At 41.6% G+C, this 72,089-nt stretch overlaps 3 protein-coding genes across 5 annotated transcripts in view; all 3 read right to left on the reverse strand.

The window, feature by feature from the left end:
* Positions 1 to 438, reverse strand: part of LOC307044614 (voltage-dependent N-type calcium channel subunit alpha-1B-like) — a 576,385-nt gene extending 575,947 nt beyond the window's left edge. Inside the window, exon 1 of the mRNA XM_079689925.1 lies at positions 1 to 438. This exon is cut by the window's left edge and continues 375 nt beyond it. The gene's annotated coding sequence lies outside the window, so the exon portion shown is untranslated.
* Positions 439 to 2,761: 2,323 nt separating this feature from the next.
* On the reverse strand, positions 2,762 to 59,062 carry LOC307042440 (histone-lysine N-methyltransferase EHMT1-like). 2 transcript variants are annotated; one of them, XM_079686311.1, is made up of 23 exons: positions 58,916 to 59,062; positions 57,063 to 57,446; positions 56,396 to 56,489; positions 55,994 to 56,076; positions 55,600 to 55,798; positions 53,651 to 53,784; positions 52,901 to 53,044; positions 37,850 to 38,157; positions 37,653 to 37,736; positions 37,483 to 37,571; positions 31,431 to 31,471; positions 30,262 to 30,384; positions 29,715 to 29,816; positions 29,520 to 29,624; positions 16,399 to 16,553; positions 15,859 to 16,026; positions 9,246 to 9,390; positions 8,634 to 8,711; positions 8,344 to 8,459; positions 6,699 to 6,785; positions 6,539 to 6,617; positions 4,685 to 4,860; positions 2,762 to 4,241 (listed from the first exon to the last, which is right to left on the reverse strand). In XM_079686311.1, exons 2-23 carry the CDS (start codon positions 57,387 to 57,389, stop codon positions 4,136 to 4,138), a joined length of 2,943 nt encoding a protein of 980 aa, XP_079542437.1. In that variant the 5' UTR covers positions 57,390 to 57,446; positions 58,916 to 59,062; the 3' UTR covers positions 2,762 to 4,135. The 2 variants fall into 2 exon arrangements, with proteins under 2 accessions (XP_079542437.1, XP_079542436.1); XM_079686310.1 differs by lacking the exon at positions 31,431 to 31,471 and adding an exon at positions 35,910 to 36,016.
* Positions 59,063 to 61,305: 2,243 nt separating this feature from the next.
* LOC307042771 (uncharacterized protein) lies at positions 61,306 to 68,852 on the reverse strand. Of its 2 annotated transcripts, none has more exons than XM_079686857.1 (2): positions 65,429 to 68,852; positions 61,306 to 65,089 (listed from the first exon to the last, which is right to left on the reverse strand). In XM_079686857.1, exon 2 carries the CDS (start codon positions 64,275 to 64,277, stop codon positions 63,378 to 63,380), a length of 900 nt encoding a protein of 299 aa, XP_079542983.1. In that variant the 5' UTR covers positions 64,278 to 65,089; positions 65,429 to 68,852; the 3' UTR covers positions 61,306 to 63,377. The 2 variants fall into 2 exon arrangements, with proteins under 2 accessions (XP_079542983.1, XP_079542982.1); XM_079686856.1 differs by having other exon boundaries at positions 61,306 to 64,663; positions 65,069 to 68,852.
* Between the last annotated feature and the right edge of the window lie 3,237 nt (positions 68,853 to 72,089).

Below are 72,089 nucleotides of genomic sequence, written 5' to 3' on the forward strand. Positions count from 1 at the left end.
ACACATTAACGGGAAACAACGACCCTCAGTCAGTCTCTGCTGCTGCCCATGACCTTACTCACGGAATTGTTGCTTAAAGTGCAGCTGCTCAGATTCCATGATGCATCATGTCCTACCGCGTCCCTGCCCGGTGCTCGCGAGGTTCTGCTGGCGTCAACGCGCAAGCGCTCCTCCTGAAGCCTGGGGAGAAAGTCGGATTAAACAGCTGAGAAAATACCGCAAACTGTCAGCACGAAGAAACAGGATAATTCCTTAAAGAAAGCATCCATAAAATACTCATTTGTATTCCATGGCGACCCCTCTCATGTTCGCGTTGAAAGCTGAATCTGAAGCAACGCGCGCCACCGTCATTATCACTTTTTGTTTATCCGGTACCGAAGGAGAAGGCTCGGGGAACAGGTTATTAACGTGATGCAGACACACTACTTTCTGCACTGCTCCTTCAGAGACCCCACGTGGCCGACAGACGCCAGTCAGGCTCCACCTGGACCGGCCCTGTTTCCATAGCAACAGGGAGGAGAGTGCCACACCAGGTCAAGTTACACAAATTAAACAACATTTTGCCTACACGATAACTTCCAAAATAAGAGCAAGCCTGTAAAAACAACCAATGAAGCTTTAAATATCAGTTAAAAGTATGTTTAATAAAATAAAACTGTTATGTTATACATAATTATTGTCCAATATATGTTTTAGGGTGTATTAGAGATCATTCAGTAAAGCTATTCGTAACTCAGTTCATGGGGACTCAGGGGTTATTAGAACTGGATTGTCAAACACCCCCTGTGATGTGGGTTACAAAAGACATGTACAGTGGGGAAAAAAGTATTTAGTCAGCCACCAATTGTGCAAGTTCTCCCACTTAAAAAGATGAGAGGCCTGTAATTTTCATCAGGTATACCTCAACTATGAGAGACAAAATAAAAAATAAAAAATCCAGAAAATCACATTGTCTGATTTTTAAAGAATTTATTTGCAAATTATGGTGGAAAATAAGTATTTGGTCAATAACAAAAGTTCATCTCAATACTTTGTTATATACCCTTTGTTGGCAATGACAGAGGTCAAACGTTTTCTGTAAGTCTTCACAAGGTTTTCACACACTGTTGCTGGTATTTTGGCCCATTCCTCCATGCAGATCTCCTCTAGAGCAGTGATGTTTTGGGGCTGTCGCTGGGCAACACAGACTTTCAACTCCCTCCAAAGATTTTCTATGGGGTTGAGATCTGGAGACTGGCTAGGCCACTCCAGGACCTTGAAATGCTTCTTACGAAGCCACTCCTTTGTTGCCTGGGCGGTGTGTTTGGGATCATTGTCATGCTGAAAGACCCAACAACGTTTCATCTTCAATGCCCTTGCTGATGGAAGGAGGTTGTCACTCAAAATCTCACGATACATGGCCCCATTCATTCTTTCCTTTACACGGATCAGTCATCCTGGTCCCTTTGCAGAAAAACAGCCCCAAAGCATGATGTTTCCACCCCCATGTTTCACAGTAGGTATGGTGTTCTTTGGATGCAACTCAGCATTCTTTCTCCTCCAAACACGTCTAGTTGAGTTTTTACCAAAAAGTTATATTTTGGTTTCATCTGACCATATGACATTCTCCCAATCCTCTTCTGGATCATCTAAATGCTCTCTAGCAAACTTCAGACGGGCCTGGACATGTACTGGCTTAAGCAGGGGGACACGTCTGGCACTGCAGGATTTGAGTCCCTGGCGGCGTAGTGTGTTACTGATGGTAGCCTTTGTTACTTTGGTCCCAGCTCTCTGCAGGTCATTGACTAGGTCCCCACGTGTGGTTCTGGGATTTTTGCTCACCGTTCTTGTGATCATTTCTGACCCCACGGATCTTGCGTGGAGCCCCAGATCGAAGGAGATTATCAGTGGTCTTGTATGTCTTCCATTTTCTAATAATTGCTTCCACAGTTGATTTCTTCACACCAAGCTGCTTACCTATTGCAGATTCAGTCTTCCCAGCCTGGTGCAGGTCTACAATTTTGTTTCTGGTGTCCTTTGACAGCTCTTTGGTCTTGGCCATAGTGGATTTTGGAGTGTGACTGTTTGAGGTTGTGGACAGGTGTCTTTTATACTGATAACGAGTTCAAACAGGTGCCATTAATACAGTTAACAAGTGAAGGACAGAGTAGGCTCTTAAAGAAGAAGTTACAGGTCTGTGAGAGCCAGAAATCTTGTTTGTTTGTAGGTGACCAAATACTTATTTTCCACCATAATTTGCAAATAAATTCTTTAAAAATCATAGTGATTTTCTGGATCTTTTTTTCTCATTTTGTCTCTCATAGTTGAAGTATACCTAGGATGAAAATTACAGGCCTCTCATCTTTTTAAGTGGGATAACTTGCACAATTGGTGGCTGACTAAATAGTTTTTTGCCCCACTGTACTAGTTTAATGATGATTTCTCTCATCCTTACTGGACAGCTAGGTTGATCAGTGTTATGTGGTTCTGATATTTCAATGTTTTAACTACAGCCAGAAGTAGCCTATGGAAACTGTACTTTAGAGCAGTGGTTCCCAACCCGGGGGGCCGCCAAAGATCGCAGGGGGTGCGCCAGGCCTCAGATGATTTGAGGCCAAATATCATATTTAGACTTCTTTTTTTTTTTAGATATAATTGTAACGCAATACATGATTGTCACTGAAAGCCTTGTCTCTACATTACAATATAAAAAATAATTGATTAATTAATTTTTAATAAAAATTCAAGTTAGTACTGTAGCTAATAAAGGCATACAAAGACAGAAATGTATAATTATTTATTTAATACAAATGTTTCTTCTGCCCGTAAAGTGTCCAAACCAGGCTTTTCTGGATGAGCGCATTTTTAAAACATAGTCATTGTCCATGCCGGTTTCAGTTGGATTATTTGTCACAGTGGCTCCGATCAGATCGGTCTCCTCCATTTTGTAGATTATTTACGACTTTTGAATCCACATAAACACATCGGCAAAATCCGGCTTACTTTGAGCATGTGTTTTAAACATCCCTTTGTGAATTGTTTCCACTTGCGCCGTCCTTTAATTTCTTCATACAGCGGGAATCCAAATGAATGAATCCTGAGTCTAATACCCATCAAAGTCACTCCAATAGTGCTCCTTAATTACGCTTTCATCCTCCTTTAACAAAATACTTCACATTCATCCAGTTTGTGACAGTAGTTGTAGCATTTTTGAGACTTTTAAACTGTAATTACTGCTGTTGCTCCCCCCTCCCCGTGTGTGTGTGTGTGTGTGTGTGTGTGTGTGTGTGTGTGTGTGTGTGTGTGGGGGGGGGGGGGGGGGGGGGGCGCAACTTCAAACAGGAGTCATTGGGGGGGCTCTTTGGAAAAAAGGTTGGGAACCCCTGCTTTAGGGGATCTTTGGTCTGGAGCCGTTTTCCTGCCTTGGCCAGAATAAAGGAGAAAAGGGATTAAAAAATGTAAACTGAAAAATTATTATATTTACAGCCAAAAGTATGTTGACAAACACATCGCGTACTTTGGGTCAATAAGTTGTTCCTTTTTCGAGTCCATTAGTGTCAATATATGTTTCAGCTGAATAGTTTTTAAGACAACACACTTCTTCACACCGAATGTCATCAGGTTTCTGTTCCTCAACGCCAACTCAGAGGACATCATCCCCCGACAGAAGCTGCGTCTCTTCTTCTATTGGCAACTATAATTCATTATTAAATAAAACAGATCCTTTAAAAATGTGTTTAACTGCTCGTTAGACATTTCGTAAAAAGCATGTTTACATAAGAGATCAGACTATAAAACCATTGCATTACTTCATTAATCCACCAGTATAACACTTGGCAGTTTTCAGAGTTCACCACTGTTAAAACCTTCTTTTTAAAATGCTAGTTAAAACCACTCTCACAGACAGTATTTCTGGCTGAGCTGCAGTGTTCTTATAGAAAAGTGTCATTAGGTCTGTAAATAAGTAGGAACATGTGCTCTGAGATGACACATTTCCACAAGCTTTATTACTCATGTGTTGCTTTTGAACAGGGAATCTAGGTGAACAGTAATAAAACAACAGTCCTATGTGGTATCAGGTTCAGAAGACAGTGTTTCCGACATTAAAGAGATCCAACAGAATGAGTCAAGGCTGAGGGGGGGACGTCAGTGGTCATCAGTGAGATTCTCTGCTGCTGGTGGAGTGGCGACACTTGAGAGAGCCACACTGGCAGCTGAAGTACTTGCTCTTCACCCTCCAGTAGTGATCGCCATAGTCAAACCTGGTGAGGAAGAGACAGCAATCCATCAAAGGAACTTTATAGCTAGCACTTCGTTAGAAAAAGTGGTTGGGACACTTTTTTCAGATTGAAAAAAAACACCAGCGGCCCCGGCAAAAATATACAGTAATGTAGGCTCGCTATTTGTTAGCTATTCATTAAAGTGCATGCTTCTTGAGGTTTTCCCTCATATTAATCATATTGGTCCACTCTGGTTCAGAAACACACCCGGAAAGTGAGAACAGTTTTCCAGATTTAAATGTTCACTGTGCAAATAAACCTTTCTCCAACTTTTTTCAGAACATTTTAACACATGATCCTAATGCAGAGTTATGGGGACAAAATTTGCAGTTTCTAAAAGTGCTGGGGACATGTCCCCAGCGTCCCCAGTATAAAATACACCTATGGTTGCTGGAGAGGAAAATGAAGGCTGCTCCACCACTCACCCTATTTGGTCTCCAGCCTTGATGGAGCAGCTGGAGAAGAAGGCGATCCTGGGGAAGCGCAGGTCCTGGTGCATGGTGAACACACGGACCGCCAGCAGGGTGGGCTCACACAGGTGGTTGATGAAGCGCCCGATGTTTCCAAAGAGTCTCGCATCAATACAGTGAACGTCTCCAACCTGCACAGCACCGTGAGCAGACAGAGCAAACAATGGGAAAGACGTGCAGGGAATATGTTTTTCACGATATGCTGTCCTTTTTATTACTTACTTTTTTTTTGACAAATATGTGCGAATGGGACAAGAAAACATACATTCATCCCCAATGGAAAGGCTACTGCAAAATGATCTCTGCTTTTACTATTAATGTGATTGATTAATAAACATTTTATTCTCTTAAATACTGACAACACAAATTCCTAAAATAATCTTGTCATTAAGACAAGTCTTTTTTTTCAGAAAATGATTTGCCCCTCACATTAGTTTTGTATAGCTTTATTAAGTGACACTTATTAATGATTGGTCTGTCTTTCTCTGTCTGCAAAGTTAAGCTCTTCTTGAGAATTTAGAATTAAAAGAGTTTACCATTTGAATAACTACTCCAGGAAACCATGGACTCTTCCTGAGAGCAGTGACAATGGTTTTCCACGGTGCTTCCACAGAAACTCCAGCAGGCGGACTCATTAGCGTAGTTAGTGTGGTGCAAGTGGGCACGGGAAGTTGATGTTATTATTTTAATTAGATTTAACTGAGCTCATTTTGTTACCGGTGTACCCAATATTGGTTGTTAGTCAGAGGTGTGAGAAGTACTCAGATCTTGTACTTAAGTAGAAGTAGTAGTACCAGAGTGTAGGAATACTCTGTTAAGTCCTGCATTCAAAAGGTTACTCAAGTAAAAGGACACAAGTATTAGCATCAAGATATACTTAAAGTACCAAAAGTAAAAGTACCCAACATATATAATTACACTTCAAAAGAACAACTGGCTATTAAGGAATCAAAGAGACTAGTCCCCCCTGGTGCTAACAGCTACCTGTCATCATGAGCTCAGCTGGTGTGAGACAGCCTGAGGAGTGCTGAGGCAGAGAGACAGTTCAGTTCAGTACAGATCTGCAGTATTGTATTTTGCCGTATTGTTTTAAGTCTCTTGTTCTCGTGTTTGCTGCCGTCTTTGCCGGGACTCTCTTGTAAAATAGACTCTGAATCTCAAATGCGAACATTCCTTATTATAGTCCTTATTTCCCTAAATATATAATGTAGCTGGAATGTATAGAGAACCATGTTCAGGTTTCTGTTTTTTATTGCTTTTGAAGGTATTCTTATATACTAACAAAGGACTGGCTTATCTAAAGCCAGTTGAGTAGCACTTGAAATGTTTTGGCTCTATGAAACCTGATGTACTTATATGATTCTGTTTTCTTCAAGTTTGTATCTTCTTGGTCGAATGCACTTATTGTAAGTCGCTTTGGATAAAAGCGTAATTTAAATGAAATGTAATGTAATGTAATATTCTAAGCAGTGCCTTGTAAAACGTGGGCGGGGCACTTTCACTCGTGTTACTCTCGATCAAATAAAAGATTAAGATTCAAATCCATTAGAGTTCAACTGAATCCTGCCTCAATCCTAACCTAAATACTCAATGTTACCATTCTCTGTGTGACAAAACTACACTGTAAACATAAATATCTGATTACATGAAAGTAACAGCAGCTTCACACGTGTTCTCTGATTCCTCCCTCTTATTGAAACTGCATTTTCTTCTCTTACCTCACACAATGACAAGTTAACACTTTCATGCAATCATGTCTCATACCAGCCAAGTGCAGCTGTTTAACATTCATTAAACCGAGTTAATCACCTTATTATCGAGGGTGAAGAGGAAAGAGTCATTCTCTCTTTTATCGGCCTCTGCATCTGTGATGATCTCTCCGACATACCTGTGGAAAGATGGGGGGGATATTAGAGCTGCGGTTCAGTATTGCTGTAAAACAATGAATTTGGTGTAGGCCTGTCCTCACTCGCAGACGAAGGTTCCCTGTGGGATATCCTGCATGGCCCTGACTCCCCAGCCCATCCTCTGAGTCCTGAAGAGCTGCAGCCGCACTCTGAAACAAAACGACACAGTAATCATCCACCAGCTGACAGCAGCACACTTCAGAGGAACATTAGCACAAACAAAATGACATTATATTTTTTTAAGGAAGCACAGCTTCAAGAGAGAAAAACAAAACTTCAGAACCAAGGCTTTTCCTGCCAGAGGAAATGTCATTTCCTCTGGCCTGGTAACCACCTGCCAGTCACACAAGGAGCATATAATATATAACACGTTTGGAATTATGATTATTATTTCTTGGATATGTACTGTATATGTAAAGAGAAAGCATTAAAGCAGCATAATGGTAATTATCAAGCATGTACATTCTTTAAAAAGGAAATAGTTCCTACATAAAACTGTTCAAAACAAGGTCTTAGCAAGGATTATCATTTGTGACAGGGTCATGATTTCTTAAGAGAGACATGGCTGTGGACATGTTAAAATGTATTTTGTGTGGCTTTAAACCCCACAAGCCAAGAGCAATTGAGTTGTATTAAATAGAGGAGAAAGCAGACATCCCTCTGCTGATCTCTCTAACACCTGCCTGGTTCAGGAGGTAGAACAGTCGTCCTACAATCAGAGAGCCAGTGCGTCTGTGTGTGAACATATAGGGCTCCTTATGAGCAGGTGGCAACCAAAACAGAAAGATATGGACACAAGATGTGTGCAAATTAACTTTAGTTTCCTATCCATGTGGACATGATTTAAGTGGGGGGGGACCTAAACTCCTCTAGGGGGGTCCGGGGGCATGCTCCCCCGGGAAGATTTTTTTTAAAATGTTGAAGTTAAAAGCATCAATCTGGTGCACTTTGAGAGCAACATGAAGAGATCTATGGATACATCTCTCAACACATATGAAACAGAACTGTAAGCAGATTTTCTTTTTTCTTTATGGATATTTTACAAATCACTCCTTTCAAACTGTATTCTTGTTTATTAATAACAACTTTTTTTTACTGTCATATAGTATTTTATACCTGTTTACTTTATTCTGTTATATTTTTATAACTATAATGATCATATAAAGATGTGCCTTTACTTCACTGGTTGTAGAAAAAGCTTCTTATATTCGTTAGCATAGCTAGCTAACCAGATGCTAATAACAACAAAGTTATTGACTGTATGATCAGTATAACAGATGCCACTGGGCTTTCAACTAAAGACACAGACACGCAAAAACTGCGGCATGTACACGGCTCCTTATGGGCACTGCAATTTCTGAAGTGCCGGAGCGGCGTTCTGGTGCTCTCTGTCAGCCCTGTCAGACGAGACATATACCACGTGATGACACGTTAGGCTCGTGTTGTGTTCAAGGAACCTGAACTTGGTCAGGAAAAACAGGCACTCGCTTGTTTAATTATTTTGCGGTCTAGATTTCTTTAATTTTTTCTTTTTTGCATATGTTTATAAATTACCTCGAGGGCCGTACCAAATGGTCTCGCGGTCCATATACGGCCCGGAGGCCGGAGGTTCCCCACCCCTGTTTTAACCATTAACATAATGATCATGCAACCAAATAATCTTTGAGTAGTGTGCCCATGTTGAGCTGTGAGGAAGAGGAAGGTCACCTCAGGCCGTTCTGCACCACTCTGTTCCTGCAGCTCCTCCAGCAGGAGCAAGCGTGGTTACACTCAAAGAGCACGGGGGGCTCCCTCTGACAGAAGTCCAGGGGTAGTCGACCCTCCTACAAATACACCAGGAGACATGTTACACACTGCTACCAGGAACACACACGTGTCACTGTGCTTTTAGAGTTGTTTTTAAAATAAAATCAAACTTCAATTAAAGCTGTGTGTGTGTGCGTGTGCGTGTGCGTGCGTGCGTGCGTGCGTGCGTGCGTGTGTGTGTGTCTACTTACTCCATCATACCAGCAGCGCAGACTGAGCTGCCCACACATGCAGCTGCTGGAGGAGCAGTCTTCTGTGCAGCTACAGTGCTGAAGGACACGGACATCAGTGAGTTATCACGTATTATGACATTTAGCAGTTTTTTTTCTCTACATTGCTGGACTGTTTTTGAATTCATTTCCTGGACATGTGAGAAGAAAATAACAAATAGAACCAGCAGGCCGGTCAGTGTTGTTCTCACTTCACTTGGACAGCACAGTTAAATCTGATATTGGATGTTTGGTGAACAGCAGTTTCTTCTGCTTGTGAATTTCATTAATTCCATCACCTCTCTGGAATTAAAAAAAGGCTTCTGGCGATCTCGCACGGGAGACCTGGTAACACTCACACAGCAACAGTCTGACGTTAATGTGACCAAGACTGCTTATATTACATATTTTTCTCACTGTCAACAAATCCCATGATAAGACCAAAGGAGATGTATCACGCTTTGAAACACACACACAATACCTGTTAGGAGATACATTTAGTATTGACTTGGATCTGCTCTTGGGATGTTTTGACAATAAAAAAAGATAGAATATTACTGATTTATTCTTAAAATACACAGAGTTAGAGCTCACCTGTAGATGAGTGATGTCTCGGTCTATGTTCAGGGCGGAGGTCACACAGCTGTCAGGGATGTACTTAAAGTTTTCCGGGCTCGGCTCGCTGTCCACATTATTAACACAGGCAATAGGAACTGCCTCATACCCTCGTGAAATGTCCCTGAGAGAAGGAAAAAGTTTTTTTTTAGGGCTGTCAAGTTAACGGGTTAATAACGCGTTAATAAAGTGTGAACGCCAAATAAAATAATGCCACTAATTATTTTAACGTGCGATTAACGCATGTGTATTTGTCCTCAGCCCCACCCCGTAGTTTCAGAGCCCAAAGACTTGACGTTGTTGTTGTTAGTTGGATGGTGGGAGATTCTAGTGCGAGATATGGATACAAAAAAAAGGTGTTTTAAACAGCAAGCCAAGCACACAGCTGATGCTGACAGCCCTGCTCCTGCCGCTCGCTTGCGTTTTAAAGTTTACCGGGGTGACGCCTGGACAACAACAGTGATAGCTAAATGGGTGGCTACAGCTTAACATTGTGGAGGACGAGGGGCTGCCTTAGATCATTCGGATCGCATCCAACTTGTCGACTGCACATCACAGCGCATTATTTTGACCCACAGTGGGAACTTCAGTCTCATGCTTTGACTGTTATGAAGACAGAGGAGCGGCATTTCGCCGACAACTGTAAACAGGCTTGTCTGTTTGAGCAACTGGCTCAGTGCAAATAAGTACACAGGGTTGGGAGAGAGTGTAAGAGAGAGAGAGAGAGGTTCCAGGCAGTGTTCATTTTGGCAGCTGTTTTTGATTTAGTCTTAAGACGAAAATGGTTATTAGTTTTAGTCACATTTTAGACATTCCTATCCTTCATAGTTTTAGTCTAGTTTTAGTCGACGATAACTCAAAACGTGTTAGTCTAGCTTTAGTCGACGAAAAATTATATTTTAGTCAACTTTTGTCAAAATGTGTCTCTGAACGCTCCGTCCCCAGCAGATCTCTGTGTCCGCTGCAGCATGTATGTTAGGCCACGCCCCCCGCACACAGAGAGACACAGGGAGATCGCTCTTCTGGAGTGAAGAGAGCGGAAATAATGATATTGCAAGTTAGAAACGTAAGATGCATTTTGACAGACAAAGATGGACACTTGGGGGGAAATATGCTGCATTTTGAATGTCCGATAGTCCACCATTAACACCTTAGTCCCGTCTCGTCAACGAAAACTAAATATACATTTCGTCATTGTTTTCGTTATCAAGAATCTATTTTTAGCTCGTCATCGTCTCGTCTTAGTCATGTAAAAAAGGTTGTTGACGAACATTTTTCGTCATAGCTTTCGTTGACGAAATTAACACTGGTTCCAGGTTGTTGTATAGAGAATATTCAGGAGAATATTTGTCATTGTTCAGAGGTTGTTGTGTTGCGAATATTCAGGAGAATATTTGTCCTTGTTCCAATGATAATAAATAAACATTTGTATAAAGCATATTTGTCCACTCATATGTTGATAAGGGTATTAAAAACTTGAAAAATATTCCTCTAAGGTACATTTAGAACAGATCAAAAATGTGCGATTAATTTGCGATTAATCGCGATTAACTATGGACATCATGCGATTGATCCCGATTACATATTTTAATCGACTGACAGCCCTAGTTTTTTTTAATCTCATTCAATACTAATGGGAAAAATATATATGCATTTAGATCTGCATTGAGAAAATATATAGAAAAAAACAAGACTGTGAACAGTATCAATTCTACAATTAATGACTAGTGGATGAAGTAAATCATGCATAAGAAAAGTTTCGAGTTTGAAAAAAAAGTGAATTTGGAATCTGTGAAATGTTTTTTAGTTTTTTTTAAAAACACATTTTAAATGAATGTTTTAATTCTCAACGGCAATAATTTAATTTTCTGAGATAACTCATCAAACACTAAGACATTACCTGTCTGGAATATTTATTTTATAATTCAACATTATATAACATCATATTATGAAGAACCAGCACCTTACCGTGGTAGAGAGGTTTGTGTGCCCTGATGAACCTGGGGGCTTTGTTGTCTGGAACCTTGTGTTCCTGGTAGGGTCTCCCATGGCAAATTGGTCACAGGCAAGGGGCCAGACTAAGATTGGTTCAAAAGACCTCATGAAAGACGACACACAAAGTGAGGATACCCGGCCCGGAGGAAGCCCGGGGTCCCCTTCTGGAGCCAGGCCCAGAAGTAGGACTCGTCGGCGAGCGTCTGGTGGCCGGGCTTGCCACGGAGCCCGGCCGGGCACAGCCCGAAAAGGCAACGTGGGCAACACCTCCGCTTCTCCGTCCCGCGGGCCCACCACCTACGGGAAACAGCGATGGGGTCGGGTGCGCTGCCAGAAGGGTGGCAGTGAAAGCAGAGGGTCTCGACGGACCAGACCCGGGCGACAGAAGCTGGCTTTGGGGACGTGGAACGTCACCTCTCTGGGGGGGAAGGAGCCGGAGCTTGTGCGGGAGCGTTACCAGTTGGATCTGGTTGGGTTCACCTCTACGCACAGCGTCGGCTCTGGAACCTTACTTCTGGATAGGGGTTGGACTCTATTCTTCGCCGGGCGGGTGTAGGGATACTCACAAGCCCCTGGTTGGGTGCTTCGTTGTTGAAGGTTTACCCCAGTGGACGAGAGGGTCGCCTCCCTACGCCTGCGGGTTATGGGGGGGAAAACTCTGACTGTTGTGTGTGCTTATGCACCAAACAGCAGTTCAGAGTATATGGCCTTCTTGGAGACCCTGGAAAGAGTCCTGTATGGGGCTCCTGAAGGGGACTCTTTAATCTTGCTGGGAGACTTCAACGCACTTGGAGGGGCGTGATTGGGAGGAACGGCCCCCCTGATCTGAACTGGAGTGGTGGTTTGTTACTGGACTTCTGTGCTAGTCATGGATTGGCCATAACAAACACCATGTTCGAACATAAGGATAGAATAGAATTGGGAGGGATGAAACCCTCTTCAATGGTCACACAGGCAGAGCACACAGCACACACAGTGAAATGTGTTCTCTGCATTTAACCAGTACAGCGCCTGGGGAGCAATGGGAGTGAGGGGGAAAGGGGGGTGTCCGGTGCCTTGCTCAAGGGCACCACGGCAGGGCAGGAGGTGAACTGGGACCTCTCCAAGTAGCAGTCCACACTCCATATTTTAGGTCTGGTTGGGGACTTGAACCGGCGACCCTACAGCTCCCAGTCCAAGCCCCTACTGACCGAGCCACTGCCGGACTGCTCATAAGTGTACATGGTATCAGAGCACCCTAGGCAGAAGGTCCATGATCAATTTTGTTATCGTATCATTGGACCTGAGGCCGTATGTTTTGGACACTCGGGTAAAGAGAGGGGCGGAGTTGTCAACTGATCACCATCTGGTGCCGAGTTGGGTTGAGTGGCGGGGGAAGCCTCTGGACGGACCTGGTAAGCCCAAACGTGTAGTTCGGGTGAACTGGGAACGTCTGGAGGAGGCCCAAGTTCAGGAGGCCTTCAACTAGGGGTGGGCGATATTGAAAAATATAATATCACAATATTTTTCAAGCAGTATCACGATAGACGATATTTTTCACAATTTTTTTTCATGTCGGTTATTATGGTTATTTTTCAAGTTACTTAACAGTACAACCACCTACAAGGTAACAAAAACTAAAATAAAAAGGAGTAACACACCAAAATACCATTTCAAGCTGGTTTTAATTCTGCAATGAATCCCTGAATGAACAATTCAACAGGAATTTTGATATGGCTTCCTCAGTGTTCAAGTACGTAGGCCTACACCCTACACAAATAACGTTAACACTGGTTTCTTCACCAATTAAAGTAAGTGCACTCTCTTGGTAAATGAAATAAAAATATTCAAGGCACAGTTTCTCAGTATAAAAATTAACTTTCTGTTTTAGGTAGCACTAGCAGTGATGTAACATCAATAAACATGAAAAGGAGAGCAAAAAATAACTAACTTTAGACTTGAAGTGCAATCAAAGACTTTAGCATAACTGAACATATTTTTCAAAAGGGAAAAACAATATAAATACCTTATTGATAAAGTAAAATATAAGCCGACAGAATCAACCGAGACAATAAATGAAGTGCAATACTGTCTGAATCCTGACTAGACAGCTTGGTTTTTACTAACCATTATCAGTATTTAGTTACTTCGGCATAATTTTGATGATTACAATTAAGTCACGGTAAAATAGGTTAATTTTGTCGTAGTTTGTTTCCACCACAGTATTTACATGGATATAAGCTACGCCCACTCTCAAGCGCATCCTGTTTGAATGAAAGGAGTAAACACAGCTGACAGCCGCGGGGAAACTCCAGCGGTTACAGAGATGAGAATATTCGCATCGCATCCGTTGTGAACGCAGCATAATGCAGTTCGGAAACCACTGTTCTGACGCTTTTAAAGCAACTTCGAGATTTTAACAGTATCAGGGACACACAGTGGCCGTAGGACGTACAATTATTTTCGGGGCTTCACGGCCAGACCGAGGGGCAATGGCGGCATGGCCGTCATGGCCGCCGTGAAAATCCTACCCTGGTTCACTCGCAGCACTCACAGTGAGTGCACATTCTATGACTCTGTATCACGATAGATATGATATCTCTGAAAAGGCATATTGTGGAGACCTAATATCGTGGAGACGATATATATCATCATATCGCCCACCCCTACCTTCAACTCACACCTCCGGCGGAGCTTTTCGGGCATTCCTGTGGAGGTTGGGGACATTGAACCAGAGGGGGCGGTGTTCAAAGCCTCTATTGCCGAAGCCGCGGCGGGGAGCTGTGGTCTCAAGGTCTTAGGTGCCTCAAGGGGCGGTAACCCTCGAACCTCCTGGTGGACACCGGTGGTCAGGGAAGCCGTCCGACTGAAGGAGGCCTTCAGGGATTTTTTATCCCGGGGGACTCCCGAGGCAGCTGCAAGGTACCGACAGCCCCGAAGGGCAGCAGCCTCAGCCGTGGCAAAGCAGCGGGTGTGGGAGAAGTTCGGCGAAGACATGGAAAAGGACTTTCGGGCGGCACCAAAGTTGTTCTGGAAAACTGTTGGGATGGGATGGGACGTTGTTGACCTCAACTGATGGAATGTTAGGGCGTTGGAAGGAACACTTTGAGGAACTCCTGAACCCGACAACTCCGCCCTCTATGTTAGAGGCAGAGCTGGAGTATGACGGGGGATCAACACCAATCTCCCGGGGGGAGGTCACTGAGGTCGTCAAACAACAAAGCCCCGGGGTGGATGAGATCCGCCCAGAAATGCTGAAGGCTCTGGGTGTTGAGGGACTGTCATAGTTGACACGTCTCATCAACGTTGCGAGGAAGTCGGAAACAGTACCGAAGGAGTGGCAGACCGGGGTGGTGGTTCCCCTTTTCAAAAAGGGGGATCAGAGGGTGTGTGCCAATTACAGAGGCATTACACTACTTAGCCTCCCCGGGAAAGTTTACTCTAAGGTACTCGAAAGGAGGGTCAGGCCGATTATCGAACCTCAGATTGAGGAGGAACAATACAGATTTCCGGTGAGGGTTGGCCTCCGCCAGGGCTGCGCTTTTTCAACAATCCTGTTTGTAATATACATGCATAGGATTTTGAGGCATAGTCGTGGGGGAGGGGGTCTGCAGTTCGGTGGACTAAGGATTGCACCACTGCTTTTTGCAGATGATGTGGTTCTAATGGCTTCATCGGTCTGCGACCTTCAGCACTCACTGGATCGGTTCGCAACCGAGTGTGAAGCGGCTGGGATGAGGATCAGCACCTCCAAATCTGAGGCCAATGTTTCTCAGCAGGAAACCGATGGACTGTCCACTCCAAGTAGGGAATGAGTCCTTACTCCAAGTGAAAGAGTTCAAGTATCTCGGGGTAACAATGGAGCGTGAGATGGGCCGGAGAATCGGAGCAGCGGGAGCGGTACTGCAGTCGCTTTACCGCACCGTTGTGACGAAAAGAGAGCTGAGCCAGAAGGCAAAGCTCTCTGTCTACCGGGCCATTTTTGTTCCTACCCTCACCTATGGTCATGAAGGATGGGTCATGACCGAAAGAACGAGATCGCGGATACAAGCGGCCAAGATGAGTTTTCTCCGCAGGGTGGCTGGCATCTCCCTTAGGGATAAGGTGAGAAGTTCAGCCATCCCGGAGGAACTCGGAGTTGAACCGCTCCTCTTTTGCGTCGAAAGGAGCCAGTTGAGGTGGTTCGGGCACCTAGTAAGGATGCCACTTGTGCACCTCCCTAGGGAGGTGTTCCAGGCACGTCCAGCTGGGAAGAGACCAAGGGGTAGACTTAGGACCAGGTGGAGGGATTATATCTCTTCGCTGGCCTGGAGCGCCTTGGGATCTCCCAGTCAGAGCTGGTTGAGCTTGGAAAACAAAGTTTGGGGCTCTCTGCTGGAACTGCTACCCCAGCGACCCGACCACGGATAAGCGGGAGAAGGTGGATGGATGGATATTACAGTATAGAACAATAGAAACAGCCTTGTTTTTAACTTTTCCAATATGTTTAGAAAGTGTTCCATTGCCTGGAGATGGGAGCTGACATCAGCAATATGTATTAAACAATTCTATGTAGTATTAGAAATGAAATATTGACAAAATCACGAAATAACCCTACACACGCGGTGCTGCTAGGTACCTGCTGAGCACTCTCTCTCCGTGGCAGTCCCTGCCCCTGCGGGCGTCCGTCAGCTTCTTGTTGGTGCTGAGGGCCGTCCACACCTTGGAGCCGCCCATACAGCAGTCCAGAGCCGTCCCCCCCTCCCTGTTCCTCTGAGTGACGTCCGCTCCACGAGACAGGAACAACCTGCAGACGGAGGATGTTAAAGGTAGTCTAGTGACTAGGTCTGAAAATGCTAAGTAAGGTGTAATATAACTTATCAACCGCAATCAACTAATGAGAGGGCTTTGAAGCTAAAATCGATATCTGCAGATAAAGCTGGACAACATTTTCCAGTAGCTAACACTTCACAGCATGACCATGTGCCAAAACACGTAGAAAGAATTAGGATTCAAACTAAAATAATTGTTGAGAGATTTGAACCGAACACTCAGAAATATACTCGTTCAAGAATTGATCCATCGAAAATGAGAAATACTGTAAAAATCTGTTGTCCTGAATTTGATAAAGATGTGTGTAACACAAACAAACTTTGCACTCAGATCCACACAAACTCACATGACACACTCCAGGTGGTTCTCTCTGGCAGCCACATGGAGCGCGGAGTCCCCGTGAACATTGACGGCGCTGAGGTCGCAGCGGGCCTCCAGCAGAGCCTGGGCCAGGTCGTCACAGCCCGAGAGAGCGGCCCAGTGCACACACACGTTCTCCTCCTGAACACGCACATGTGTTGGACAGGGCTTTACAATCACCTGAAGCCTCATCCATTCATCATTATTAGTGTGATGACTAAATGTGCCGCACTGTATGTAGAACATTCTTTGGTCTAATTATTAATGTGGTTTTCCTGAATTTCCTCTGGCGCCACCATAAGGGTGACATAGTTTTCAGAATAAATGTGATATCAGATCATCATTGGGTCAAAATGCCTCAGCAGCTCTTATGGTTAATGTAAGAGCCATATGTTAAAATGTATAGTTTGATATATTTTAATTAGGGCCGGGACTCGATTAAAAAAAATAATCTAATTAATTAGAGGCTTTGTAATTAATTAATCGAAATGAATCGCATTTTTTATTTATTTTTTTTACTTTTTTTTTGGATTTTTTCACAAGGTACAATTACACACAACACATATTACATTTCAGAGAGAACAGTGCCTGTACGGAGACGATCTACATAGTTATCAAATATTGCTTGGTTTTTTATGACTCATTTGTTATGTACCTTAACCATTTTTCCCAGCCCTTAAGAAATTTGTCTTCCATTACTTTCAACTTGTATGTGATTTTCTCCATTATTAGGATATCACCAATAATATTAACCCATTTTCTGTAGCTTGGTGTTTCTGCCTTTAGCCAGTTTTTAGTTATAGCCTTCTTTCCAGGAGGATCTTGATCAGGTATTGATCTCCGACATGTACAGATCCTTCCATATGTCCCAGGTATAATACCAAACAGGTTCAAGGGATTCTATATCCTAATACCTTGCATATAACAGAGTGAACACAGTCCCAGAAAGGTTGAATCTTACTGCAGCTCCAAAACACATGTGTATGGTGAGGTTCCTGATGTTTACAAAGTCTCCAGCATGATTGTTGAGTGTTTGTTTGTTTACTAGTGATTTTGGGTATGTAAAAGAAATGAATTTGATTTTTCCACAGAAATTCTCTCCATCCGTGTGACTGTGTAGTGGTCTGGTGCATTTTCCACATATCACACCACATCTCATCTGAGATCCTTTCGTTTAGTTCTTTTTCCCATTTAGTTTTTACATAGAGTGTTGAATCTTTTTTGGCTTCCATCAAGCACAAATACAGGGTTGACACAACTTTGGGAACATCATCATGGCAAGCTCGTGCAATAATCTTTACAATATAATAGGTTGTATGTCATCTTCATTTTTCTTAACCTTTTTTGTATAGTAGTCCCTCATTTGCATATATCTGAATAAATCTTTGTTCTCTAGGTCAAATACGTTTTTCAGGTCTTGAAAGCTTCTCATTTCTCCCTTCAGGATAACCGTGCATATGGCTGTTAAACCCTGTTCTGTCCATTGCTTGAATCTACAGTCATAGCTTCCTGGTTTGAATCCTTTGTCATAGGCTATCCAGTCTAATAGTCCAAGTTCCCTTCCCAATTTCAATTGTTTAATAATAGAATACCATTTTTCTAGTGTAGATGTTGTTATGGGGTCTAGGTCTCCCTTTTCTTTAATATGGGGAGGTATTTCTCTTTGCCCTATGAGTGGTTGAATTGGGGACTCATATGCAAGTATTTCGATGTCTTTCCAGCGGGCTATATAATCGGAGTTGCACCAGTAAATGAGAGGACGTAGTTGTGCTGCATGATAATATTCCTTTAAGTTTGGAAGTGCCAGTCCCCCTCTTTCTTTAGTCAATTGCAGTGTGGTATATCTTATCCTAGGTCTTTTACCCCCCCATATGAATCTTGACATAAGCTTATCCCAGCTTTGGAACTGAATCTGCGGTATATTTATCGGCAAGGATTGAAATAAATACAACAAGCGTGGTAAAATGTTCATTTTCACTGTATTTATCCTGTCAATAAAACTCATCGGGTAAGTTGACCATTTTTCGAAATCTTTCCTTATATCTTTGTCAATACATTCATAGTTGCTTTGGTACAGCTTTGCTACATTTTTGGTTATGTTTATTCCTTAGTATTTAATTGATTTAGCTTCCCAGTTTAAATTAAATTATTTTAGTTTTTTATTTGGAGCGCAGTTAAACATAAGGATTTGAGTTTTAGATATGTTTAATTTGTATCCTGAATATTCACCAAATTGTTCCATAAGTTGCATTAGCTTTATAAAGGAAGCTTACTGGATCTTTCAGCATGATCATGATGTCATCTGCAAAAAGGTTAATAACATGTTTTTGTTGACTAATTTCTATTCCTGCAATAGCATTTTCCTGTCTGATCATTTCGGCTAGTGGTTCTATATATAGAGCAAACAGGGTAGGGCTGAGACAGCAGCCCTGTCTAGTTCCTCTTTCCAATGTAAATCTGTCTGTTAGTGAGCCATTAACTTTAACTCGAGCTGTTGGTTTGTTATAAATAGACTTAATGCATTTAATTGTTTTATTACTGAATCCAAATTTCTCTAATGTTAGATATACAAATTCCCAATTGACCCTGTCAAATGCTTTTTCCGCATCGAGACTAATCAGTGCTGCTGGTATTTTATTTTTTTGTATTCTATGTATGATGTGTAACATTCTTCTGATATTATCATGCGTCTGTCTGCCTGAAACAAAGCCTGTTTGGTCCTCATCTATGAGGTCTGGTACTATTGTTTGTAGCCCGTTTGATAGTATCGTAGTGTAGAGCTTGTAATCAACATTAAGAATTGAGATTGGTCTATAATTTTGGCAAAATTCTTTATCTTTTAGTGGTTTGGGGATAACTGTAATAATTGCTTCTTTCCATGAGGGCAGAGTATCCTCTTTTGACATGATCCAATTAAAGGCACCTAGTAGCAGTGGAGACAGTTCTTTTTCTAGTTTTTTGTACCACTCAGATGGGAATCCATCACTACCTGGAGCTTTGTTTGTTTTCAGTTTTCCGGTTGCCTTATGGATTTCATCTACAGTTATCTTTGCTGTTATACGTTCATTTTGAACTTTGCCTATAGAGGGCAGATCCAGTGAGTCTAGGAATGACTTTGTACGCATATGATTTGTTGGAGACGTTTGCATGTAAAGATCTTTGTAATAATCTCTAAAAATATTTTCAATTTCTTTGGGTTCATATTTAGGTTGATTTGTTTTAGGGTCATGTAGTTTGTTGACTGTGATTGCTGCCTGTTGCTTTCGTAAACGTCTTGCCAACAACTTTGTAGCTTTGGGGCCTAATTCATAATAATTTTGTTTAAGATATCTTGCTTTCATTTCCATATCCTGATGTAGTAAGTTGTTGATTTGGTTTCTCACCTCTTTGATTTGTTTTTGTGTGTTTATATCACTTTTTTCTTTATGTTTTTGTTCTAATTGTTTCAGGTCGGCTGTGAGATTATTATATTGAGTTTCTTTTACTTTTTTGAGGTTACTTGTAATAGAAATCCATTTTCCTCGTATTACTGCTTTTAATGCATCCCATAATATGGCTGGGCCTGTGTTGTCGTTATTGTTTTCCTCTAAGTATTTCTGTATTTCATCTTTGATTTGTTCAACAACCAATTTGTTATTCAATATGCCCACGTTCAATCTCCATAATGTGTCTCTCCGTCTGCACCCCAGTTTAATATTCAAGTAGATTGCACAATGATCAGACACGTCAGCCACTCCAATTTGACAGTCCTGTATTTTATCCCTATTTTCCTTCTGCATAAAAAAAGTAATCAATCCGTGAGTATACTGAGTGTACTGCCGAGTAATAGCTGAAATCCTTTTTTTTTGGATTAAGGTCCCTCCATACATCAAAGAATCCCATTTCTTCCCAAGTGTTTTTCACCAGCTTTGTAATAGGTTTTTTAATTCTCTTGCAGTTTGTTGTGTCCAGATCATAATTCATTATCAGATTGAGATCTCCCCCACTTATACATATTCCCTCTGTTTCTACTGCAATCAGATCAAGCAAGGCCCCAAAGAAATACTTATCACTCTCAGGTGGTGCATATATGTTCACCAATGTTACTTTAGTTTTGTCAATTGTCCCTTTCACAATAATATATCGTCCCTCTCTATCTTTTATGTCTTTTTGGTACTGAAATTTGACTGCATTAGAAATACAAATTGCTACTCCTTTTTTACGTGCGTTAGAGTGGGAGCTGTAAAAGGTGTTTTTGAATCCAAATAGTTTACATTTTTCATGTTCCGTCTGTGAAAAGTGGGTTTCTTGTAGGAAAGTAATCTGTGACTTTTCTTTTTTGATTTTCGTTATAATTTTTGCTCTTTTTATCGGATTTCCCAAACCATTAACGTTAAGGGAAATAAGCTTAATTCCGTCTTGTATGTTAGTCATAGGTTGATTTTGATTCAGTCATTTTGTAGTGTCTCCCACTCAGTTTAACAGTGATATAACTATTGGCACTTAACAACATTGAAAACAAGAAAACATTTCTAAATGTAACTATAGACAGAAAAGGCGACCTCCAAATAGAGGTGTCAAAAACCCTCAAATGTTGACTCACCTCTTGTTCTGAGGGGTAAAGTCTTCCATATGGGAAGGGCCCCCAGCTAGTTGTAGGATAAAACTCAAATTGAGTTAAACTGCCCATACTAGGCTTATACAATAACATAGGCAGCTATGTTTCATTCCCTTTTTAAGCCAACATGCCAGATATCAATATGTATTCATGTCACTTCTCATTTCAAAACTAACAGTTCTTAATGTTTTTGATTAACATTACAAGGATATATTCTTATCTTTTTCCATTATGCGTCAGGCTGAAGAAGAAGACTTTCATTCTGCGTTGTTTTCTTAATGTTCGAATTCTCGCAGCAGTCCTCTCGCCCGTTTGCCTGTCTGCATGGTTCTGTTGTTTCCGACGCGTGTCCAAGTCTCGATCCCCGTGGACTTGAGCCCGCCGCGGCCAGCGGAGCCTCTCGTAGCGGTGGTGTCTTCTACTTCATATCCTCTTCCCCACATATCGCTGGCTGCTTCCTCTGCGCTGTTATATGTCTTCATTCCATTAGCCCAGTGAATACGCATCTTATTTAGAGGTGTCTGAAAACGGATGCCTTCTCCCTTCAAGATCTTCTTAACGCCCGTGTATGCCTTGCGTTGGAGCAGTATCCTCGCGGTGTAGTCGTGGTCGAAATATATCTTATTGTCTCCGAGTTTGACAGTTTTCTTTTCCCAAGCCCTCTTCAAGACCATCTCTTTTACATGGAACTGCAGAAAGTTCAGGATGATCGACCTCGGAGGTTGTCCCGATTTCGGTTTCGGTGCCAGGGCTCTGTGGGCTCGTTGAATCTGGAGATCTGTCTCTAATGACAGCTCGTCCCGCAGCCATTTATCCACAAACACCGCCACCGTGTCACTTTTCAGCTCTGCATCTTCTGGTATGCCGTATATTCTCAAATTGTTCCGTCTGGATCTCGATTCCAAATCATCCAGCTTTTCAGTCATAAACTTGTGTTCTTTTATTATTTCCTGCATATCGCTTTTTGCCTCGGTACTGCAGAGCTCAAACTCCTCCGTGCGATTCACAACGGCGTCTATTTTATCATTTTCCTGTCCAACTTCTGTTTGTATTTTTACCAGTTTCTGGTTAATGTCTTCTTTGAATTCTGTCAGCTCGTTTTTTATTTGAGTGGCGATGTCCTCCTTAAAGATGATCAAGTCGGTTTTCAGCTCGCTCCGCATGGCTTCGATTTGCTAGCTAATGCTGTCCAGATTAGCTTGTGGTTTAGCCATTGCTGTGCTAGCTTCTGCAGTTAGCCTGTCCTTTTCTTTGTTAATATTAGTTTTTTCTTTACCTTGACGGTTCTCGCTTTTCTTATTCCTTGCTTTTGTTGACCCTCCGCTCATTATCAACTGTCCAGGATGTTTTATATGTTTTAATTTTCGAGTTAGGCGGAGTTTATTCTGTTGGCATAAGGGAGCTCACTGTTCAAGCGACCATGCTGCTCAGCTGTCCGCAGGAAGTCGTTCAATTAATCGCATTTTTAATCACATATAAATATTTGACCTGAGAACAGCGAGAAGCAATTTTTTTCACATGGATTTTAGTATACCATTGAATAATGACTGAATACATAAGCTTAAGCAACAAAACATTGTTTATTTTTTTCAAGGTGGTACTTAACCAAGACCAACAGAAAAGTGCAATTTTTGCCATAACGTGTATCAATAGCATATTTAGGAATATAGTACATTTCAGAGATTCAGGTAGGTAGACCTTCTGTAAACTATAACACTTTGTTTTTTTAAGTAAAACACAATACTTTCAAGTACATTCAGAACATTGGAAACCCTGACTATTAGAAAACATCTCTCTGTTGCTTCAGAGGCCATAACAGACTTTGTTGATTTACCAACAGTTGATTTAAAAAATCTAATCAATTTCAGTCCAACTCTCTCAATAACCTTGGCCAAAACAATAAACAGTTCAACATAAAGTGCCAGTTGCACCAACAACATAATAAATAGTTCAACATAAAGTGTACCAAATAAAATAAAAAAGTGCCAGTGATTGACCTCAATCCCTCCTATTCTTCCAATATCCTGATGAAAAATAAAATCTCTCTGTTGCATAGGCCACTGTTTGATCAACGCGAATTGGGTGTGGGTCCTTGTACTCCGAGTCGGGCTAACGTCCACGCTAGCTGCTATATGTTTTGCATTGAGGTGATACTTGAGGCTTGATGTGCTGCGGCGATATGCAAATTCGTTTTTTGCATAATTTGCAAACAACCGTGCTCTTATCGACGCTTCCATCCGTCCGTTTTTTAAAACAAGATGTCCCATCCACGGGGCCAAGCAAAGCGGTCTCATCTTTCTTCGTTCATGTTTGACTATTGTTCACTGTGGTTTGTTGTTGTCTGAAGTCATGAACGTTAGTTGGTGCTCCAGTATAATCGGTACCCCTGAAACTCATCCAGTGAGAAACGTTCTGCTGTGCAAAAATAAGCGCGATAAAAATGCGTTAATTTTTTTAACGCGTTTATTTTTGTGTAATTAATTAATCTTAATTAACGCGTTAAAGTCCCGGCCCTAATTTTAATATTAGAATCCTTTGTTGTTAGTGCTATCATATCATTTATTTGAACCAGCCATGTGAAATTGACGGCGTAGACGACCGCAGCCGTTTGTGATTACGAGACGTTATAGCCGACGGCAGCTGCTGGTGATTGTGTGTGTGTGAGAAAGAGTAAGAAGCACAGAGCAACATAGTTTTTGACCTGAGAAAATATGTGTTTGTATTTGATACCTTTTTGTTGAAGTAAAGATTCAAACAAACTATCCTGAGACATATCTTGTCCGAGTCATGCTTGTTTGCTATATGTAAATCAAATGTCGGGTTACTGGAACTACATTTGTCAGAAACTACGCTCTGGAGAAGCCGAGCTATGAAGGAGGGATTCCAGTGACGGCGTCGCATGAAAGGTGAAGATAAAGACTGCTCTTCCACACACGGAGATCGGCGCATTAAGTGGGACATCCGAGGAACAAAAGACGGTGAAGTGGCCTGTTGTTATGTTAATGTTTGAAGACGGATGGGAGATCGCTACTCTCCGACAGAAGAGGGAGTCTGAATGGATCAGCTGATTCCAACTACCAGCTGATTACCTTTTGCTTTTCGTTTGTAAAATACATTTAAGTAAGTTGTTCTTTAAGAAAGACAGTGCAACAAAGACAAGTGTTTATTGTTGGACACCTTTAGTTGAGTTTAAGCACTGTATTAAGTTTAATTTGAAAGAGCCATGGATGAACTAACCAAAAGGAGCCAAAAGAGGGAGCCAAAGCCCACGGAAAAGGCCAAAGAGGAGAGCCTCCACAGGCTAAATGGATTAAGGAGTGCGAAGCTGGGCCAGCTCACCAAGAAGGTTAATGAGCTGAAACGTCTTAAAGAAAATGATAGCAATGTGAATAAAGTGGAAGAAGAAATTCTGAATGACTTTGCTAAATTATATGGAGAGTTTAATGACATTAACAAGGAGTTTGTAACCCTCTTACCTGAAGAGGAGGTGTCTGAAGACCAGCTGGTTTAATCCCAAGTCAGCAAACATTGAACAGTTTGTACGTATAACTGAATAATGGATTAAAGGAGTGCATGAAGACACAAAAGAGGACCATGAAGAGGAAGCCTGCTTGTCTGAAGTAGATGATATCAGGCCTGAAGACAGCGCCTCCAGAGCCAGTAACCATACAGTGGCTTTCTCTACTTTTTCTTCTGCTCGCAGGAGGGCGGAGGCTGAAAAAGGCAGTACTGATAGCTCGAGCAGCATCTTTGAGGTAGAAGAAGCCTCTCTAATACAGCAGCAAGCAAAGCTCAAAGCTCAAAGAGAACAATTAGAGATGGATGCAGATGTAGCTGAATGCGATGCAAAGTTAAAGGTTCTTGAAGAGTGTGGAGTAGCCGAGGATGGTATGAGCACCTATCTCAATCGCAGCCAACGTCATGTCAAGTCAGAGACATCTGGCACCGGATCCAGAACTGCTTCAAAATCAGCTAAATATGGTGAGAAACTTACCTCAGCACACCTGCTAAAATGAACTGTCATGCCACGCCCAACACAGTCAAGCATGTGGATGGACACGCAGGATGGAGCTTCTGATGCAGCACACGGACCGGGCCTCAGGGAAGGTCACCGCAGAGGAGAGGGACAGCTATGCCAGCTATGGCAACGGTATTTGATGTCACCCCATAATACGCTTAGATGTGTTGATGGCTGCATCGTTACCAAACCTGTGAAGTTTTGGGTCGTTTGGAGCATTTTCACAGAAGTTATGAGAAAACCGTGTTAAATGACGAGCATTGTGTTGCCATGGCAACGGCATTTGAGAAAAAATCTCAAAACTGTCACGTAGATGTCTTCACGGCTGGACTGTTAGCTAGGGATCGACCGATATGGCTTTTTCAAGACCGATACTGATTATTAGTAATCAAGGAGACCGATAACCGATATACATTTGCAGTACGTGCCGTAATGCCATGGAGGACATAGAATATATGGACGAAATGAACAAGGTGAAAGAAAGATGGAAGAGTGCTGCTTTCGAGGTTCAAGAGAAAAAGGGACGAAGAGCAAGGTTTACAGACCTAGTGACATATATATACAGACAATCAGAAATGGCTAACGACCCCCTTTTTGGAAGCATGCATGATACCAGGACAATTATGGAGGGAAAAGTCAAAGCTACGGCCACGGACTTTAAGCTTGGAAGTCAGGCTGGCAAAGGGGAAGCAGTTTTGCCACAGCTGTCGCTCCAATGAGTGAAGAGAAAACACCGCCCTCAAACTTAAAATACAGCTCCTCAGCCGCAAAGCCTGTCAATGCCTTTCAAAAACCCTGTTTGTTCTGCCATAGAGACCACACACTCGATTCCTGCAGAATCATCAAAGCGCAACAACCGAAAGACAGGATTGAGTTTCTGAAAACTAAAGGCCTCTGTTTTGGATGTCTTACGACCCGTCTACACTACAGGCATACAAAAATCTTGAAGCCGGGCGTGTCTGAAGCTTGGCGATTTTTTGCGAGCAACGCGACCAACAACCAATCACATGAATCTCCCGCCCCCGACATACAAAGCAATAGCAATGTTAAAACAAAGTAAACTGGATATAAACTCTTCAAACAGGTGAAAAACCTACCAGTTTCACCCACTGTCTCTGCCACCTCCCTCCATGCCTGGTTCCTCCAGTTTGTATCCCAGTAAATAGTTCTGGTCGTAAAGAACCGGGTGATTTGCTACCATAATATCTCGTTTGGAATATGAGGAAATGAACTGCGGTCTTGCTCTCCCAGCTTACACGCGGTTTGATAGGAAACATGTGGATACACTGGGGCCGGAGAATGTGTACTGCCTATAGTACCGGCGGGATTTGCATAAACGGGATTTGATTGGCTGATGCCAAGCATCGAGCCATGCCGATAGATGCTCGTGATGCTTGCAAAGCCATGCCATGCTCCCCACAATGCAGTTTGGCGAAGATTAAAAAACTTCTACGTCACCACATTCAAGTGAATGGGCAAAGCGTTGAAAGCATTTTTCGATGCCTGTAGTGTAGATGGGCCGTTACACAGGGCCACTTTAGCAGAAACTGCAATAAAAGGATGACCTGTCAAGTCTGATCCCTAAGACACCCAGGAATTCCGCATGTTAAGAAGGACAGTGCTACATTTAGAAAGCCAGATGATAACATCTCAAATGGTCTCGTGTCACTGACGCAGGAAACATGTGGATACACTGGGGCCGGAGAATGTGTACTGCCTATAGTACCGGTAAAAGTGAAGTCCAGTAAAAGTGAGAAGGTTGTGGAGACTTATGCCTTCATGGACCCAGGAAGTATGGCGACTTTCTGCACTGAATCACTGAAGACACAGCTGAACGTTCGAGGCAAGAACACTACGATCCTACTCCGAACTATGGGTCAGGAGAAGCCAGCCCAAAGTTGTATCTTGTCGGACCTGGAAGTGTGTGGACTTGAAGAAAGGAAGTACATTGAACTCCCTAAGGTTTTTACATGTAAAGATATACCGGTCAAGAAAGAAAACATCCCCCTGCAGGAAGACCTAAAGAAGTGGCCATATCTGAAAGAGGTGAAAGTCCCGAAGATAAGAGGAGAAGTCACCATGCTAATAGGAACCAACACCCCTAAAGCTTTGGAGCCATGGCAGGTGATAAACAGCATCGGAGACGGGCCCTATGCAGTTAAGACTGCCCTTGGATGGGTAGTGAATGGGCCGAAGAAGACCGATGATGGCAGCAAGGCAGCGGATGGAGTTGTGAGCCACATTACAGCCAACCACATCTCCATAGCTAACATAGAGGAAATGTTGATCAAGCAATATAACAGACTTCTCAGAACTCAGCTGTGAAGACAAAAAAGAGATGTCTCAGGAGGATCATCAGTTAATGCGGTCAGTGGTAAAATCCGCAGAGTTAAAGGATGGGCACTATTGCATTGGCTTACCACTGCGAAACGAGATGCCAAAACAAAATGCCAAACAACCGCTGCATGGCAGAGCAGCGTGCCGCAAGTCTCCAAAGAAAGCTCAGCAAAAACCCGGACCTGTACAAAGATTACAAGGACTTCATGACGGGTATAATTGGAAAAGGCTACGCTGTCAAAATTTGCCGAGAAGATGGGCGTGTGTGGTATATAATACATACCTCATCGCGGTCTCTAACACCCAAAGAAAGACCAAGATGCTCATCTTCTGCGTTTCCTATGGTGGGATGGTGATCTGAACAAACCGATGGAAGACTACAGAATGACAGTGCACCTGAACATCACAGAATGGAGGAAGCAAAACAACACCCGAGGTGGTGGAAACGGTTCTCAGAAGCTTTTATGTGGATGACTGTTTAAGGTCTGTGAATTCAGAAGACCATGCTGTTAGTTTGGCCAGGGACCTCAGACATCTGTGCGCCAGTGGAGGTTTCAGGCTTACAAAGTGGGTCAGCAACAGTAGAGTCGTCTTGTCGTCCACCCCTAAAGAAGACAGAACAACGGAAGTCAAATATTTTGACCTGAACCATAAGCAGCTTCCTATGGAAAGAGCCCTTGGTACTCAGTGGTGCACTGAATCAGACACCTTCAAGTGCAACCACAGGACAAACCAGCTACAAGACGAGGAATCCTGTCCATTGTTAGCTCCACCTATGACCCCCTCGGGTTCCTGGCCCCATTGGTACTGCCAGCGTCCTTCTGAGAGACCTTTGTAGGGAAAAGAGAGGCTGGGATGAGAAAATAGACAGTGGGCAGGCCCAGAAATGGATGAAGTGGCTGGCCGACCTTGAGCAGCTGTCAAAGTTTTATGTGCAGAGATGCGTCAAACCGGCAGAGGTTGAACCCCTGAAGATGGCACAGCTCCACCACTTTTCCGATGCTAGCATGGATGCATATGGAACGGCTACCTACATCGTGCAAACAAACAACCAAGGAAAAATAAAGGTTTCCTTGCCGATCGGAAAGTCCAGAGTCCCTCCACTGAAACACATCACCATCCCGAGAATGGAGTTGACAGCAGCAGTCGTCGCTGTCAAGGTCGACAATATGCTAAAAAGAGAGCTCCAAGTTCGGCTGGAGCAATCTATCTTCTGGACAGACAGTGCTACTGTACTGAAATATATTGGGGGAAAAAACGGACTTCCAGTAAAAAAAGAATATAAGTTCTTAAAGTTGCTTAATTATGTTTAGATTATAGGGTCCTATTTAAGTTTATTTTAGTAATTGGTATGCTCCCCGCCTAGTCAATTAGGGGCAGGAAATGTAGGAGCCATTTGTTAAAATGTATAGTTTGATATATTTGAATATTAGAATCCTTTGTTGTTAGTGCTTTCATATCATTTATTTGAACCAGCCGTGTGAAATTGACGGCATAGACAACCGCAGCTGTTTGTGATTACGAGACGTTATAGCCGACGGCAGCCGCTGGTGATTGTGTGTGTGTGAGAAGGAGTAAGAAGCACAGAGCAACATAGTGTTTGACCTGAGAAAATATGTGTTTATATTTGATACCTTTTTGTTTAAGTAAAGGGTCAAACAAACTATCCTGGGACGTATCTTGTCCGAGTCATGCTTATTTGCTATCTGTAAATCGAATGTTGGATTACTGGAACTACAGTTAACAATGTAAACATTCCACCTGCCTATTAGCATTGCCAATGTGCTTTTGTTATCATGCTGACATTAGCATTTAGCTCAATGTACCACTGTAGCCTACAGCCTTACAGAAAACCATTAAACATCTTGTTAAAGAGAGAGTGCTCTATTTCAGAATCATAATTATCTTTTAACTGCACAAACTTATTCAAAATAGCATGTTGGCACTTGAATGCCACCTATTCATGGGGGTTACACATTCATAAGATGTGATCATTTGCAGAAAAATAAAGAAACATCATCGGATATTGCATAAAGAGACCAAAGCTTGCGTATGTTTATTTCTAGCGTACCTACATTTCAGTTAGTTCAGAGAGTGGATCTGTAAGAGCTGCAGCTGTATGGAGTAAGTGTGATCGTTGAGGGTGGGTACTGACCTTGTCCCTGATGTTCACGTCGGCCCCTCTGGCCAGCAGCAGGTGGACCAGCTCCCTGTGCTTGTGCTCGATGGCCCAGGTGATGGGAGTCCAGCCCCCATCATCCTGCACACAACAGGCTGTAAGACTTGTGCTTTACACTTTACAAAATTAGCTGCTAGCTGCCGTTAGCTAATGAGGCAGTGCATGTGTTACCTGACAGTTGATGTATTTGGATGCCTTGGAGAGCAGATGATGGATTATGTCATGATGTCCCAGTTTAGCTGCCAGATGCAGACAGGTGAAACCCATGATATCCTGAGATTACAACATGATTCACATTGAACAACACTGAGCTGCTGCCACTACTGTGTAGTCCTGAATGTTGTGCATTTCATTGGTAACTGCACTTAAAGTTAAACTCAAAAATGTTTAAAACTAGACATTAAAACAGACATGATGAAGGGAAATGTGTCCAATAGTTCAGATGTGTCTGTGACGAATCGTCTCTCTGCTGAGCCGTAGAGGTTTATAAAATGTACTGGTTTTAAGACCATCAGCTGACTTCAGTCCACAAAGTGTTTTTTGAAGTGGCTGTAATCAATCATAGGTCCATTTGTGCACTTTTTAACAAGGTTGACGTGTTTGGTCGTACAAAGGGCCTGAGCAATGGCAGCAGTTGACAGTTATGTATTGAATTGAATGACTAATGAAGAAGCAGAGTTTGACACACATCAGCTGTAGCCCTGAGAGATGCTGCTACCTTGTGGCTGACAGCGGCTCCGGCTCTCAGCAGGTACTTCACCGTGTCCAGATGGTTGTTCTCACAGGCGGCCATCAGCGGGGTCCTCTGCTCCTCGTCACACATGTCCAGGTTGGCTCCCGCCTTTGTGTGCACACAGACACAAACACTTAAGGAATTTGTACCATCTGATTTGAAAACGGATTTAGCTAATTTCACTCCTGAAAGATGTATATAATGACCTTTGACAAAATCACCATAAGGCTGTATTTTGAATTTAAGGGAGACTATCTCCAAAGGTAAAACGTGTAACTGTATTTTCTGCATCATTCTGACAATCACTGACCAAGCCTCAAAGGTCATTCATGCTAAAATATAAATTAAATTGGTAAATTGATTCCAGATGAATCAAAATGTAAAGAAAGCCACTGAGAAGGGGCCAAAATTGCCCGGAACTATGTGAGAAATTAGTTTCTTCATAAAAGACATGTGTCCCTTCTAGCATTGCAGCAACATAATTATAACTAGAGAATGCAATTCCTGAAGAAATTGCAAGTGGGAATGCTTTATGCTGAAAAGCTGACGCTAAACTGCTATGCTGAAATTTAATGTGTAAGAAGAAAGTGAAGAATTGAGATTGAAATGACACATGAACACTGGGGGCTTGAATGTGTGATGAGAGAAGAAAATAAAGTAAAAAGGCTTGGAAAAGCAGCAGAATATTTGAACTGCAAACTTTTGGACTAACTTGATGACAAATGATCTGTCGCCATGGCAACGGTATTTGATGACACCCCATAATACGCTTAGATGTGTTGATGGCTGCATCGTTACCAAACCTGTGAAGTTTTGGGTCGTTTGGAGCATTTTCACAGAAGTTATGAGAAAACCGTGTTTCATGACGAGCATTGTGTTGCCATGGCAACGGCATTTGAAGAAATCTCAAAACTGTCACGTAGATGTCTTCACGGCTGGACTGTTAGCTAGGGATCGACCGATATGGCTTTTTCAAGACGATACCGATTATTAGTAATCAAGGAGACCGATAACCGATATTTGGAACCAATATACATTTGCAGTCAAATCTGAAAATCTTGATGTCAAAATGTAGAATAACACAAACTCCAACAAAACTTATTTGAAATGCATTTAAGTATATATTATGTTTAATGAACTTTTAAACATCTTACAACTGGTTTCCTCTCTGTGCCCTTTTCTTTAGTGCAGCCATCTGCAATGAGTTAGAGAGAGACAGAGAGTTAAAAGTGGGGCTGCAGGCTGACATGCTTAACTAACAATAATGCTTAATTTATTATATCAAAACAATGCCTGTCTATCTAGCATAACATCCCAATAAGCGGCTAGCAACTGCAAAACACTAGTGCAGTGGTCACCAACCTTTTTAAGCCCAAGATCACCGACCTCGGCCTAGGTGAAAGAAGAGATCTACCTATTGCAGAATTGAGTGAAAAAGACGGCCTAGACCATGCTTCCAATTTGAGGCCTTTTATATAGGCTAATTGCATCTGAATTACTGTTACAATGAAGGCTCCATAATCAGCTCACGGCATATAGGCAGGGGTAAAGTGCTATTGGGGGAAAGACCTCACCTCCTATAGGGGGATCCTCACCTCCTCTAGGGGGGTCCGGGGGGATGCTCCCCCGGGAAGATTTTTTTTTAAATATTGAAGTTGAAAGCATCAATCTGGTGCACTTTGAGAGCAATATGAAGAGATCTATGGATACCTCTCTCAGCAACCATATGAAACAGAACTGTAAACAGATTTTCTTTTTCTTTATTGATATTTTACAAATCACTCCCCTTTTAAACTGTATTCTTGTTTTACTGCCATATAGTAGGCTATTTCATACCTGTTTTTCATTTATTCTCTTATTGTTTGTATAACTATAATGATCATATGAAGGTGTGCCGCGGAAATAATCTTTGTGACAAAACCGTTCTAAACACTCAAGAGTCCTTTAGCTCACCTGAGCCCCTCAGTCTGACAGGAGAGGACTCTCCTCCAGCTTGTTGTGGAAACAGCTCCTTATGTCCGTTAGTGCAGTATGCTAACCAGATACTAACATCAAGGTCCCCGCTGGCACCGGTCCCTCTCTCTCCCTCCCACTCTCCCTCTCTCTCTCCCACACTAAATGCGCTATTGCCACACACACAAACAGCCGAGATTGAATGACACAAGCACACGTGTATTTCCATGCAACTCTCTGATTGATCTGGTGTCTTGCCTCGGTTGCGTTCACTGAACACGGGAAATTACAGTCATGCCGTTGTCTCTTGTGTCATGATGAGGTTCACGTAAAGCACGGTTAATGTATTATATTATTGAGGTGTCTCAAATATACGTCAATCAAGTGGCACCTGCTAACGGGGTGGTGGATGATAGGTTTACATCTAAAAACGCACCACACTAGCGATCGACCGGTCGATCGCGATCGACTGGTTGGCGACCACTGCACTAGTGCTAGCTAATGTTTTAGAAAATATTAAAAGTGAGGCTATTACAGTAGACCTAACGTTAGTCTAGTAGCCTCACTTCTAATAATTTGCTAAACATTTGCTAGATACATGTTGGCTAGCTCAGTGTTTTTCAAAGTGGGGGCCCCGACCCCCCGGGGGGCCGCCAGGGGGGTCACCCAAAGTTTGAGGGAAATAGGATTCTTTCTTTTTTTTTTAAGTTTAATATAAAATGTGTTTAGATGTTATTAATAACTGTATACATATCAATCTATGTGTCCTTGGTGCCAATCTTTTAATATTTTTTGTTTTTGAATCACACGACCGCCCTTCAAGCCAATCAGAATCGAGCTGCCGCTACTGAGAGTGAAACTGAGTATCTGCTCAGCTTTTGGAGCAAGTGAGAGCTAGTGAATATTTCGCTCTGCAGCTGGATGAGAGCACGGATTTAGCAAATGTCACAGAATTGCTTGCATACATCAGATTCATTTCAGAAGATATCTTATTAAATAATATTATTTTGCAAAGCACTGGAAGGTAGGACCACATGAAGACACATTTTCCAAGTTTTAAATGAGTACATCATCTCAAACGGACTGCCTGGTCTCGTTGTGTGGGTGTGTGTTCAGGTGTGGCAGTGGGGCTATGACAGGCAAAAAAAGCGGAGTGACAGCTTTAATCAAAAAAATAAAATAATGCAACAGGGGGGTCCCCGCCAGAGGACAATGCTATATGGGGTCCCCCCCCACTCCGCACCACAGTTACACCGCTGCGAGACGCTGCACGCACCCCCAACTCTGACTGACTTCCCGCGTAACTGATAGAATTGGATCATAAGATGGTGGTGTTTTTGCAACTTCGGCTTTCAACTGACTTACCTTCGAAACACATGTATGGCTCTGCCGCTCAGCGCTGCTGCTTGCTTCAGCCTGTGTCTGCGTTCTTTTGCACCTGCCTGTAATCTGAGAAGGTCCCGCCTCTCTGGCTGACTCCCGCCCGGAAAATCTTCAATGTTGATTGACACTTCAGTAATAGCCAGATAGCGCTGTGGGCGGGACATTGCTCGTGTACACAGAGTGGTGACTGCAGCCAGAGAAACGGCCGCATCAGAGCCAAAGTTTTATCGGCAATTTGATTTAAAAAAAAGGCCGATACCGATAATCGGTCAAATGCGGAATATCGGCCCCGATAAACAGCGTCTGAGGGCTTCTTAATATTTAATAAACTATGAACGGGAAGAAACTCAGCTAACTGATCTTTTGCAAAAAAGCTAACGCTGAGCCTCTGAATTAGCCACGAGCTAAAAAATCTTAAGGCCGTTAGCGCAGAACTCTAGCTATACCGATCGATATACTTATTGGATCTGCACAAACAAGCTTATACAGTATAACATCCTGAGAGTCCATAGAGTATAGAAGTATAAGGATCATCACTGAGCCATCAGAACTCGTGACAGGGGAAGCAAATACAGACAACACAGAACGTAGCTTTACGTAGCAAAATAATAATATAATAATAATAATAATAATGGGTTTCATTTATAAAAGCACTTCATATTTGATTTCAAATCCCGAAGTGCTACAAGCAGTGAGCATGAACAGTATAAATAAACATTACACAGCACGGTAGAATTAATAAAAAGCAATAAAAAACAATATAAATAAAAATAAAATAAAATAAAAGTGTGATAAAAAAGGTCTAGGCAAAGGCTCTATTGAAAAGATGACTTTTGAGGCCTTTTTTAAAAGCCTCCAAGGTGGTGCTCTCAAGTGGTCGGGGAGAGCATTCCACAGACTGGGAGCAGCCGAGCAGAAGGCCCGGTCTCCCATAGTACGGAGCTTAGTCCTGGGGGGTTTGAGGAAGTTGGAGCTGCTGGAGCGGGTGATCCGCAAGGAGGTATGGGGGATGAGGAGTTCCTTGAGGTAGGGAGGGGCAGTTCCATGGACAAAACCACCCAAATGACCCTAGAAGTGTTTTATTTTTGCTAAACCTCTCTCAAAAAGGTCAAATGTCACTTGTTTTGCATCAATCTTGATACAGGGTACTTATTATATGTTGTACTTTGGATTACTAAAGCTTTTAGTCTACCATCCCATCATTCAAGGGTGGTTTTCACTATAAGTAAAAAAAGAATTTTTGGACGGACACTATAATTTACAATTTTTTACTATGTTCAATCTGAATTTTCTTTAAAATAAAAAACATCTATATTGATTCTGACTTTTCTACATCCAACTCAAAGGTTTATCATTACTTTGAGAAAAAAGATTATTAATTTTTCCCTTTTAGAAGTGTAGTTATCGTCATTTGTTCTTGAAATGTCATTTTCGAGGGTTAGGGACCTGAAAAACAGGGATGGGGTTCAACAGGTTAATGGAGAAATGTTGAACGTTTTTGTCACTTCATGCCCTCAAGAGGCATTTTGTTTAATTGTTTGACTTAATTATTAAAAAAATGTCAAGCTACGAGATTTTTTCCTACGTTTCTCATGGCAGGTGCACTCTAGCTTTGAGATCACGCACTCTAGCGTTAACGAGCAGCGCAATACACACGAATGTTAAAATCTGAAGGCCTCTTTACCAAGGTCTGAACAATGTTTAATATTTCTAAAAGTTTGAATCGGATTTAAAAGTTGTTTAATATGAATAATGTCAGAAAGATGTGTAACATTTTAAAGTTGGAATGAGGTTTCTGAGTGAAAATATGAAGGTTGAAGTTGCATGAAGATTTTTCAAGTCTGAAGAGTTTCTCCATTGACTTTCATGTTAAACATTTGATGAATTAAGGGATATATCTCGGGAATTATGAAAGTTATGAATGAGAAAAGTAATAGCAATCGATTCCCGACCGAGCTGAACTTTTAGATGTTTGAACGGAGTTTCTGCGATGTGGAATATGGGAGAAGAAGACGGACAAAATACACGGTGGAATAAAAATAAAGAATTGTGTGCGTCGAAGAACAAGTAGTTGGAATGCTGTATAAGCATTCTCACTAAATTAATAATTTGTTACCCATGTCTTTACTGCACATAACAAATGTAGTATTTTTGATAATAATATCAAAATGTCTGTCATTTAATGTTTAAATTCCCAAAACCTAAAAGACAGAACTAGAGAAGTCTGGTGTTCTGCTTTGAAGCATCTTTTTGAACACAGGCCCTGAGGGGCAGCCTGTGGTGAAGACCCTCCTCACCTGGACCAGCATGTGGCAGATCTCCTGGTGGCCCTCAGCAGCTGCTGCATGAAGAGGGGTCACTCTGTTTGGGCCCTCCATCAAAAAGTTGGGGTCCTTCCCATCAACTACAATTTAAAATCAGTGATGCAAACACAGGTATGGTGAAAAAAGAGAGAACTATTCGAAGCAGGAAAAGAACAGCGTAATATACCATCTGACAAAGGCCTGTGCTATAATGCTTCAATTAACTGGCTATTCTTTATAATATACTCAGATCAATAGGAGACAGAGATGTTAAGTTATAAATCAAGGGTTTTTATTATTATTTACAGCAGGGGTGGGGAACCTTTTTCCTTTCAATTTTTACAACATCCTCCGAGGGCCGTACAAATTATTGAACTCAACCTCTGCTTAAAAAAACTAAAATCACAGCAAATTCATTTGGCCTTTCTTTCATGCTGTGCAAAGAAAAAGCAACCTCTTAATCCAGATATCTTGCCATGACTCGCGCATGCATGCATGTGCACAGTGTGGCATGACCACCAAAACAGAAAGATATGGACACAAGATGTGCGCAAATGTATTTAGTATCCATGTGAACATGATTGAAGTGGGGGGGACCTAACCTCCTCTAGGGGGGGGGGGGGGGCATGCTCCCCCGGGAAGATTTTTTTTTAAATATTGAAGTTAAAAGCATTAATCTGGTGCACTTTGAGAGCAACATGAGGAGATCTATGGGTACATCTTTCAACACCCATTTGAAACAGAACTGCAAGCAGATTTTTCTTTTTGGATATTTTACAAATCACTCCCCTTTTAAACTCTATTTTTGTTATTTTTAACAACTTTTTTGTTACTGTCATATAGTATTTTATACCTGTTTTTCATTTAGTCTCTAATGTCTCATTAATAATAATGATCATATCAAGGTGTGCCTTAACCTCACTGAGCTGAGGTTATTTGAGCTTCTCAGGAGAGAGCTCTCTTCCACCTGGTTGTAGAAAAGCTCTTTAAATTCGTTAGCATAGCTAGCTAACCAGATGCTAATAACAACATATCGCCACTGTGCTTACAACTAAAGACACAGCGACGCAAACACTGCGGCATGTGTACGGCTCCTTATGGGTACTGCAATATTTGAAGAGCTGGAGCGGCGTTCCGGTGCACTCCGTAAGCACTCTAGTCTAGTCTACACTCCTTTCAGACGAGAAATAACCACGTGAAGACACGTTACGCTCGTGTTGTGTTCAAGGAAACTGTCCTTGGCAAGGAAAAACAGGCACTCGCTTGTTTAATTATTTTGCGATCTAGATTTCTTCTTCTTTTTTGAAGTGAGAAGTTGTCCGTCGGACTAACGGACGGACTGACGGACGGACTGACGGACCCCCCCCCCCCCCCAAAAACGAAAACTCTTCGGTTCTCCACGAATTACACAAGTCACCCAAAGCAGCGTTAAAAAAGCGGGAAGCGCCGAAAAGCGACTAATTTGCATCACTGTATAATGGTTGGTTTGTCAGTGTAATAATAGAAATTATAAAAAAACATATTGAGCTATTTTATGAGATGCTGCTTTATGTCAAGTAACAGTTACCTAGCAGCTGGATGACCTTCTGAAGCTCTCCTTGTTTAGCAGAGATGTACAGTTGTCTGGTGGGGTACTTCACCTTCTTTGGTTTCAGGCTAAAAAATATGAAAATATATCAACCAAGGACTTTCATCAAGGAGCAAACTGCTGCAAAAAAATCACATGGTTAACCTTACTTTTCATCATCCAGCGCTGTCAGGATGTTCTCCAGTGGCTCTTTGGGTATTCTGTCTGTGGCATACACAGCCTCGCCCTTTGACCTGGAGAGACAGCCAGCAGGACAGCTGTAATCAACTAAGATGAGCCTTAATATTTGCGAGTTTATTGGTCTGGCGAAGGAATTGGATTTTCTAAGCCACATGAGTGCTGTTACCTGCCCGGGCTCTGGTCTCGGCCACTCTGTGGCTCGCTGCTCTTCTTAGCTCTGAGTATGCGTGGAACAGCAGGCGTTGTTGGTACTGATGGCAGGGCGGCCATATTTGGAACAGCTGGGAGTGACGGCCCGGGTTTGGATCTGGGTACAGACGGAGCCGAATCAGCCTTCAGCACAGTGACCTCCTTGGCACCGCTGGCATCCTCTCCGCAGTGGGGGCAGAACCTGAGGTCTTTCAGGATGGAGGCACAGTCGCGGTGGAAACGGTGGGAGATGCTGCCGTACGGCCTGCACTCCATGAAGGTGCCCTGGAGGACGGAGCAGGAAAACTCTGCATCAAGGTTACGAAGCACCACATCAAAGAATATAATATACATTATGATATACAGTTTATAGTATTCAAATGTTATTTTAAGTGAGGTGAAGTGCATCAGTGGCGTAACAAGTTTGTGATTGGCCTCGGTGCAAATATTGTTTTGGGCCCCCCCTCACCATCGCCCCAAACATAAGCGCACAATGATGCGCTCACACACGCACGGACACACACAACCACTCAGAAGCGCCACATGTAGGCTATCAACAACAGCCTGCGCTGGCCTCATACCACCACAGCACAGAGAACTAATCACACAATCACTTTACAGAATTAATCGAGATTTCGAGGACGATGTATGACAAAAAAAAACTAATTTCGTAAGTTTAGCCATTACATCTCCTTGTTCTCTCTTGTCCTTTCTCTTTGAGAGCCGCTCTTGTCCTTTGGTTTGCTGTACATAAATGCAGGCTATTCAATTTTGTATAGAGAGGCGAAGTCCCATCCATCTACTTCCGACCCATGGGACCTTATTTCGGAAAAATTATGTATTGAAGTCAATGGGGAGAGAAAAACGTATCTTTCGATCCCGTTTGAATTGTGCCACGAATTACACATATGATGTTTGTCAATCTTAAAATATCATTTCCATGTCAAAAAAGTCAGTTTGTCGTAAAACTGTTGAAATATAAGACTATGAAAAATACGCAACTAGAAAGACTACATCCTGCATGCTGGCTCTTACGGAACCGACTAACTCCCCTTTTGTGTATGTACAGCTCTCAACATGCCCAGACTTGTAGTGATTTTCACCTCGTTTAATACTTTTCGCCTCATTCTGAAAAAAAGAAGGGAAATGTGCCAACATAACAGCGGTCTTGGTGTGTGGTGCGAGACAGGAGATTTAGTTCTTTGAGCGGTTTCACACAAAAAAAAGTGTTATTTTACGACGGATTTTAATTTTTTTGACTTGCAAAATGATCTTTTAAATTGACAAACATCATATGCGTAATTCGTGGCACAATTCAAACGGAATCGAAAGATAATCTTTCTCTCCCCATTGACTTCAATACATAATTTTTCAGAAATAAGGTCCCATGGAGCTCCCCCGGAAAGGGAGGGACTTCGCCTCTCTATGCTGCCGAACTTGCTGCAGCCAGACAAATTACAAATACATTTTGGTTGCTTGGTTACTTTGAAGACTGCGTGAACCGGCCAATGCCATTGGGGACCCGAAAAAGAAAGATTTATTTAAAAAATTGTTTTGCATGGGCCCCTTCCCGGCTCTGGGCCCTGGTGCGTTGCACCGGCTGCACCGTTGATAGTTACGCCACTGAAGTACGTACAAACGGTTTACACACAAATCCAGGATCCATCAATAATTTCTTACTTGAACTTGTTTTTACTCTGCAAACTGTAGTGTATTTTTAACTCAAGTGTTGTCTCAAGTTATAGATACGTTTTAAGATAATCAAAAGAGCTGAAGTATCTTGTGGTTAATTTTAATTAATGTATTACTTGAACTACCATCCCCAGCTGGGAGTGAAAAATGTTTCAAACATTTCTCCATTTTTTTTTCTTCTGTTTTAACAATGTATCCATAACTTAGCTACCCATTCAAAAGACATATTCATTAATTTAAGCTAGGGCTGGGCGATATGGTCTCTAAATGATATCGCGATATTTACTGACTATATCGCGATATACGATATATATCGCGATATTCTGAAATGTCCTCTAAAACACATTTTTTTTTTAAATGTTAACCCCTTGATGTTTACAGTCACGCCAGTATGATGATTCTAGTAGTCCCTGCAACATATGTCTGCATTAAAAAAATCGACTAATAATGAAGAAAATTAACACATTTGTTGCAATAGTAATTTATGCACTAACTACATTACTACTTGTACTACAACATTTGAATCATCAGTTCTTCCTCATTTTCCTCAATTGTTCATATGTGGTTTATTAAAATAATGATATTGTGGTCATTGTTAAAAAATGTCTGCTATTATTATGAGTAGTATTATTATTATTAGTATAATGCGCTTTCTGTCTTCCTGTCATTATCAGGAGTTAGACATGTAATGGCTATGTATTAGATTAGATTAGAACCTTCATTCTCCTAAACTGCTGGGACATTTCCCTATAGCCAATACCTTTTATATGTTCTACTCTTCACTTACTTGTCAGCATAGGTCGGCATTGATGTGCAGAGCCGACAGAGGACCTTGTTTATATTGGCATCATATTGAGAGGTGCAGTGACGCGTCCTAAAACCAAGAAGTAAGCTGCTGGTTCCCTCGACAAAAAAGCAATGGGATTCCTCCATAGGGTTTTGGAAAATAGCTGGAAATAAAGTCTGTGGAAAACAAACCTGTATGATAAATGCACGTTTTGTTCAGCCGGATAATATCTACATGTCTACCCTACTTTTATAATTTTTGAATCATAAATCTAATCGATAGATTATAAAAGGGTTTTAGGACGCGTCACTGCACCACTAGAAAACAACTCCATCGATCAAGCTGGCTGAAACTTTCTCTCCCTCTTCTTTTCATGCAACCTGTCACTGTCCTTTAACTCATCCGGTGACTTTCTTTTATTTGAAGATAGTTTTTTGCCCGGCGCTCACGGGCAAACGGGAGCCTGCTCGCGCTGGCTCCGCAGTAAACAGCTGTTTTCTTTTCACCCAACAACGACAACCGCCTCACGAAACGCTATGTTGTAGCGTTAATAAACGAAACAATTTAACGACATTGCTTGTCAAAATACCTATACCACAGGACAATTTTTTTTTTTTAAGCAATATTTTTAGTGGCCCGAGCGGGCAAGTGGAAAGTACGTTTTGCTGGCCCGGGGTGTCTAAATAGTGCTTCCGAGTCAGGGGGCCATTTATAATGTCGAGCCCTGCTCTTTGTCACTGTGCATGTTTGTAATGTTTGTGTGCAAGTTAGACGGGGCCTGCGTGTGTGTGACTGTGTCTATGAGGGAGAAAGGAAAGCTCATTTTGGCCGCGGCGGGAAATTGATTTGACAACATAATACTCGATGTTCACGATGTGGTCATTTACAACATCGCATGTAGTGCAATCCGCGATGTATCGTGTAAACTCGATATATCGCCCAGCCCTACTTTAAGCTATAAAAAAAAACATTTCAATCACTCACTGTTTATTACTTTTCCCTTATCATTTTAACAGTCACCTTATTTGTACAGGTACCTATAAAACATTTGGCAAAAATCTAGCACATTGACCATATTTAGTCCAGCCAGGTTCTATATTGACCTCGTCTTTGAACCAGGCTAGGAAAAGTTGTCAGAGCAAAACACAGGTGACAAGTCAAGGACTAATTTTAGAATCCAACTTAAGCTTTACATCAGGTATAAACAAGGTAACTACAAACAGCTTTACTCTGTTTGTGAAGTTAATTTAATTAATTTATGTTATTTATGTGACTTGTAATGTACTTCATTTTGTTATGTCTTGTGGGTTAGGGTTGTTTGTGTACTGTCTTATATATTGTCTATATATCCTAAAACAATAAAGAACGCGTTTTTAAAAACAGGTTTCCTCCACCTTAGGTATTGCCAAAGTGAGCCCATTAAAAAAAAAAAACAAGAAGCTGAAATGAATCAATGCGTTCATCTCAAGCAGGTTGGACTACTGCAATGCACTCTTCACTGGTCTTTCCTATTTAGTGTGAATGCTGTTTACAGCATTCCACTATAGTTCTTCGATGTTTTATTAGTGCGAATGCTGTTTACAGCATTCCACTATAGTACTTCGATTATTTATTCTTCCCCTTATTAGTGCGAATGCTGTTTACAGCATTCCACTATAGTACTTTGATTCTTTATTAGTGCGAATGCTTTTTACAGTATTCCACTATAGTTCTTCAAATCTTTATTAGTGCGAATGCTGTGCCACAGCATTCCACTATAGTACTTTGAATCTTTATTAGTGCAAATGCTGTTTACAGCATTCCACTATAGTACTTTGAATCTTTATTAATGCGAATGCTGTGCCACAGCATTCCACTATAGTTCTTCAAATCTTTAATCCCCTTAAACGTATTATTAGTGTGAATGCTGTTTACAGCATTCCACTATAGTTCTTCGAATCTTTAATCCCCTTACATTTATTATTATTTCAGCCAATACTTTGGCACTCCATAACTTCAGCTTATTTTCAGTTACAGAAACCATTCAAATATTAAACTATTCAGCCTGTTCAGGAATCGATGGGAAACTTTCAACTTTTTCAAAATATTTCATACTTTTTGAAATATTCAGCTTTTTAAACTCTTTTTTTAACATTGAAGTCAATGGGAGATTCCTTCAAATCCACTTTTCCTACACTTTGCGCCACATGCTTCTCCTTCCACGTAATTTCAGCCAGACACTTCATTCCAACTTTCAAATGATCACAATACCTTCAGCTATAACACTTGTGTAAAACATTTTTGATATCTTTTACACTTTTTCAGATATTGAACTTAGTTTGGAGCTTAGCAGAGGCCTTTTTCAGATGTTAACATTAGAGTGGATGGAAGCAGCTCGTTAACTCTAGAGTGCTTTGATCTCAAAACAGAGTGCAGGGGAGCTTGACATTTTCCCCAAAAAATGTTTTAAACTTGCCATAATTCCCAAACCCTACACTCCTCAGACATATTTTTTCATGAAAAACGTAGGAAAACCTCTCCTAGGTTGGAAAATAAAAATAAATTAAGAAAAAAAAGTAAACAAAATACCTCTTGAGGGCATGAAGAGACAAAAACTCTCCTTCCACATCTCCATGGTAACCTTTGATCTCTGGGCTTACACACACAGGTGTTTGTAAACATTCATTCACTACTACTTACATTTAATATTTAACTCCTTCAGCCTACTTTCAGCTACAGAAACTATTCAACTATTAAATTATTCAGCTATTTCAGGACATCGAGGCTATACATTTTGTTGCTTATACCTTTTTCAAACCTTTTCTTTTAAATATTAAGCTTCTTCACTGTTCTTCCAGTTTAACATTTCACTTTCAAGTTTTCAACAAAGTCATTGCAATGCATTTGAGCTGTAACTATTTTGATTCAAATCATTTCACTTTTATGCATTTCTCCACTAAGTTCAGCAATGCACCTACTTGGTCTCTGTAGCTAAAAGCAGCTACCATTCAGCTAATGACATATTCAGCTTTTTCTGCTAAATTCAGCAACAAATGTACACAGTTTACAGCATTCGCACACATTTTCAGCAGTTAATGCATTTTCTAGTTTTCCTACTCTTCCAGTTTAACATTTCACTTTCATGTTTTCAACAAAGTCATTGCAATGCATTTGAGCTGTAACTATTTTTATTCAAATCATTTCACTTGTTCTCCGCTAAGTTCAGCAACACACTTACTTGGTTTTTGAAGCTAAAAGCAGCTACAGAAACCATTTAACTAATAACATATTCAGCTTTTTCTGCATTTTCAGCTAAATTCAGCCACACATTTTCACAGTTTACAGCATTCGCACGCATTATCTGCAGGAAATGCATTTTCTAGTTGGTCATGTCTTCCTTTATTTTACCACTATTTATTTGATTGTGATTTATTTTGTTACTATCATGCCTTTTACCTCCCGTGTCCCTTAATGTGTGAAACTTTTATATCGTGTTTTTATGATGCATATGTGCTAAAAGGTTTTAACGTCTGGCCTGATGTGAAATTCTTGTCTGTTTTAAATTGTGATGTGAGCCTTGCTTTTAAAGGTCCCATGTCATGGCCATTTCCACTGATCATAATTCCATTGTTGAGGTATACTAAAATAGATTTATACTGTGCAATTTTCCAAACTCACATTGGTTTCGCATACAGCATCTCTGTAAACTATGTGTATTCAACAGTATTCACTCTCTCCACTAAACGGCTCGTTGCAGCTCTTGCCCCCCCCCCTCCCTGTGAGCCCAGTGTTCTCCGATTGGTCGGGACGTTGTGAATCGCGCTAAGCTCCGTGGAGGTGTGATTTCCTTGTTTAGCGATACACAGCGAAACTCATCCTGAACACACACAAAGTCACAGCCGAAGTAAAAACAATAAGTGTGGCTTTATATTGAGTAAGAAAAAGGTTTATAGGTTGATAAACGCTGTGAGAATGGGTCTGCAGAGAGAATTTTGCCGCGATCCCAACTGTCTGTTATCAGCCTGCAGCCAGGGAGGAGAAACCAGCTGAGCTGCCTGCACTGAGTGTGTGTGTGAGGAAGTCCGTGGATTGGTCAATTTGGACCAATCAGCGGGGGCTTAACGTAACAGCTCCGCGGACATAACGTAACGGCTCCACGGATTGGCCCATTTGCAGCCAATCCGGCTACTGGCCATTCCTACGACACAGCACCCAGGAAATAAACAATGGACAATGACGTATCTCCAACGAGGCGTTTTGGGGAGGTATTTTCTGTTTTAGAGTTTGACTCGCTTCAGGGTGTACTTTGAGGGTTTTGACCCTGCACACCGTTTACATGCATGAAAACCTTCATAACACACAAGGGGACGGGTAATAACCGGAAAAGCATGACATAGGACCTTTAAAGCACTTTGAGCTGCACCTGGTGTGTGAAAAGTGCTATAATATAGTTTAAAGGGGACCTATCATGCAAAATGCACTTTTGTATGTCTTTTATACATAAATATGTGTCCCCGGTGTGTCAGGAAACTCACGCAGCGTCAGAAAATAAAACCCTCCCTCTTTTCCTCCGTACCCAAATCTCTTTAAAAACGGGGCTACAACGGTGCTGATCCAGATTTGCATCCGATATGTTGTAATATCGGAAATGTAGGCTGGCTTTACACCCACGGCCCTGTCAGAAACGTTGCTATCAGAAGCAATGCCCGACTGTTTTGGACGTAATATGGTCGGTGCATGTTTACATTAGCATCGCCAACACTCAGACCTAACCTGTACTCAGGGATGCAAACACACGTATGGTGAAAAAAGAGAGAACTATTCGAAGCAGAAAAAAAACAGCGTAATATACCATCTGACAAAGGCCTGCGCTATAATGCTTCAATTAAATGGCTATTCTATATAATATACTCAGATCAATAGGAGACAGAGATGTTAAGTTATAAATCAAGGGTTTTTATTATTATTTACAGCAGTGGTGGGGAACCTTTTTCCTTTCAATTTTTACAACATCCTCCGAGGGCCGTACAAATTATTGAACTGCTTAAAAAAACTAAAATCACAGCCAATTAATTTGGCCTTTCTTTCATGCTGTGCAAAGAAAAAGCTACCTCTTAATCCAGATATCTTACCATGACTCGCGCATGCACGCACGCACGTGCATGGTTGTGGCAGAAAGATATGGACACAAGATGTGTGAAAATGTATTTAGTATCCTATCCATGTGAACATGATTTAAGTGGGGGGGACCTAACCTCCTCTAGTGGGGTCCGGGGGCATGTTCCCCCGGGAAGATTTTTTTTTAAATATTGAAATTAAAAGCATCAACCTGGTGCACTTTGAGAGCAACATGAAGAGATCTATGGATACATCTCAACACCCATATGAAACAGAACTGTAAGCAGATTCTTCTTTTTGGATATTTTACAAATCACCAGTGGCGTTTTCTCCTGGAGGCCAAGGGAAGCCAGGCTTCCCCTGTTTTTTCGGATTGTAGTTAGAATTTTAATAAATAAATAAAAACACTTCGTTTAGTTTCGGAAATTCTTTGTTGTGTGTTGCTGCCGGCCCGTCTCTCTCCCATTCTCATTGAGTATTTTACAAAGAGTGAAACAGCGCCCCTCTAGATGTTATGGTGAAACAGTAGATTGCACTCTCTGTTGCGAGAGGAGGCCAGCCGAAATTTGCTTCCCTTGGTGAAAAGAAATGGAGGGATTGACCAATCAGATGAGGCTCACGTCATGCCCCTGCCAACCTGTGATTGGTCGGGGCCATGCCAAGGGAAGCCAGAGGCGGCTGGCTTCCCTTGCCTCACAATCCAATCAAATCGCATCAACTTAGCGGTGCAATGACGCGTCCCAAAAAGCGGAAGTAAGCTGCGCTCGGTTTCCCTCGACAAAATAGCAATGGGATTTCTCCACAGGGTTTTGGAAAATAGCTCGAAAAAAGGTCAGTGGAAAACGAACCTGTTGGGTAAATGCACGTTTTGTTCAGTCGGATAATATCCACATGTCTACCCTACTTTTATAATTTTCGAATCATAAATCTAATTGATAGAAGATAGATAGCGTCACTGCACCACTCTCATCGCCGTTAGAAAGTAGCAAGCAACTGAAGCAAGTGCAATTATGGAGGGTGGAGATTTTGAGCATTTCATCAAAAATAATTGTACTAAACTTCCGCTGCAGCAGCAACAACAAATACAATCTGATGACAGGCCAATGCCCAAACTGGAGCTGTGTACAGCGAGGAACAAAGGAGCGAACCGGACGTAAAACGTTAAAGGTCTCCTGATTTAGTTTGTGAATGAATGCTTATTAGAGTTTCGGCTGGAGAGTGCGTGCGGACCTGTCGGTCAGATAACAGGCGTGTGTAAGTCCTGCATCTGTATGATAAAAATGTGTGTAAAATGATACCGGGTGCTGTAATCACTCATCTGGTTACGTTATTACATTGACCACCCAACCCAGTTTCATGGCATTTCGTGTTCACCAACACGATTTTTAATCTATTGATTCGTGTTCACCAACATTATTTCCCCCTTTTTTCGTGTTGCACAGCACAAAAGCACAAAAGCATTGTATTTCTATTGGTAGTCTCACGGCATTACGTGTTATAGGAAGACCGGAAGCTGTGTGGTTCATAAAAACATGTTCTTACTCAATATCAAGCCACAATTATTGCTTTTATTTTAAATCGTATAATTTCTGACTTTTGCTGCCGTCTGTGAGGAAAATAAATGGGGCTCAGAGCCTCAGAATACTGAAATCTGTATTTTTTAAATCTTTTTTTCCTTCTAATTTGTTATTCTTTTCAAAATGACACTGTTATTTACTCACCAATAACACACAATTATCCTTGTTTTTATTTATTTGTTTAGTTCCATAATCTCGGGCTTTTTTGACGTCCGTCAGGAACTGAATTTCAAAATAAAAATAACCGGAAACAGACGTAGGCATTTCGAGCAGTTACCCAAAATCCTCAGCTATGGTTTAAGCTCGCTGATTGGATGTTTTAGCCGCAATGCATGTTGGGATTTGGTGTTTATATGATATGAAATCGGAAAAACATTTCAAAAGAATAAAATAATACTTAATTCCGAGTGTTCTTGCTTTTCTCTTTGAAAGTCATCACATAACGGCATTGTAATACACGGTTCGGCTGCATTACATATTACAGATCTGCCGTAGTTCTCTATTTATAGAGCCCTGATGAGAAGACCTTTGGAAGAACTGGAAGAAATGCCGCCGAAACTGAATACTTGACGTGGATCATAAATATATCAACAATTAAACAACATCTTCAATTTCTCTTCACACAATACGTCTCCTTGCAGTATCAACACTAATTCGGCTGACTTGTAAATTTGATCTAATTCATAGATAGGTTATATTTACACCATAACGGTGCACAGCTGATATAAAAGGACTTGTAGTTTTTAAAGATATTACTGATTTTCTTTGAATATAAGAATGTAAATTCCTATGTCTGAAATAGTATAGCAATATGCTGTAAAATTATGTGAAAGCATGAATAAAACTACACATCTTCAGATGTTGTACATACATAAGTGTCCTACAATAATAATACAAAGTTATTATGGCTGTTTGTACCTTGTGTGCACCGCCTGGTGGTTAAAGCACGTTATTGCATTATTGTTTTTATGTGTTATATTTGATTATATTACAAAAATATATAGTATATATAGTACATACTTTCATAGGGGGAAAGTAGAAGGTCATTGATAGAAATATAGAATATAAAAAATCAAGAAGATACTATAAGTGATCTCTACAATAAAACAGTTTAGTGCAGGATGTACAAAGATATTAATAGGAGGAGGTGCAAAACAGAAAAACGAATTAAGAAATTAGAAATGTGCAGAATATGTTTAATGGTGGAGGTATACACACATATTGATAGATGTCTTGTAATGCGCTGTTGAGGAACCTGTGACCCAAGATTTTAATTCATTGCATACACCGTAGTTGTGTATATGATATGTCAAACCTTTGAAAATCTTGAAAGGGATGTGCAAAATAGCCATAATATACTGTCTTTAATTAACTATTAGTAGAGAATAACGAGTAATGAATGTACTTTATTACTCGTTTCCATTCATGTCAATTGCAGATAAATGTTTAGTCTTCTCAAGAACCAACTATCAAATATCTCTCCTGATTGTTGGCACTTGACAATCACCTTCCCTGAATTTTACTCAGGTGTAACTAAAGTCTGATTTAAGGGTTGTTTATATTTCACATCATTAATCAGAATCTGCAAAGTAACTCAAATAATTGTAGTGGAGTAAAAATACCAGGTTAACCTCTGAATTGTAGTGGAGTAGAATTACAAAGTAACAATGAGCTGTCATGTGGGCATATATTAATGATGCGCATTATGGACACAAGCGATTTTCACCCATGTATTAATTATATGTTTTACATTTGATAACACCAATGTGTTTAATACTGGCAACTTCTAATTGTGGTCAAAACGAAAACCTTCAGTAGAGACGTCCCATAGAACATTTTGCGAAACACAATAGCCAGCATTTGTAGTTCTGGGGGGGCGTTCGATTCCAGTTTTGGATAGTCTGGCGTGGTTTCGTTCCATTTCAAACAGCTGTCCAACATCCAATCCCAGAGCTTGAAAATTAATCACGGGGACTTTAGTCCTAAACGATAGCTGGGGATTATGGGTAGTGTAGTGTCTTCGGCCATCCTAAACTCCTAGAGGCCTACGTCTGTTTCCGGTTATTTTTATTTTGAAATTCAGTTCCTGACGGACGTCAACGAAGCCCAAGATTATGGAAATAAACAAATAAATAAAGAAAAGGATAATTATGTGTTATTGTTGAGTAAATAACAGTGTGTTATTTTGAAAAGAATAACAAATTAGAAGGAAAAAAATATTTAAAAAATACAGATTTCAGTATCCTGAGGCTCTCAGCCCTATTTATTTTCCTCACAGACGGCAACAAAAGTCAGAAATTATAAAACTTAAAATAAAAGCAATAATTGTGGCTTGATATTGAGTAAGTACATGTTTTTATGAACCACACAGCTTCCGGTCTTCCTATAACACGTAATGCCGTGAGACTACCAATAGAAATACATTGCTTTTAAAATCGTGCTTGCAACACGAAAAAAAGGGGAAAATCGTGTTGGTGAACACGAATCAATAGATTAAAAATCGTGTTGGTGAACACGAAATGCCATGAGACTGGGTTGGACCACCACACCCCCCCCCATCCCAAAAGAAAGGACGTATTATTGGCTTCCCCTAATTTTTTCCCCACGCCACGCTACTGCAAATCACTCCCCTTTTAAACTCTATTCTTGTTATTTTTAACAACTTTTTTGTTACTGTCATATTGTATTTTATACCTGTTTTTCATTTAGACTCTAATGTCTCATTAATAACTATAATGATCATATCAAGGTGTGCCTTAACCTCACTGAGCTGAGGTTATTTGAGCCTCTCAGGAGAGAGCTCTCTTCCACCTGGTTGTAGAAAAGCTCTTTAAATTTGTTACCATAGCTAGCTAACCAGATGCTAATAACAACAGATCGCCACTGTGCTTACAACTAAAGACACAGCCACCAGTAGCGTGGCGTGGGGAAAAATTTAGGGGAAGCCAATTTTTTTGGAGGGGGGGGGGGGTGGTTAATAACGTAACCAGATGAGTGATTTCAGTGCCCGGTAACATTTTACACACATTTGTATCATACAGATGCAGGACTTTTACACGCCTGTTATCTGACCGACAGGTCCGCACGCACTCTCCAGCTGAAACTCTCTCGTCTTATTAATTTAAGCATTTCTTATTAATGTATGCAGTCAAAATCCTCAAGTTTCTGCTTCAAGGAAGCACTCTGTGCAATGGTCTCTTTGTCCCATCCCGGCTCTGTCATTATCCTGTCAAAAGCGATACAGAGCGACCCGCGTCCTTCATGGATGGCCTGTACTGCGCGGCTTTTAAAGTTCCACCTCACAGCAGAACCCCCTGGTACACGCACAGCTCGATCAACTTCAGACAGTAGTGCTGGTCTCTTACATGAACGTGAGAAAAAATTGTGGAAGGCATCGAGATTGGCAAAAAACAGTTTGGCTGCTTAAATGTTGTTTGTGCCTTAGCATAACAGTGGATGAATAGCGCATTGGGGCAGTGTGCTTTCACTAAAGCCTGAACGCCACCGTGCTGTCCGCTCATGCAGACATGAGCTCCGTCATAAGTCTGACAAATCAATTTGTTTGTTGGACTGTAGTTCCCGATGGCTCTCATGACAACTGATGTTACAGCTTTTGCGTCTCTTTCTAAGCCGACGTCAAAAAAGCAGAGGAAACGTTCACACACACTGCCTTTTTCATTCACGTATCTGATTATGATAGTGAGTTGGCACTTATTGGAGATGTCTGATGTGTCATCCACTTGTACAGCAATGAAAGGACAAATCTTTATTTCTTTATCAGTCTCATCCTTGATACAACGAGCTATGCTCTCAATGATGTCATTTTGTATGGAGTTTCATCTGCTTTAATTTTTAGTTGCTGCTGTAGCGGAAGTTTAGTGAAGTTATGCTTAATTAAGTATGCCAAATCTCCTCCCTCCATCATGCTTCATTTGCTTGATCATTTCTAACGGCGGTGATGACAGTTACAGTACTACGTAGTAAAACTGATGTCGATGCGATTTGATTGGATTGTGAGGAAAGGGATTTTGCCTCACAATCCAATCAAATCGCCAGCCTCCAGGGGAAGCCGGAGGCGGCCTGCTTCCCTTGGCATGGCCCTGACCAATCACAGATTGGCAGGGGCATGACGTGGGCCTCATTTGATTGGTCAATCCCTCCATTTTTTTTCACCAAGGGAAGCCAGATTTGGCTGGCCTCCTCTCGCAACACTGAATGCAATCTACTGTTTCACCATAACATCTAGAGGGGCGCTGTTTCACTCTTTGTAAAATACTCAATGAGAATGGGAGAGAGACGGAGAGACGGTCCGGCAGGAACACACAGCAAAGGAGAATTACCGAAACAAAACAAAGTGTTTTTATTTATTTATTTAAATTATAACTACAATCAGAAAAAACAGGGGAAGCCTGGCTTCCCTTGGCCTCCGGGAGAAAACGCCACTGACAGCCACGCAAACACTGCGGTGTGTACGGCTCCTTATGGGTACTGCAATATTTGAAGAGCTGGAGCGGCGTTCCGGTGCTCTCCGTCAGCACTCTAGTCTACACTCCTTTCCGACGAGACATATACCACGTGAAGACACGTTACGCTCGTGTTGTGTTCAAAGAACCTGCCCCTGGCCAGGAAAAACAGGCACTCGCTTATTTAATTATTTTGCGGTCTCGATTTCTTCTTCTTTTTTGAAGTGAAAAGTTGTCCGTTATTCGGACTGACGGACGGACGGACCCCCCCCCCCAACCCCCAAAACGAAAACTCTTCGGTTCTCCGCGAATTACACAAGTCACCCGAATCAGCGTTAAAAAAGCGGGAGGCGCCGAAAAGCGACTAATTTGCATCACTGTGTACTGCACAGAGCATGTGTGTGAAGAAGCAGGAAATAAAAAGAAACTCACCTTGTGGTATAACCGGCAAGAGAGAAAGCCTTTGAGCTCCATACTGTTTCAGAGATAATCCTTGATAATCCATGATATGGCGTTTCATCACCGCAGTATTTAGTTTAGACAGCAGCTGCCGGTAGATTATCCCGCAAGGGCTCAGCACCCTCCTTTTTTCTTTATCGTTTTTTTTTTTTTTTTTTAAAGCTTTAAATCCCAAATCAGCACTTTTGAAACAGGAAGTGAAATAGAGGGATATGAGCAGGGGTGCACATAACTTTTTTGCCCTGGTTCTCAAAGGAGCACCTGGAGATGTTGCTTGGTGCGCATTCTTAAAATTAAATAAACTGGACCTTTTGAGGGGTACTTGACTTTATGAATGGGGGGAGAGAGGTGCGCTAGTGAGCACGCAGCAGGGTTACTGTGCGGAGCGCATAAAGCAGACCCTTCACGCGATAGCGAGGGGTAGAGCGAGGGATTGCAGATGCCGTCGTGCTCGTGGACGGATTAAAACAATTAAACCTAAATGGCTCGCGAATTATACTTTGGTGGCCGTTAATTTACCTGGGCGGCCCGCCCATGTAAAGTCTATGTGTGGGAAACCCTGCTATCTTACAAGTTCTTATGCAACTCGCAAATATCTCTCTCTCTATGTTGGTGCGCAAATGCGCCTTTTTTCAAATTATCCGGTGCTCTTTTTTGGCGGGGGTGCGCATGCGCCAGTTGTGTGCAGCCCTGGATATGAGGCATGGCTATAATGGGTGATCTGTTTGGAATTTTTTGCAAAACACTTCATAGACATGTTTTTTATATATTTGTATATATCTGAGACCTATCCTATTGCCTACAAATAGCATGATAGGTGCATTTTAAATAAAAAGGAGATAAGGAATATGACATGAGTTGGAAATGGTAAAAAAGTTCCAAGGAATAGAAATAAAAACATCTTTAAATAGAGGCAAATACGTGTTGATAGATGAGTGAGCGTGTTCCCTCACCGTCCGGCAGAAGAGCCCACAACCGGGGCAGCAGTGGTGCTTCACCATGCCGGCCCGGTGCTCCTCACATAGAACCAGCAGATGGACCGTGTTAGAGGGGCGCATCATTTCCTGCTTCATCACTCGCCTCTGGCAACGGCTCAGCTGTTGAGAGCAGAGGTACCAAAAATATCTTATACTGTACCACATTTAAAAAAAGGTTTACAATGTGTTGGTGCTTTTAGACCCATAACAACCTTAGCAAGCAACAGCTGTTATATCATTTTTGGTTGGATCATATCCAACAGGTTTTCACTGTTTGGAGTCTGGATTCATAGGACACTAAATCTGTTCCATAGAAGCCACCCATAAAAGGATTAATTTTGCTCACTAAATAACATTTAGATCTATCATCGGCTGCTTTTAGTTCAGGGTGGCCTTCAGTGATGTAGTGTGAAAATGTTTAGGTGAATTTCTAAACTGTAATAAAAAGTGTTTTTGTTCACAAAGAAGTGAAGATAGCAGGATTGCAGAAAAACTACTGGGTGGATTTTCATCAAACTTGTTGAATGGGTGTAGCATTGGCCAAGGAAAAACCCATTAAATGTTGGATTCCAAATTGGTTCGTTGTTCATTTGTGAAAAACAGCAGCCAAATATCACACCTTTCTCTGGTTAAGAACTGGTTACTGGGTGGGATTTATCTGATGTTTTAAAACTGATTTGTAATAATAGGTCAATGCTAAAGTGTTTTAGTTCAGAAGATTTTTACCATTCCATCCATGCTCTCCATGGCCATGCAGGTCTGCTCAATTGTGGACCGGCTGCCTCCGCTGTAAGGAGTCTCCATCCGACAGCAGCACAGCGGCAGCTCCTCCAACAGGTCTGATTCTGTCACCTTAGCATCTGACACACACACACACACAAACTAGAGATGTTAAGATTCACCGATTTGCATCGGTGCACCGGCATAAACGTTCAAGATGCGAGTGCACCGGTTGAAAGACTGCACATCGGCTACAGTTTGGGTTGAACCGGGTTGAACTCGCGATGCATCGATTGCGTAGCGTCTTTGCATCGGTAAAAAACCGATTCATTCATATAAAATCCCCTTATCTTGTCAACGCTCAGCAGAGACGATCTTTGATATTTGCTTCGCCACTACGGAGAACGAGAGTCTCAGTTATCAACACACACGGAAGTTGAGGAGAAAGAGAAACACAGCGCACCGAAAAATACCTACAAATCAAACGTTTGGCAACACTTCAGATTGTTCAAGAAAGACGGTGTAATAGTCATTTATGCTATATAGTTGACTGCAGGTCATGGAGAGTAATAAGGTATCCGTAGACCTTTGTATGAGGTATCTTTATTACTTAACAGGTCTACAGCTATGATACATAGATCCGTCCTAGATGCGGACTTGCATACACACAGTATCACTCCGCAGCCGCACCCCATCAGTAACGTCCTGATGGTATATGTGCGCGGCACTATTACTACAGACGGTCAACTTGAAAAATCCCTCGCAAATTGTTAACGATGCCGAGCCGCTTTAAAGTACACAAGTAGTACGAGGAACTTAGCGACGCACATAAAGAGGCGACGTGGGGTCTGCGGCTGAAAAGAGAAACCTGAAAGTGAGACACATGAGTTAAATCACTCAGTGAGGTGTTCTGTCAGAGAGAGGTGTTTAGCTTACAGCAGCCTGTGACGGCCAATAATAATTTAAATGTCTTCCTTACTGTAAGCAGTTATGAAATACCTGTTTGTGAAAGGTTATTTGTTTTCTTTATTGTTCAGATAGAAACCACTGCTTTCTGCTCACTGGTGAGTTAGCCTCTGAGTGTTAAGCACATCAGGCTGGCAGCTGTATGGGCATTGCTCTATGGTAGCTGTTATTTGCACATTGTTAATCATGAGCAATGCATCCTTACATTGTTTAACTGTGAGGTGTTATACAATTGTACTCTGGAGAGCTTTTAAAGGTAAAAAAATAAACGGCATGATGGGATGTGCAGTACCAAATATGTAAAGCACTTTTTTGTTAATGTATGATTTGCTGCATATAAGGAATAAAACAAAAATCCTCTGTCGTACCATATTGAAGTATCATTATTTTTGCATCGTGTTGAATCGCATCGTATCGCCCCGAATCGTATAATGTTGAATCAAATCGTATCGAACTGTATCGCAACAGGGGTATCGCATCGCCTGGTGTTTCAAAGGTATCGTTAATGTATCGTATCGTGGCAACGTATCGAGGTGCGCATCGCATCGGCCTCATTGATGGAGATGCACAACACACACACACACACACACACACACACACACACACACACACACACACACACACACACACACACACACACACACACACACACACACACACACACACACACACACACACACACACACACACACACACACACACACACACACACACACACACACACACACACACACACACACACACACACACACACACACACACACAAAGTGGAGTCACTGGGGAACAGTTGAGGGAATAAGGAACGGAGAAATAGACATTTATAATCGTGCCTTTGTAGGTTAAGTTTTGGATATGTGGTCCTTTGCAACACCACATGCTTGACATGTCTTCCCATTCCAACAGGTGCCATTTTATGTTAGATTGTCACTAAATGACATATAAAAACATGTCTATAAAAGAAAAAGGGGACATGATAAATGTGTTGTCACCTGTCAGGGGAGGAGAGAGCAGCTCTTCCTGAGCTTTCAGATCCAGACACTCCAAAGCCAGCTCAGTGTATTCTCCTTCTCCAGGATCCCCCTCCATCAACAGTTCACTCCTGAGGGGCTGCAGAGTCTCTGTGAGCATCAGTGGCTTCTCCTCGGCTGCAGCTCTGTTCTGCTGCACACTGGGTCCTGGCTCCTCCTTCTGATGAAGAAAGGAATGACATTTGTAGGTATTGATATTTATTTCAACATGGCAAACAGCATATTGCTTGCATGGTATTTACTTGCTACTGGGTACACTCCTGGGAACATACAACATAACCCCAGTGGGCTAACAGATAGGAATACATGACTGAATGACAAATAAATGTATAAATAAATAGATACGTGGACCTACCTTCTCCTGCTGTTTAATGGCCTTGGCCTTCTTCTTGGGGACTAGGTTGTACATTCCCATCTTCCTTTTTCTCCTCTTCACAGCTAGGATAAGAACAAAGGTTAGGTTATGTAGTCAGAAGTCATCAGTAGGAACATCAGTCTGAAAGGTGCGGTCACCCTGGAGACAACATATTACATCAATGCCCACTTTTCCAGTTAAACACATGACTAATGCAGAAAAAGTCGTTATTAAACACAGTAAAATGATCACAAATAACAACATTTGAGTACAGCTAACTAGGGCTGCCCCTAACAGTCATCCAAATGTTAGTCTTGCAATTTTCTAGCAACTCTTTAAGTTTATTTATTTTCTCAATATAGGTTGAGTTCAATCAAGTTTGCAAAGGGAAGATCAACTCACCGGACGGAGGTTTGCTGGAGACAGCTCTCCTCTCCTTTCCTTTGTGGCTGGGACAAAGCTTGGTGCTTGACTTCACTGCCTTCCTGCCAGCACTCTTTAAAAGGGCAAAAACATATTTATTCTAAATGTAATAAAAGAGAAAGGAGAAGACAATATGTGATACGTAGGTGGGCATTGGTACAACATATGGACAACATTAATCATTTTAATATTAGACCGGTATGAACAGTCCAGTGTTACAGTAATTGTTTGTTCTGTACACTAATGAAGATGTTTGTAATAAGAGTATTTGACATCTAAACATTCAAGTTGAATACATTCACATAATAATTCAGTAAATGTATAATAAAATACAATATAACCCAAAAGTTTGTTTCTGGTAAGAAGTATGATTTCAGTGTCATTGTCAATTTGAGCCTTTCTGCAATCTGTGCATTCAGATGAATATAACTGTGTAGAAAGCAAACATTTTGATGTAGAACTTCTGGAATAAAATGTAAATGTTGAACACAAAGTAGTGCAGTAATTAATGAACAAAGTCAATCGAAACACGCACACATAACTGGTATACACACATTTCAAATATCTCTGAGTGTGGAAACATATACAATGTTATTGCTTTACAACCCTCACAGCTCATATGCAGCTGGAACATCAGAGGACTTGCCTGGAGATTTACTCCTATGGGGGCCGGTGCAGAGCCTGAACTGGGGGGGGGTTCTTCTGAGCTCCCAGCAGCAGCTCTCCCTCTGACAGGAGGGGCATTCAACCGACCAAGTGTGTCAAGAAACAGGCTTCCATGAGCAGAGGCTGCGGGCCCGGTGCTGCGGAGGGCTCCATCACTGCTTGCTACGGGGGAGCCATGGAAGGGAGTGACCTTTACCCTGGGCTTTTGAACACTCAGTGCTGCTTGTCCCTTGGCACCCATGGGTGTCCCAGAGGAGGGACTGGAGGGTCTTCTGCCCGGCCCCTCACCAGCTCCTCTGTGGTCCATTGCTGTCCTGAGGGGCTAATTATTGAGGCTTGTCGGTCTAACGGGCCTTAGTAGCACCTGTGGAGGTTAACCAAGTTATAATCGACTCAAATACATCATCTTAAAGCAGGGTTGCCAACTCTCACGCATCTAGCGTGTGACACACGCTTTCACTCTCAATCTCACGCTCTCACGCTGCCCAAACTATTCTCATGCCAAAAACAAGAATACCGAAGACTAGAAACGGTTTTGAAAACTTCTCAATAGAACATCTTTGATAATGTCTTCTGGCCAATCAGAATCAAGATAACGGCGTGGTGTTGTTGCAGGAAGTCCCGACGGAGAATACTTTTGCGGTAGTACATACTACATCGATGTATATATAGATACATCGATACAACATTACGTGTTGATAGAAATCAACACGTAATGAAATAAGACCCCACGGTTTGATGATTGATAGGTGTGTGGGCTGTCTTTCATTTTGACACACAGAACAATGGGGGCTATCCACCCTTATCCACAATGTAAAGTAATTCACACAGCCTCTTCCCTCTCCTCTCTGTGAGGTTCAGCTTTCAGAACAAAGTAACAAAAAACTAAAATGGTATTCATTTTTTTTTAAATAAATACATTTCTAAAATGACATTTTTTTTTTTCTGGTACTCTTCTCAAGAGAGTACCAGAATGTGTATTTTATGTTAGTATTTAAAAAAAATTGGCAGTTTAGAGTAAGTCTGTAGATTTGTTTGTGTGTGTTTATCATGTATAGGCCTCTCATGATAATTAATTTTGTTGGATACATTTTCCCGGAAATTATTGTGATAAACGATAATATTGTCGGCACCGTTGTATGACCATTTTAGACCACTGACATGATAATATAAAATAATAATTCAAGTACATCCTTTCAAACTGCTAGTCACATCCTCATGTAAATGGCAATGTATCGAGTTCATTTTTATTTATCGTACGATAAGTCAATTAATTGCGTATCACAACAGGCACACAATAAAACAGTGGAAACAAACATGTGTTTGACTTTCATTAGAGAATGAAACTGTGTGCCCTTTATAGTCTGACTGTGTCCAATATTGTGTAATTGTGTATTTGTATATATTGTATATATATATAAGGTCCCGCTGCTGACACGATAGCAGTCATTTCGTGCGCATATGTGTAATTAAACCCATGATATCAAAATCTCACTCCAGCCAGGTACCCAAAGTTGGCAACCCTGTCTTAAAGTAAAACAATTAATTAAGCAGAACTCTGACATGATTAAACAGTGCATACAGTAGAAGTATCGTAGCAACCTTCTAACGTTACATGCAAGGTAATGAATAGTGCACCAGGACGAAAGTTATCCCATGTTTGCAGAACAATTCCGCTTCAGGTGGAAGAAAGGCAGAGCTGAGCCGGAGAGCAGTGTGCACGCGGATTCATATGACACACAATGCGCGTGAAAAGAATACAAACATCCCAGAAAGTGTAAACGACATTAGGGTGAAAGGGAAAAAGTTGAAACAGCAGAAGTTTCATCCTACCAGCTGCAGTCGGTCTAGCTGTATCGAGCGACGGTGAGGAGGATGGGACCGGAAGACAAGAGTTTCCACTTCCGCCTCACCCGCTCGAGCATGGCCCTTTCTCATTTCTCTAATTCCCCTCCTCGACTCCCCTCTTCGACTCCTCGTGTCTTAGTCCCTACCACAGGAGACTCGAGCGGAGGAGTCGAGGAGGGGAACCAAGGAGAAAGGAGCAGGCGGTTAGAGAAATGAGAACTCCTCTCCTCTGAGGAGTCATTTTAAAGAGACGTCCATTAATGATGACAGGAGGCACAGCAGCTCTCTGATGGACGGATGTGTTTATGACGACTTATATATTTACTTTTAATTAATTCACAGTGCGGTATAATGAGACAATCATAGCAGTGGGAACATGTTTCAAATGGGGGGTACTGTGGGGATGACACCAGCGCCGGTTCTGACCAATTTGTTGCCCGAGGCAAGATTTTAGCTGGCAATGAAATACCTCTACAAAAGACCAATACAGCCATGGGAGCCTGCTTGCAGGCAGCAGTCTCAGGACACCTCCACTCTGAGTGGATAAATAATAAATAAAATCGTATATATATATATATATCTTGTAAAATACAAGACGACATCTTGTATTTTAGTTACACCCGCTATTGATTAATTCGGTCAAAATTAGACCTTGACACCGTCCACATAGCTATAGTGAAGTAAAATAATAGAAAAATATTAAGCCTCTTTGATGTAATAATCGGAGCTGAAACCTCTCTGCCATATAACAGACACTTCCTTATTTATCTTTGAATAATAACATAAAAATAAAGACGACTATACTACAGTCATTTTAATGCAATTAGCTGAGATAATATGATTAACCGACAGCTGTGGGTATTTTATACAACAAGATGATTTGTCTACTTGTATGATAAATATTTTTAACTATATGTCAGCATGTTTGTTTGTAGCCTTTATTTAACCAGGTGAAAGCCCCTTGAGATCAAAAGGTCTCTTTTTCAAGGGTGACCTGCAGACACCACTTATGAGGGCAGTACAATTAGTTAAAATCATATTTATTTTCTTAAAATTATTAGCCTCTTATTTATGTTATAAGTCTGAAAATGTTATGTATAATTATTAGGGCCGGGACTTTAACGCGTTAATTAATTTAAATTAATTACACAAAAATAAACGCGTTGAAAAAATTAACGCATTTTAATCGCACTTATTTTTGCACCGCGGAACGTTACTCACTGGATGAGTTTCAGGGGTACCGATTATACTGGAGCACCAACTAACGTTCATGATTTCAGACAACAACAAACCACAGTGAACAATAGTCAAACATGAACGAAGAAGCTGATGAGACCGCTTTGGTTGGCCCCGTGGATTGGACATTTTGTTTTAAAAAACGGACGGATGGAAGCGTCAATAAGAGCACGGTTGTTTGGGAATTATGCAAAAAGGAATTTGCATATCACCGCATCACATCAAGCCTCAAGTATCACCTCAATGCACAACATATAGCAGCTAGCGTGGAAGCTAGCGTGGACGTTAGCCCGACTTGGAGTACAAGGACCCACACCCAATTCGCGTTGATCAAACAGTGGCCTATGCAACAGAGAGATTTTATTTTTCATCAGGATATTGGAAGAATAGGAGGGATTGAGGTCAATCACTGGCACTTTTTTATTTTATTTTAAATGGTACACTTTATGTTGAACTATTTATTACGTTGTTGGTGCAACTGGCACTTTATGTTGAACTGTTTATTGTTTTGGCCAAGGTTATTGAGAGAGTTGGACTGAAATTGATTAGATTTTTTAAATCAACTGTTGGTAAATCAACAAAGTCTGTTATGGCCTCTGAAGCAACAGAGAGATGTTTTCTAATAGTCAGGGTTTCCAATGTTCTGAATGTACTTGAAAGTATTGTGTTATACTTAAAAAACAAAGTGTTATAGTTTACAGAAGGTCTACCTACCTATAGGCTACCTGAATCTCTGAAATGTACTATATTCCTAAATATGCTATTGCTACACTTTATGGCAAAAATTGCACTTTTCTGTTGGTCTTGGTTAAGGACCACCTTGAAAAAAAATAACAATGTTTTGTCGCTTAAGCTTATGTATTCAGTCATTATTCAATGGTATACTAAAATCCATGTGAAAAAAATTGCTTCTCACTGTTCTCAGGTCAAATATTTATATGTGATTAAAAATGCGATTAATTGCGATTAATTAATTACAAAGCCTTTAATTAATTAGATTAATTTTTTTAATCGAGTCCCAGCCCTAATATATATATATATATATATATATATATATATATATATATATATATATATATATAATTATATATATATATATATATATATATAATTATATATAATTTAAAAAGAGTCACAGTGTAGAATGTCCGTACATTTATTTTAAAAGTACTAGTATAGTATGTCAAAAAGTATCTTGAAAAAAAAAGTCCAAGTATAGTATGTAGTTAAGAATTGTATTATTTAATTTGTCTGCAATGTCAGTATAGGATTTTAAAAAAATAAAGCAAGTCATAGTATAGTTTGTCTAAAAGATCTTGAAAAAAAGTCATGACATTGTGTGTTGACATGGTTTTGAATAAACACATCACGTCAAATTGTATCAAGTGCATCAGACAACTCCAATTACTCCATTTGAACCATATTATAAATAAGAAAAGAATGGTCATAGTATATAGCAGGGCTATTTAATACTGCATTTAGAAATCACACATTTGTTACAAAGTAATTGATAATCTACCAGTTGTAAAATGTTCCTACATAAAAGTGTATCAAAACAAGAACTTGGTAGCAGAAAAATAACTAAAATATGTAAGGTTAACATAAAAAAACCTACATGGTTTAACTGAACAAGTGTTAAAATAAAAAAAACAGCCATTAAAAGAAATCCAATTCCTTACAAAGTACTTCATATTCTACCAGTTGTTAAGTGTTGCATTGATGTTAACATTTCCACTGAAATAGCATTAAAATCAAAGTGCCTTTTTAAAGAAAATCTATTCAGACAAACATTTAAAGAAAATCTATTCAGACAAAGTATTTATATTTTCTAGTTTTTTAAAGGTTTTGCATACATAAAAGTGTTTCTTACAGTTCCTCTGTGAGAGAATTACACACAAATCTGCAGAGTGTCAGTAAAAAGTGTTAAAATCACAAACTTGCCTTTTAGAGAAACAGTATTTAAGAAAATCTATTCAGACCATCTACTTCATTTTCTAGTTTTAAGGTTTTGCATACCTCAAAGTGTATCTAAAAGTATCTTGGTGAGAGCAAAAAGCCAACATCTGCCTAGTGTTAGTAAAGTGTTAAAATCACAAACTTGCCTTTTACAGTCACAGTCTTTAAGAAAATAAATGTGTTACAAAGTGATTGACATTCTACCAGTTGTAAGGTTTTACAAACTGTATCTAACAGGGTTCACATACATTGTTTAACTGGATTGTTTTACTTAAATCAAAAACTTTCAATAAGACTCACATTGTTAAATAAAATCTATTTTGATAAAGTATTTCATTTTTCTAGTTTGAACTTTTTGGATACATAAACGTATATCTTACATTTCCTTTGTGAGAGAATTACGCACACATCTGTCATCTCAAAACATTCTATTGCAACATTCTATCTGTTTAATGTATATATATATGTTGCACTGTTGGAGGAGCCTGTGACCTACGTTTTTCATTGACATATCTACACTGTAGCTAATGGGCATATTACAATAAAGCCTTGAAACTTGAAATTATCAAAACTGCATTGTCTCACTTAAACAGCCCTAAGAATCACAAACTGCCTTTAAAGAAACCCAATTCCTTACAAAGTACTTCATATTCTACCAAGAAACCGAATTCCTTACAAAGTACTTCATATTCTACCAGTTGTAAAGTGTTGCACACTTCAAAGTGTATCTAAAAGTATCTTAGTAACACAATCAAAAGCAAAAAAAAGCATGATTGTTAACAAAGCATCAAATGGCTGACTCCTGAGATCCTTAATGTCCCCCTAACATGACACTTAGACTATGTACATCATCCAGGGATCAACACCAGTAAGTACAACTCTCTTTGTCCGATCTTCAAGCTTCAAAGGGCGGCCTCATGAGCTCCGTAATGTCCCCCTAACATGGGATTTAGACTATTTACATCATCCAAGGAAACACACCTGTAAATACACCTCTCTTTCCCCGCTCCAAGTGCCTCAAAGGGCGGCCTCATGAGCTCCGTAAAGTCCCCTAAAAATGGCACTTTGACTATTTACATCATCCAAGGAAACACACCTGTAAATAATAATAATAATAATGATAGATTTAATTCGTTAGCACTTTTACAGGTGCTCAAAGACGCTTTACAGATAATAGTGAAGAAAAAAGAAAAGAGAAGAAAGGAACAACAAATAAATATATAGTTAAAGTTAAAGTCAAATAATACAAAAACAATCACACATGAAAAGCCAGATTGAAGAGGTGAGTTTTTGTGAGTTTTTTGAAGGTGGTGAGGTCGGTGCAGTCTCTGATGGGTTGTGGGAGTGAGTTCCAGAGGGAGGGGGCAGCGACGGAGAAGGCTCTGTCCCCCCAGGTCCGGTGATTGGTGCGGGTGGGGATGGATAGGAGGTTGGCTTCTGATGAGCGGAGGCAGCGGGAAGGGGTGTGGTGGTGCAGCAGTTCTGTGAGGTAGGGGGGGGCCTGGTTGTTGAGGGCTTTGGAAGTTATGAGGAGGACTTTGAAGTGGATTCTTTGACGGACGGGGAGCCAGTGGAGGTTCTGGAGGATGCGAGTGATGTGGTCTCGGGAGCGGGTGTGGGTGCGGAGGCGGGCAGCAGAGTTCTGGATATGTTGGAGTTTATTGAGGAGGTTGGATGGTATGCCATAGAGGATGCTATTGCAGTAGTCGAGTCGTGAAGTGATGAATGCATGAATCAGGGTTTCAGCAGCAGAGGAGGAGAGTGATGGGCGGAGACGGGCAATGTTTTTGAGGTGGGAAAAGGTGGTCCTGGTGATTTGATTTATGTGGTGGTTGAATTTGAGCTGACTGTCGAAAATGACTCCGAGGTTGCGGATGTGAGGGGGGGGAGATAGAGTGTGGCTGTCAATGGTGAAGTTGAAATTCTGGATGTCTTTGATACGGGATGGGGGGCCGATGATGATGATGTCTGATTTGGCACTGTTCAGTTGGAGATAGTTTGTTTGCATCCATGCTTTTATTTCTGAGAGACAGTTGGTGAGAGTGGAGTGTGTTGTGGGGGTGATGGTTGTTGTTGAGATATAAAGTTGGATGTCATCGGCGTAGCAGTGAAATTGAAGGTTGTGGCGACAAATTATTTTGCCAAGGGGGAGCATGTAAAGGATGAAGAGGAGGGGGCCAAGCACCGAACCCTGGGGGATGCCTTGGGACAGAGGAGCAGTGGAGGAGGTGCAGTTCAATCAGGAGAGACGTGATCTATGGAATACATGTTTATTATCGGGTCACATTATATAAATGAAACATAATGATGACAGTTTATAACAAGTGAATGAAATGGTTTTTGGCGATTAGGCCCAGGTTTTGTAGGATGTCATTCGGGAAGGGAAGAACCGTTTCCGATTAACCCCCCTGGGTCTAGACACTGGTGGTGGTGATAAGTGGTTAGGTCCAGTTGGAAGGGAGAAGGTTGAGCTTGGCCCTGACGTGGAAGCAGGAGGCGAAGGGGTGGAGGAGGGTTTGCGCGTTGACACCTGGAAGACAGCTGATGGAAAAGGGGAGGGTATATATAGAGGGATTAACAGGTGCGATGATTAGGCTTGTGAATGGAGGGAAGTGATAGGTTAGCTGAGGAGTGGCGCTCCCTATCCTTTAGTGAAGGGAGCGAGTATTGCCATGACGCGCAATACGAAGTGATAGGTCTTCCTGCCTGAACTTGTGCTGAGCTTCATTTCAATCAGGAGAGACGTGATGTATGGAATACATGTTTATTATCGGGTCACATTATATAAATGAAACATAATGATGACAGTTTATAACAAGTGAATGAAATGGTGTTTGGCGATTAGGCCCAGGTTTTGTAGGATGTCATTCGGGAAGGGAAGAACCGTTTCCGATGAACCCCCAAAAGAAGTGAAAGTATGAAGTACTGAACGTGATGAAATCTTACCTTGTGGGATGCAGTGGAAATCTATGGATGAAAAGAGAGGTTAATACATGTGGGGATTTAGACATACTGATGCCTCCTAGGCATCCTCCCTGGACGTACAGGGCTTCCTGGACGTACAGGGCATCCTGGACATACAGGGCGTCCTGGACGTACGGGGCATCCCGGACGAACGGGGCGTCCCGGACATACGGGGCTTCCCAGACGTACGGGGCAACCTGACTTCGCAGGGACACATTTTATACAGACCCGAAGGTTACAACCTGGACGTACAGGGTTAGACATGCAAGGATAAACATAAGCCGCGGGGCGAATATACGTGCTGACATGCTAAGAACCACCACCAGTTATATGCATACGTACCAATTTGAAGGTTGGAGAGACCTTTGGATAGCCAGCACGGCACTGAGGTTCGGACGAATGTAGGATGAGAAGCGGTTGTTGTAGGGAAGAGGAACAATTACCTTGATTGCGGCAGGTTTGCTGCACCTATCCTGAACGAGCCCTGAAATGCTCTTAAGACACCACCACCAGTTATATGCATGTTTACCAGAGGTAAACTGGAGAGATCTTGGATAGACGGCACGAGCCGATGCCCGGCGAAGAGGGAGATGTAGACAATGTAATGCGGCTGTTAGCTTGAGTACAATGATGCATGAATATCATACCCTGCTTAACATAAGCCATGTGAGCATGAAACCAAATAGATGAGTGCAATATGAGCAGCATGAAATAATATTTGCTTAGGTAAATACTGAGACATGACCCATGATATAGGCAGGGCTCAACGCTAACTTATAAAAGTGGTTGCCAGGCTGGCAACCGGGCATCCGCTTTTGGTTGCCAAAACTGAAAATACGGTTGCCCTTTTTTTAGATACCTTATATTTTAAATAATTAAGATGCTATACAGTTATACATCAACTTAATAATGAACATGTGACACAAGAATGTTCAAATGCTTTACAATAAGTAATTAACACACTTATTTGAACCTAAGTGGTAGTAAACTTGTCCACCCTCAATTGCTGGTATGCAAAATACCAGTAGTGCTGCTGTTGTCCTGTTCTTCATAGATCCCTCACAAATGAATTGAGCAAGTCACCAGTTTCTTGATCATCCGTTGTCTCCCTTTCAAATGTGGGTTTTCTTGACCTTGTGCTGACCCCCACCATAGACCCATTGGCCCTTCAGCATTGAAGTCTTGGATTGGCCAGACTAATACATTTCTAATGTTAAATAAATGAAAACCATTCACAGTTAAACATTTGATATTAATTATTGATGCTGTAAATTACCTTTAATATGTCTAACTATATTTAAAATGTGTTACCTTTTATAGAAGTGATTATAATTTAATGCAACCATTTTCTATGGTAAAGTTTCGTTTTGCACTTTTATTTTGCTAGTAATAAGATCAGGACTCTTATTTTGAAGGAACTTTTACCGGAAGTGAATGGAAAACATTCCTCTTTGTTTTTCGTTCGGGTTTTACCTTACGCTCCATCAGTTGAATCACTTTGAACATTCATTGGAGAAGTTGAGGTGTTGGCTGAACTTTTTATCACACAGTCGAGCAACTTATTTTTGCTTCTCCATTTTGTTGTAAAACAAACACACGGCGCACCGCGCACGCGAGTAAACGTGCATCGCTTTCTGGCTCCGTAATCACGCCAATGCACGTGCAATTTAGGTATCAGGTTCCGACTGGTCACAACAATTAAATATCACTTTTAAAATGAATATGAACATTTATCTATTTTGGGGTGCACGTTTTGCTGTCCTTATTTCTTATGTTAAAAACTGGTTGCCACTGATGGCAACCAAAGTCCAAGAAGTGGTTGACATTTTCCAAATGGTTGCCAATGCAACCTGGCAACCGTTACTGTCGAGCCCTGATATAGGACTAGCTTAATTAGCAGTTTAATTACGCCACAGTGAGACGTGGATGCTGATGTGCTGGTTGGGTGATTAGACTGTCTTCTATCATCTTACATGAGCTTCTCTTTCTCCCTGAAAGAAACCCCCCAAAACCACGGATGGGCAGCATTTTACCAGCCTCCTATAGGCTTTTCAATCACAATCGTTCAACTGGAATGAAAACAATAAGGTTAACATGAAAATAGGATTTTATGTTCGTTGTTTAGAGTTATTCTAAGGCTTTACTCATTGGGAACTCGGTATGAGATAGAGCACAACTGTTGAGATCTCCAATTTGCCTGTTTTCCACGCTTTGACCAACAGGGGGTTTATGTTCAAATGAAGCCCATGATGAAACCTCATGAGATGAACCCTTTGCGAACCAATTGGCTGGAAAGCTTCAAAGCTTCATAAGGCTTCATCTCGCCATCACTACCTGCTTGCCACCTAAGACGCACTTAGTGACCAGTACTGCTACTGAGCCGGGAGGAGAAGCAGCTTCGATGAGATGTAGCTTGAGCCCTGCCTGCCTGCAAGAGGGGTTGTGGTTGAAGCCGGAAGTGGGTGAAGCTTCGCAAGCGATGAGGGCCCGTTCCGCGTGAAGGCCGGAAGCGCCGCATTGAGCGGCCCTGATGCCAGTGATGCCCTCTCGAGAGACTGAAGGCGTGTGTCAATTGTTTGCCTGAAGTAGCCCATTTCCATTAAGCTGGAGGAACTTCCGTGGAGCCCAGTATCCTTGTCTTTTTCTTCCGCGTCCGGGTTTGCGGGGTGGCTGGCTAGAACCGCTAGCCAACTGGGGAACGCCGCCTGTAGCTTAATCCGCAAGACTGCGGAGCTGATGAATATATACCCGGAGCTGGGACGAAGCCCAGCTGCTGCTTGCGCGTTGACACCTGGAAGAAAGCTGATGGAAAAGGGGAGGGCATATATAGAAGGATTAACAGGTGCGATGATTAGGCTTGTGAATGGAGGGAAGTGATAGGTTAGCTGAGGAGTGGCGCTCCCTATCCTTTAGTGAAGGGAGCGAGTATTGCCATGACGCGCAATACGAATTGATAGGTCTTCCTGCCTGAACTTGCGCTGAGCTTCATTTGTTGATGTTGATAAACTGATGTCTGTCGATGAGGTAGGATTTCAGCCAGGAGAGTGCAGTGTCGGTGATGTTGAGTGATGATTTGAGGAGGGACAGCAGGATGGCGTGGTTGATTGTGTCGAATGCTGCGGTGAGGTCGAGGAGGATGAGGATGTTCAGGTTGCCGGAGTCAGAGGAGAGGAGGAGGTCGTTTGTGATTTTCAGAAGAGCTGTTTCTGTGCTGTGTTTTGATCGGAAACCGGATTGAAATGGCTCAAAGAGGTCATTGGAGCTGAGGTGGGATTTTAGTTGTGAGGCAATGACACGTTCAAGTATTTTAAATAAATAATAATAAATACACCTCTCTTTATCCGTTCCAAGAGCCTTGAAGGGGGGACTCTCTCGAGAGAGTGGGCGGGATAGCAAGCAGGGGGTGGATAAGGGGTGTGTGTGTGTGAGAGAGAGTGGGAGGGGAGAGAGAGAGAGAGAGAGAGAGAGAGAAAGAGAGAGAGAGAGTGGGAGAGTGGGAGGGGGAGGGAGGGGTGGAGCAGGGGTGGAAGAAGGAAAAAAGAAAGGGGGAGATATGATTTTTATATTTTTGATTTTTTTTTAAATAAACTTGCCAAGATGACCCTTTTAATCCCCTCTTTTACATTACATTACATTACATTGCATTTAGCTGACGCTTTTATCCAAAGCACACTCCAGGGCTCATATTACCGTAAAAAAGTCGCTATGTCATATTATTATTAAAAAACACTATCTTATAGCAGGCCCTCTTCTAGGCTAGGCCTATATATACAGGACTGTCTCAGAAAATTAGAATATTGTGATAAAGTTCTTTATTTTCTGTAATGCAATTAAAAAAACAAAAATGTCATACATTCTGGATTCATTACAAATCAACTGAAATATTGCAAGCCTTTTATTATTTTAATATTGCTGATTATGGCATACAGCTTAAGAAAACTCAAATATCCTATCTCTAAATATTAGAATATCATGAAAAAGTATACTAGTAGGGTGTTCAACGAATCACTTGAATCGTCTAATTAACTCGAAACACCTGCAAGGGTTTCCTGAGCCTTGAAAAACACTCAGCTTGGTTCAGTAAACTAAATCACAAGTATGGGGAAGACTGCTGATCTGACTGCTGTCCAGAGGACCGTCATTGACACCCTCCATCAGGAGGGTAAGACACAAAAAGAAATTTCTCAAAGAGCAAGCTGTTCACAGAGTGCAGTTTCAAAGCACATCCACAAAAAGTCTTTTGGAAGGGGGAAATGTGGCAGGAAACGCTGCACAACCAAGAGAGATGACCGCAGCCTTAACAGCATTGTGAAGAAGAGTCGCTTCCAGAATTTGGGGGAGCTTCAAAGACAGTGGACTGAAGCTGGAGTCCAGGTATCAAAAGTCACTGTTCACAGACGTGTCCGGGAAATGGGCTACAATAGCCGTATTCCCATGGTCAAGCCACTTCTGAACTCAAGACAACGGAAGAGGCGTCTGACTTGGGCTAAGGAAAAGAAGCACTGGACAGTTGCACAGTGGTCCAAAGTCCTCTTTTCAGACGAAAGCAAGTTTTGTATTTCATTTGGAAGTCAAGGCGCCAGAGTCTGGAGAAAGGCTGGAGAGGAGCAAAATCCAAGTTGCTTGAAATCCAGTGTGAAGTTCCCACAGTCAGCGATGGTTTGGGGAGCCATGTCAGCTGCTGGTGTTGGTCCACTGTGTTTCATCAAGCCCAGAGTAAATGCAGCTGTGTACCAAGAGATTTTAGAGCACTACATGCTTCCGTCTGCTGAAAAGCTCTATGGAGATGAGGAATTCATTTTCCAGCATGATCTGGCACCTGCCCAGAGTGCCAAAACCACCAGTAACTGGTGTACTGACCATGGCATTACTGTCCTCGATTGGCCTGCAAATTCCCCTGACCTGAACCCCATAGAGAATATGTGGGGTATTGTGAAGAAGAAGCTGAAAGACACCAGACCCAACAATGCTAATGAGCTAAAGGCCGCTATTGAAGCATCCTGGGCATCCATAACACCTCAGCAATGCCGCAGGCTGATTGCCTCCATGCCACGCCGCATTGATGCAGTAATCCGTGCAAAAGGATTCCCAACCAAGTACTGAGTGCATTAATGGACATTTTCAAATGTTTGATTGTGTTTTGCTGTTATAAATCTTTTTTTTTTACTTGGTCTGAGGAACTATTCTAATTTTTTGAGATAGGATTTTTGAGTTTTCTTAAGCTGTATGCCATAATCAGCAATATTAAAATAATAAAAGGCTTGCAATATTTCAGTTGATTTGTAATGAATCCAGAATGTATGACATTTTTGTTTTTTTAATTGCATTACAGAAAATAAAGAACTTTATCACAATATTCTAATTTTCTGAGACAGTCCTGTATATATATATCTATATATCTATATATAGATATATAGATATATCTATATATCTATATATCTATATATCTATATCTAATAGTAGCCTATACTATTTGGTTCACCTAGTAAGATATTAACAGGATTCACATTAAAGGGCTGATCAAAGTCTTACATGTGGTGCCATATCCTTATCGGGGCTATATCCGGTTTATCATTGACCGATCATGACATTGCTATATTAAGATTCACATCAAAGGGCTTATCTGCCGCTATAGGGGCAATGTTCACAAAAACAAGTCATAAAAGATAAGGGGGGTCAAAGGTCACAACAGATAAGAGGGTCAAAGTCTGATTTCAGAGTGACAGGTGGCGTGACTTCCGGTGTTTTGGGGCGGGACTTCCTGTTTGGGAGGCGGGACTTCCGGTAATTGAGGGCGGAACTTCCGGATTATAGGGTCATAAATCATTCCGTATCAAAATCGAACATAAGTGGTTGTCTTACATACTCCGTCTCCACAGCTTTATCAAGAAATCGTATTACATCTCTCTTCCCCCCTTCGCTGCTCTCTCGCTCCCCCCTTCGCTGCTCTCTCTCCCCTCCGGTACACGGCACCGTAAGACGTAGTGTGGAGTTGCATTAGGTAACGCTGTGGTGGCTGTACTGCTCCAGCCGTCTCCTTTGTGTTTGTTTGTTTCCCCCTGTCTGTGTTGTTTGTGTGGGCGTGGTGGCTGTCACTCCTGGCTCCCGGCTCAACCTCCACTCACCTGCTGCAATCAGCTGTGCACCCTCCCCGACTACACACCTGCTTTCCATCAAGCCATTTACAACGGCATATCAACGGAGGCTCCACAACCTTTCTCCGCCAGATCGTCAAGTATCAGCCGAATCTCACGTCTCCCCTCCGGTCAGCACCGTAGTGTGGAGTTGCATTAGGTAACGCAAGACACGGCTGATACTTGTGCATTAGTTTCTGTTATGGATCAGTATCAACAGTCCTGCCAGTAACGTTACTATATTATCAATACTACTTTAGTTATAGCCCTAATGATGATTTCAGAGTGAAATTTTGGCAGCGGTGTTTGGTAAAGAAAAGAAACTCTCTGCAAGAAAAGAAATCTCTGCATGAGAAATACAAGGTGTGGCATGTGAGCGTGTGAATGGAGTGAAATGCGTGTGTCTCACGCCAAATGCGTGAGACTTGAGAGCTCTGCAATGTTGTGATGTGACCGACGTTAGCTAACATGCTAACGCCGGTCACTCACCAAGACAGCTGCTCTGTTCTCCACTGGTTCTCCACACACCAAAGCTCCATTTCTCTCCGATGGTCGTTATTTTTTCTAATCCTTGGCTGCTCCTGTTCTCTTGGACGCCTGGCAGGCTCATAATTATAATCATATGCATTCGAATATATATTTTCAACCTCTTCTGTGTCAAAACTAGCATTGTGAACCATGTTTATTCATACGTTAGACCGGCCGATCTCACCCTTGTTTCCCCCATGTTACGTCACACGCGGAAGGTCACGTGAGGAGGCTTTTTTATGCGGAAGTGAAAATGTCTTACTAAAACGACGCCAGATGTCACTGTAGTGTATATTTCTGTATATTTTTGGGAAAATCTAGTGTATTCATCATTTTCCTAC

The sequence above is a fragment of the Notothenia rossii genome (genome assembly GCF_949606895.1).
Source record: "Notothenia rossii genome assembly, chromosome: 6".
Classification (NCBI taxonomy): domain Eukaryota; kingdom Metazoa; phylum Chordata; class Actinopteri; order Perciformes; family Nototheniidae; genus Notothenia; species Notothenia rossii.

Bases quoted from the DNA above. Each gene is read 5' to 3' on its own strand.
- LOC307042440 (XM_079686310.1), bottom strand. From the start codon at position 57,389: ATGGACCACAGAGGAGCTGGTGAGGGGCCGGGCAGAAGACCCTCCAGT. The intron at 53,045-53,650 runs GTAAAAATCTTC...TGCTCTCAACAG, and splicing joins TGGAGAGCATGGATGGAATG to CTGAGCCGTTGCCAGAGGCG. The intron at 16,554-29,519 runs GTCAGTACCCAC...GTGCGTGTTCAG, and splicing joins ACGTGAACATCAGGGACAAG to GAGGAGAACGTGTGTGTGCA.
- LOC307042771 (XM_079686857.1), bottom strand. From the start codon at position 64,277: ATGCTCCCCCTTGGCAAAATAATTTGTCGCCACAACCTTCAATTTCAC.